This window comes from Solanum dulcamara, chromosome 6 (genome assembly GCF_947179165.1).
Source record: "Solanum dulcamara chromosome 6, daSolDulc1.2, whole genome shotgun sequence".
Classification (NCBI taxonomy): Eukaryota; Viridiplantae; Streptophyta; class Magnoliopsida; order Solanales; family Solanaceae; genus Solanum; species Solanum dulcamara.
Genome location: NC_077242.1, coordinates 73,192,228 through 73,263,961, shown reverse-complemented (window position 1 = coordinate 73,263,961; position 71,734 = coordinate 73,192,228). Strand labels below are relative to the sequence as shown.

The 71,734-nt window shown below is 35.3% G+C and overlaps 6 protein-coding genes and 1 pseudogene across 12 annotated transcripts in view; 3 read left to right on the top strand and 4 right to left on the bottom strand.

Moving 5' to 3' along the window:
* The window catches only part of LOC129891453 (uncharacterized), an 8,093-nt gene extending 3,693 nt beyond the window's left edge, over positions 1 to 4,400 (top strand). Inside the window, exons 7-12 of one of the 2 annotated variants that reach the window (XR_008767197.1) lie at positions 231 to 412; positions 503 to 580; positions 843 to 945; positions 1,926 to 2,019; positions 3,866 to 4,312; positions 4,348 to 4,400. Coding sequence is in view for 1 of the 2 variants with exons in the window: in XM_055966827.1 (XP_055822802.1) it covers positions 231 to 412; positions 503 to 580; positions 843 to 945; positions 1,926 to 2,019; positions 3,866 to 4,260 (852 nt within the window). In the remaining variant the exon portion in view is untranslated. Of the gene's footprint in view, positions 1 to 230; positions 413 to 502; positions 581 to 842; positions 946 to 1,925; positions 2,020 to 3,865 lie in introns of both variants that reach the window. The other variant, XM_055966827.1, reaches the window with a different exon arrangement.
* Positions 4,401 to 5,299: 899 nt separating this feature from the next.
* Positions 5,300 to 13,693, bottom strand: LOC129891452 (protein OS-9 homolog). Its single transcript, XM_055966826.1, has 8 exons — positions 13,490 to 13,693; positions 12,325 to 12,401; positions 9,583 to 9,783; positions 9,315 to 9,386; positions 7,362 to 7,477; positions 6,842 to 6,908; positions 6,656 to 6,762; positions 5,300 to 5,682 (listed from the first exon to the last, which is right to left on the bottom strand). The coding sequence occupies exons 1-8, from the start codon at positions 13,581 to 13,583 to the stop codon at positions 5,526 to 5,528; spliced, it is 891 nt and encodes a 296-aa protein (XP_055822801.1). The 5' UTR covers positions 13,584 to 13,693; the 3' UTR covers positions 5,300 to 5,525.
* On the bottom strand, positions 11,230 to 11,353 carry LOC129893631 (U5 spliceosomal RNA; annotated as a pseudogene).
* A 3,409-nt stretch (positions 13,694 to 17,102) lies between the features above and the next one.
* On the top strand, positions 17,103 to 19,813 carry LOC129891450 (cell division cycle protein 48 homolog). The gene has a single exon (XM_055966824.1). The coding sequence runs from the start codon at positions 17,185 to 17,187 to the stop codon at positions 19,606 to 19,608; it is 2,424 nt and encodes an 807-aa protein (XP_055822799.1). The 5' UTR covers positions 17,103 to 17,184; the 3' UTR covers positions 19,609 to 19,813.
* Positions 19,814 to 23,358: 3,545 nt separating this feature from the next.
* On the top strand, positions 23,359 to 28,132 carry LOC129891451 (protein PHOX1-like). The gene is made up of 3 exons (XM_055966825.1): positions 23,359 to 26,244; positions 26,336 to 26,571; positions 27,666 to 28,132. Exons 1-2 carry the CDS (start codon positions 24,045 to 24,047, stop codon positions 26,482 to 26,484), a joined length of 2,349 nt encoding a protein of 782 aa, XP_055822800.1. The 5' UTR covers positions 23,359 to 24,044; the 3' UTR covers positions 26,485 to 26,571; positions 27,666 to 28,132.
* An 891-nt stretch (positions 28,133 to 29,023) lies between these two features.
* On the bottom strand, positions 29,024 to 41,632 carry LOC129891449 (probable inactive leucine-rich repeat receptor kinase XIAO). 6 transcript variants are annotated; one of them, XM_055966820.1, is made up of 16 exons: positions 41,483 to 41,632; positions 39,449 to 39,774; positions 39,230 to 39,358; positions 38,928 to 39,135; positions 38,025 to 38,171; positions 36,747 to 36,821; positions 36,570 to 36,641; positions 35,977 to 36,048; positions 35,740 to 35,811; positions 35,582 to 35,653; positions 34,443 to 34,514; positions 34,023 to 34,094; positions 32,004 to 32,147; positions 30,858 to 30,929; positions 30,220 to 30,366; positions 29,024 to 29,411 (listed from the first exon to the last, which is right to left on the bottom strand). In XM_055966820.1, exons 2-16 carry the CDS (start codon positions 39,680 to 39,682, stop codon positions 29,224 to 29,226), a joined length of 1,776 nt encoding a protein of 591 aa, XP_055822795.1. In that variant the 5' UTR covers positions 39,683 to 39,774; positions 41,483 to 41,632; the 3' UTR covers positions 29,024 to 29,223. The 6 variants fall into 6 exon arrangements, with proteins under 6 accessions (XP_055822795.1, XP_055822796.1, XP_055822798.1 ...); XM_055966821.1 differs by lacking the exon at positions 41,483 to 41,632 and adding an exon at positions 40,959 to 41,039; XM_055966823.1 differs by lacking the exon at positions 41,483 to 41,632 and adding an exon at positions 40,652 to 40,667.
* Positions 41,633 to 46,119: 4,487 nt separating this feature from the next.
* On the bottom strand, positions 46,120 to 56,063 carry LOC129891448 (protein S-acyltransferase 24). Its single transcript, XM_055966816.1, has 13 exons — positions 55,592 to 56,063; positions 54,138 to 54,278; positions 50,282 to 50,394; positions 49,402 to 49,481; positions 49,157 to 49,320; positions 48,841 to 48,979; positions 48,646 to 48,745; positions 48,377 to 48,434; positions 48,063 to 48,140; positions 47,880 to 47,978; positions 47,503 to 47,581; positions 47,250 to 47,398; positions 46,120 to 46,659 (listed from the first exon to the last, which is right to left on the bottom strand). Exons 1-13 carry the CDS (start codon positions 55,856 to 55,858, stop codon positions 46,237 to 46,239), a joined length of 1,890 nt encoding a protein of 629 aa, XP_055822791.1. The 5' UTR covers positions 55,859 to 56,063; the 3' UTR covers positions 46,120 to 46,236.
* Positions 56,064 to 71,734: the final 15,671 nt, after the last annotated feature.

Sequence of the window (71,734 nt, the reverse complement as noted above, 5' to 3'; positions counted from 1 at the left end):
AGATAGTATATTCACCTCCAGTGTCTACTTTTGCTTCACTTTCTATCTGGTTGTTCATGTGCTGTGGTGTAATTTGGTTAGCGCTGCTTGTGATGCCGACTTATTAGTCTATAGAGTTCACATACACATCTATTGCTTCTCTTCTTTGGGATATCAGCTGTTGTTCCTTCTCTCTTGGTTAATACTTCAAAAACAGTTAAACCATTTTTTTGTCTTTCTTAAAAAAACAGCTTCAAATTCCAGATGAAGCTTTGTCCTTACTTTTGGGTATGGGCTACAAAGAACAGGATGCCAAGAGAGCGCTGCGCATGAACAACCAAGTAATAGAAAGTTCTGTTGATTTTCTTGTTGAAGAGAAAGAAAAGAAAGCAAGGAAAAGGGAGGATGACCTCAAGCGGCAGAAGGAGATCATGTGAATTTATCTTTGCTTAAATTATAAGTCCTTTCTGTATTTCACTAAGATTAGATACATTACTAAGCTTGTTTACCATATTAACTGTAGGGAGCAAAAGCGTTATGGAATGACTCCCCTTGGAAAAGCTGTTGATATCGAGAGGCTGAATGAATTGGTGTCAATTGGGTAAGTAAGACTTGTATCACAGGATCTTTCGAGTGAAGAAGTTCCATATGTCCCTTGCATAGGACAATTTGACTGAAACTACTTTTTATGGTCATAACTAACACTGGATCAGAAAATCTGAAGGAGAGCTTTTCGGCTATCAAACAGTGCATTTGGTTCATAAACCAGAATGACTGAGCTTCTTTTATCCTAAGTCATGCTTACGTTAAGTCTTGACTGGCCTGGTATTTCTATAATACTCATTCATATTCCTGAATGCCAGGTTTGAGAAAGAGCTTGCTGCAGAAGCACTTCGACGAAATGAAAATGACACACAAAAGGCTTTGGATGACTTGACAAATCCAGAAGCTAATTCTTCGATACAGGTAAATTTCCTGGCATGAATAAATGTCCATATGAAGCTATTAGTCGAGTACTTACCCAGGTATTAGTTATTGGTCGAATTTGATTACAAATTTATAATTTGGGGATTGGTTGGTCTGTGTTCCTTTTAGTTAATTCGATCTAGGTTTTCATGATGAGCTGCAGCAAATGCTTGTCAAAAGTGTTTGAATGCCCTAGGAACTTCTTTAGGAAAAGGAATATGCAAAATAGTTATCAATCAAATATTACGAAGTGCTGATGATTATTACCGTCAGAGGTAGACCAAGAGAAATCTCTAGTGGTTCTACTTCCTAACTTTTATGTAGAGAATTTATATTCTTGTAGAAGTATCAGAAAAGATGGGTCGGAGTCTCTTGCTCTTATGATTTAGACAAGCTCAAAATAGACAACTGGCAAATTTGATGAATGGTGGTGGTCAACTCATAAATACTTCTTTTTTTTTTATGACAAGGGAAACCCGCAACCGCTACCCTTTGGATGCGCACAGGGTAAAACCCCCGCTTCTATGCAATAACTCGCAAACCACACAAGAGAGGTAATCCGCACTAGGCAAGCCCGGTGTGACGAGCTCGACCCAGAAGGCAAACCCCTTCCTTTCCCTGGCAAGGGGTTTCAAACTTGAGACCTCCAACATGGAAGTTCCAAGCCCAAACCACTGGGCCATCCCGAAGGGTTCAACTTTCTGTTTACTAGTCATATGGACACCTTTGTAAATACTTTTGACACCAACTTGATGTTTACTAATGAAGATTTGACTTACTGAAAAAAATATCGGCTAGCTGGTCAATTCGTTAATTAAATAAAATGGGAATAAGCACCTAATTTTGCTGGCAACGTGCTTTGATATAGTTGAAAAATGATACCCTGTAAATAGGATTTATCAATTTCTGGTGTTCTGACTCGTAGAGCTCATTTATCGAAGAATATCTCTGGTTATATACTTTCTCTTTTCGTAATGCAGATACATATTGAGTCGAGGAAGAAGAAAAGATTGCGTCAAGCAGCTAATGCTTCAATTGAAGAACTTGTATCGATGGGTTTCCCCAGAGAAGCAGGTATCTAGCATTTGTTAAATTCATCTATCCTGATTTAAGTTTTGGTCCATGGCCATTAATTTTTAGTAGCTGCCTGGTTTACTTAATTTTGAGGTGAGCATTTTGTTGTGAGGCATTGCAGTATTAGCTCTTAGGGTCTGGTAAAGCAAGTTTACTGAGATCCTTTTGCTTTAGCTCTAAATAGTTGATACACTACCTTTTTTAGGGACTCAAATCCAACAACATACCTAGTGTAATCAACTCCCTGATACTTCTTCGACCTACCTCTACCTCTCCTCATACCCACTATAGCCAACCTCTCATGTCACCTCACTAGGGCCACAGAGGCCACTGCCACCTTGTTGACAAATAGTTAGAAAGATCTTAGAATGACAAAAGTGGCTAAGGCAGAATTATTCGCTAAACTGATCTCGTTAATTCTATTAGCATTTGCTTATTATTTCTGCAAATCAATTTTTGACATATCATTCTTCCATAAAAAGTGATTATTTGAAGTGTTGATTTTGTAACATAATGGGTCGAATAGGTTCCAAGAAATGTGTATTGAGTGAGCAGAAGAATCATTAATGATTGTAGGCAAGGTCTCTACTGGTCCTCAGCCACCAAATAAAAAGGAAAAGGACAAAAATATGTAGGTGTTGGGGAATTGAAGAAAGAAAGAGCACTGTATAAGAAGAAGAAGACAATTGCAGAGAACTTCACACGTTTTTCATTCATGCTACTAAACCAAGTTACGTAGGACTCTTCAAATAGGAATTAAAAACTCAACTAACTAGAGAAACTTACTGAAAGTATGACTCTCTAACTTGACCACTAATTATCCACTAAGCTAAATATTAGCAACTAATAAAGAAATGCTTTGACTCAACTAGGATTCCTAACAAACATGTTAGTCTGCCAACTAGATAGGAATCACTAATTACATTTGAATAATTCAACAGTAACTAATATCCCCTGATATTGGTGGAATTTCATGAATTATGCTTTCACCTGTTGGTTAGGTAGTTTTTGAGGTTAATGCAGTAGTTAGCAGACCTTTTGGAGTTGCGTTATGGTTTGTGGGTATGTGGAGTGGGTGTTTAGTTGTCCACAATAGTTGTGGGATGTGGGATTAGTCTCCTTGCATGGTTTTGGACAATTCTCACCTCATGAGATACCTTTTGGCGTTGAGTCAAGGCCCAATGTCCATTTCTTCACAAAAGGGAACACCAATCTCATGCCAGCATCAAGGAATAATTCAAGTAGACTACCTTTTGAATTAACACTTGCAGAAACTACATATACGAGGATCGCCATTGCCTCAAATTAGAATATCATGTAAGAATTTATCTGATTGGGCTGTTCATAATGGTTTGGTAGCCAAGAAATTCTTTCAGTTTTTGGAGTCTCCTTACTTGGTGACTGTTTTTCTATTACTCACCCTATCTTCCTCGCAGTACAAAGATGAAGAGTTTCCTATGCTTTTTTTTTCTTGATCAAAAAGCATAGGGAACTCTTCATCTCTGTATTGCTCAGTAATTTGTTCCCATCTGTCCTAGCCTTGGTGGACAGAGTTACCTATCTGTTGGTGGTGGGAGGTGACCGGTATCTTGTGAAATTAGTCGAGATGCGCACAAGCTAGGCCGGAGACCACGGTTATAAAAAAAATGATTGGTTTTTGCCTTGCTCAACGATCGTGCTAAGCTGCTGCCTGCTGGCAACTCACTACTAGTTAATTAGAATGTAATAGCTGGGGATTTATAGTCATGAACTCTCATTTGCTTTCATTTCTTGAGTAGTATAGTCTAATTTAATAGGGTCGTCATTTGAGCTGGCATAACAATATAAAATGGTTTTGTTTTGGCAGCGGCTGCAGCTATTCGCAGTCTTGGCACGAGTCAAGCAGCGCTAGATCATCTACTTGGAGGAACAAGTAATACTGCTGCAGCAGGAGATCACAATGTAAACAATGCTCCACACAATGATCACGAGGGAGATGGAATTGCAAATGATCCTCTAACTAATGTCCAAAGTGAAGATGGATCTGGTACTAACACAGGCTCAGGTAGTGATGGAGGTACAAGTCATAACAAAGTTGAGATGCGTGATGTAGAAATGGAAGATGAGATTACTGGTGAATTACTAAAAGGAGATGCTTACTCTGACTACGACATTGAGGTTACGGAAGAAGGTGAAGCTATAAACGAGTACTTAGCTTTATTAACTGTAGGAGATAATATAGAGATTGGTTCATCATCGTAGTTAAAAGTACAGTACATGTTGAGAATTATTCGTAGTTAAAAGTACAGTACATGTTAGGAATTATTCGTAGTTAAAAGTACAGTACAGTTTGACAAACTTGAATAGTTTGCTGTCTATAGAATATCTAATCTTATAGCCTAGTCCTTGAATGAAATGGGTTTTGAATAGTTCCCTTTCAAAGGAAAATTTGATGCCTTGCTTTACTTTTTGTTAAATTATTTTTGCATTTATGGTATAGAGTTTTATCACTCAACCTACTCTATCAACTTCCTCTTGGTCCTGATTCAGAGACGGATTCAGGATCCAAGCTCTATGAGTAAAATCTTTAAGGTTCTTAGGCCTTAGCATGAAACCCATTATATTTTAAAAATTATGGATTGAAATTACTATTTGTTGTAATTTTAGTGAATTTTCATACAAATTTATGGGTCATGTTCTATTGATGCTCAATAATTGGTTTGTTAAAGACAGTACAAGAGTCAGAAAAATAGCTTGATGTCAGGATGATGAAAAGTTTGATACCTCTTATTCATCTCCCGGAAATTGAAACATGAATTGTGACCTCCAGTTTAGAAAACATTTTAAGTTTCTTAAAAATAAGAAAAATGACTTTCTTAATGAAGATAGAGAAAACAAGTTTCACAAGTGACATTTTACATTGATTGTGTTTTCTCCACCCTCCTATACACCTCATCTTCATTCCACTCCATAGCTCCCACTCACTACCCCATCACACAGTATTTTTTATCTAAATTATATATAAATATTTTTAGGATAATATTTTTCTCTTACGTACCAAACACATAAGAAACCCACTTATTTTCCGAGAAGTATTTTTGTGTCTTGCTTTCCCTTTTTCTTTTGAATTTAAGTCTCCTCTTCTCTTTAGAGAGGTGAGGTCAATGGTCTTAAAAACAAACCAGGAAAAACTCATCAATTGCGTTCACCGTACAATAAATTAAGACAAAGAACATGTGAATAAACTCACCAACAATTAAGCATTAGAATCTTGAAAGTAGTGCACAATCTTTGAGAATGCTTGAGCTAAAATGCCATCTTATATTATAACATTAGGGGGTCATGTTTCCTGAACAAATGTGACTTCTATCCCTGTACCTTGAGAAAAATGTGTTTTACCTTAGCTTCTTGATAAGTCGATAAATGTAACATTTCTGCAGTAAATAGAAAAAATTCCTTTCATAGGTCATGTATGTATTATGTTGCTACAGTGATATTTTCATCTTCTAAATTGTCTTCCTCCACTTTCACGTGCTCGTCTGAATCAAAGGCTGATACTCTGAGTCTGTCACCATGGCGATCTTTTCATTTTCAAAGTTTTCTTCAACGTTCATTTCTCTGTAATCTTTCGGAAGTTTATTACAGTTAATGGTATGCCACACTGGCCTTTCTTCCTGAAAGAGCCTGCATAGAACAATTAACAATCAGAGCAAATGCTGACGACAACAACAACAACATACCTAGTGTAATCCCACAAGTGAGGTTTGGGGAGGGAAGTGTGTACGCAGCCCTTACCCCTACCTTAGGAGGTAGAGAGACTGTTTCTGAAATCAGAGCAAATGTTGACGACCAGAGAAATGAGTTGAGAACAAGCTATAAATGTCAAGATAACCAAACCTAAATGATTGCGTAGCAAAAATGCTAACATTCAGAAACATATAAGAGTAAATGAAGTGTTCAATGAAGTGACCCGTTGAACTCTTCCTATTGAAAATTGATCTATCAAAGACATACTTTTGAAGTCGAGCATAATGTGCATCAAACTGAGGGAGGAACTTTGTTCATTATCCAATATATACAAATCTTGTGTATGAAAATATCAACTGCACAACCAAGCATCAAATTCCACAAGTGTAGACTCTCACAAAAAGGTGGCCAGAAGGTTGGGGTAAGGGTAAGGTCTACGTACACACCACCCTCTCCAGACCCCACTTGTAGGATTACGTTGGGTTTGTTGTTGTTGTTAAGACTATCAGAAATTGCCAAGACAACTAAGATTGGAGTAAAGAATGAAAAAACTATCTGATTCCTACACCGTCACGACATGTTTAATGTGGTGGTCTGCTCATTTTTGATCAAGACCTATAGTAAGCATGTCTTTTCAGGTGATGGTACTTCTTGATAAATGCTTTTGACCAGTAATTCACACCAACACGAAAAACAACTGGATTTCCAATTCCTATCTACAAAAGTCTCAGATTCTCAATATCTAGCAGCAGTGCCAGTCAGTAACTAATGAAAGCAAGTAACGACCAGAAATAGCAGACAGCCCAGAGAGAAAGGATGACTTACCGCCTCGTCAGCAGCCATAAGAGAGAAGAATTAAACAAAAAATCAGGAGTAACTTAGAGAAAAAAAAACAAGCAGAATAACTTACGGGTGTTTGCAGAGGGTTGGACAGTGTATGGTGAGAGCGTACTTGCAGGTGGATAATTCAGTTATAGAGCTTATCATAGCTCTAGGTTCTGAGCAAACAAACCTCACCTAGAATTGAGTCCATGAGAAATACATAATTTTATAATAAAAAAGACAAATAGTAAAAAGCAAAAGAACAGCTTCATACCTCTGTCTGTCGTGGCTCATTTGTTAAGTCACATGTAGTTCCGTTAGTATAGATATGAGCATGATATCTACAGAAGTCAAAAGAGTTGGAGAAATTAATTATAATGAAGAAGAAGAACAACAACTACATACCCAGTGAAATCCCACTAAGTGGGGTCTGGGAAGTAGAGTGAACGCAGACCTTGGCACTACCTCGAGGAGGTAGAGAGGCTGTTTCCGAAAGACCCTCGGCTTAAGTGCCTCAAACCCAAGTAAAAAGAATAAGAAAAAATGAAGAAGAAATTTTAATCCATCCACACATCAGGCATTGTGCTTCAAGTTTGAGAAAGACTTTCCAAAAATTTCATAAAATTGAATAAATGTACGATAATAGTTGTTTTCTGTAGTCAAGTACTTATGTGAAACTTGAAACTGAAGAGCTTTTGCTTTTTAATGGTGGTTAGCAGACTCACTATGTACCCAAGGTATATAATAGAAGCTCTTTCCAAGCCAGTTAGTAACTCACAGTTTGATATCCATACCTTTGTGATGCATCTTTCGAACGGGGATCCTTAAGTACTGAATTATCTGAGTGCTTCTGCTGATAAGCTTCGGTAGCCTCAGCATCATAATAGCCCAAGATAAATTCTTGAACCAACTGAAAACACATAACAAATATTTTCTTTGATCAGAGAATACACTTTTTAACAAGGCAAATAATTGATCAACAATGCATATACTCCCGTTTCATTTTATTTGTCCTAGTTTGATCAGACACGAAGTTTAAGAATATAAAGAAGACTTTTTAATGTTGTAATCTTAAAGTAAAGGTGTATATAGCATGACAACAATATCCTTTGAATGTTGTGGTCTTAACCATGCCAGGTCATTTTTATAAGGAATTATCATTAAGGATAAAGTAAGAATGTTGGAATTAAAAAAAATACTAAATATAGAACGAGACACTTGTTTTAAAACAAACTAAAAAGGAAAGTAAAACAAATATATTAATACGGAGAGAGTAAAAGATATTACTCCTATGTACATAATAACAATATGCAGGCTATGATGAACTAAGAAATGCATTTGCACAATGATACATCCTCCATCCATATGTTTGACCTACTTTTTTTTCAATAAATATGTTTGTGCAATCTTCTACCCAATAATTTGAAATCTATACTTGAATAAGAAATCCAACAAGTTCAAATGTCAAATCAATATTTACTACTACATCATAATATTTTGATTTTGATATGACATTTCTAACTCTTCACATCTTTTAACTGTTATCTTTTCAATTACTGAGAAGCAAAATGCAAAATTACGATATTACCTGCATCCAGAGGATGCATAAAATATGTAACAGAACAAACAGTTTAGTTCCGTTTGCAGACTTTCAGGCAATCCTCTTTGAATTGGAGTTAATAGGCAATCCTTAAAGTCTAGTAAATCATCTGTCTTCTATAGAAGTAAAAATTACCAAAAAGCAGCAAGAACAAGAACTTTTCGGAACATGTAAGAAATAGGCTATTAGTTCTTTTTTCCTTCTCAAATTTCCAGTTCAGAAAATGTTGCCTCAAAGATTTTGGCATCACCCACTGGACCTGGATATTGTCAGAAATCTATACTAGATCTTGGCTATTTCAAAGTCGAATATAACAGCTCATTCAACTTCAACACCGTGAAAGTCAACATGAGTCATACAAAATGGGAGGGGAGGATGGGATAGCCTAGTGGTCGAGAGACGGGAGTAACTACCTAGAGATCCTAGGTTCAAATCCCAGCCATAGCACTTAGTGGGACCTCATTTGCTATGGTCTTGCCGTCTTGGTGGGTAGGATTACCTCTGGCAAGCAATGCAACAAAATCTCAGCCTATTAAATATTTAAAATATTGGGGAGAGGTGATTAGACAGGACATGGCGCAGTTACAGCTTACGGAGGACATGACCTTAGATAGGAGGGTGTGGAGGACCCAAATTAGGGTAGAAGGCTAGTTCATAGTCTCGTTATTCTTCTCTATTCATAGGTGTAGTAGTGCATTACGATCTCTTGCGCTTTGACTTCTGATTTCTGTTATTTCTGTTATTATTTATTACTTTCTATGCTTTGATTACTCAACTTTACCTGTGACGCTTTCATTATTTATTAATTATTTATTTAATCGTTATTTGTTATTAGTCTTTATTTATTTGTTATCTATTCGTTATTTGTTTGTTGTTTTTCTCATAAAGCTTTTAATTTTCTATTCTTATCTAACATTTTTTATGCATTTATGCTTTTACTGAGCCGAGGGTCTCCAGGAAACAGCCGTCCTACCTTGGTAGGAGTAAGGTCTGCGTACATTCTACCCTCCCCAGACCCCATGGTGTGGGATTTCACTGGGTTGTTGTTGTTGTTGTTGTTGTTGTTGTATTCTTGGTGCAAAAACAAAAGGTTGCTCAGAGAAATCATGCCTGAAGAACACATACTTAAAAGTGAAGTAAAACATACCTTTTCGTCCTCCAAATGAACTTGCCTCAACTTGTTCTCATAACAGAATTCATATGACCACCACCCTTCTTGCTGTAGAAAAGTTTGATAGTGCAAGATAACATACAGACAAAATTAGACTAATTCTTCCCAACACATCAGCTAGAGCGGACCGTAAAAACTTATAGTTGAATATTTTTCATGAGTTATGCACTTACAACTTATAAGGTCTGTAGATATTTAACTTATCTAAATCATGTGGTAAGGGAAGAGCTAGATGGATTCTCACCCTGATAAGGCATCGATCCTTCAGTACTTCAAGTAGTTCATCTGGCGTCTTCAACTTGATGCGTTTCTCAGTGTCCACGACCAAACTGCTTATATTGGTTGTCACTGGTTTACCAAACTTCGGTTTATTGACTTTAGGCAAATAACAGAGGAACTTCTCCCCGTTTTTGTTGGGCATAAGAATAGTTTCCTGGTCATCATCCTGCAAAACAGAGTGCACCAGTACACAAGATTTGTCGAATAATAATACATGTAAATTCACCCTCCATCTCAACATTGTTCGCTCAGAATATCAGGTCAAATTTCTGTTTGCATTTCTCTTCAACCGATAGGTTGCATACAAAATTAATGAAAATATTAGCTGCACTTTTCCCTCAGGCACCAAATTTGCATACTCAAATTTATCCCCAGTTCATAACCCTCAAGTTACCAGGGTCACCATTAAAGGATCCTAAAGGTGATGCTACACTTCAAATACGTTGCTCAAAAGAGGCTGTTCAGCATGCTTTCCAGTTCCCATTGTAACCTTATATGCATGACTAACATTGATTTAAATTCTTAATTGTAGTTTCAAGAACAATAGACTCTAAAATAATTCATGTGTTTTACCGCATAGTGTACTGAGTTTCAGATGACAGGTATGGGTATTCTGTATACATAATGTAGAGATTTAAAAAAAGTTCTTTTTTGTGCTTCAGAGGTAGAAGCACCAGCCAAGCTTGCAACAAAATATTATCCTAAATGAAAATGTGAATGATAATGCAATCTACGTTTATGTCCTCAACACCTCTTACAATCTCAACTTATAGAAATCAAGTTTTAAGAAACAAGAGTAAAGTGAAGCAACAACAACAGCTATGCCTAGAACCCAAAAAAGTATGGCGATATGAACCCTTACCATGTTTCTCCATTTAAGCTCAACTCATATCATTATTATACTAAATAAAAATAAAGGTGAAAACTAAGTTAAATATATATAAATAATAGTAATAATAATAATAAATGTTGTTATTATTATGACTATTAAAAGTTATCTTTACTAGCATATAACTCTACCTCTGAGGTAGAGGTAAGGTCTATGTACACTATCTTCCTCATAACCCACTTTGTGGGACTGTATTGCGATAAGGTCAATAATACTTACTTTGCCGATCAAAAAAAAGAGAGTAAAACCAATTCCCTACTAGTAGATATTACCTATATTGGTCTTTTTCTTCCATTATCCTTATTTTTAGCCAAGTCTGCATTGATTCCAAGAAATTGTAGATCTTTCGAGCCAACTTCTTTCCATATGATTTTAGGTTACCTCTGCCTTTTTAAATCCCTCAGTAAACATAGTTTCACACCTACATAACGGTGATACAGGACATGACCAAACCATCTTAAGCAACTTTATCTCATTTTATCCTCAATGAGTGTTACTAACACCTTCTAGCAAATGTGGTCATTTTTTTTATCTCATCCAGACCATACATCCATCTTAGCATATACATCTCTGCAACACTCATCTTGTGGATATATTGAACTTTAGCGGCTCAATATTCACTACCATATGATATTACCGATTTTATAATTATTTTGTAGAACTTACCTTCACTTCGGTAGGCAGATTTCTATCACTTTTTTTTAATCAGGATTTTTTTGTGGGATCCTCAATTAAGAAAAGTCCTTCCAAAAATAAATGTATGCCATTGATTGTGGCGCAGTGCGCACAAACAGTATTCTTTAGTAATAGGCGAAAGAATAGTTCGCTTAGTACTCACCACGTGGCTGCGTGATTTTCATTACATAACACCCCGGTAGCACTTCTCGCTTTCAACAATCCGATTTTAATTCTATGCGTAACATCTTTCATCTATCATTCCATTCTATTGAAAGTTGAAATGAGCCTAGATATTTAAATTGTTTGTGTTGGCACCGTAATCCCATCTAGTCTAACGTAATTTCGCTCTTCTCATGCTGATCATTTAACTTGCAGAACATGTAGTCAGTCTTACATCTGTTGATCCTAAAACCCGTACTCTCAAAAGAGCTTCTCCATGCATCCAAGAATGTAGCCTAGTGGTCAATGAAGTGAATTGCGAACCATGACGTCTAAGGTTCAAATCCCAGAGACAAAAATACTAGGTGGTTTAGCCTTGGTGGACAAAATTACATGGTATCTATTGTTGATGGGAGGTGAAAGATATCCTGTGGAATTAGTTGAGCTGCGCTTAAGCTGATCCGGATCCCACAATTCTTTAAAAAAAAAGAGCTTCTCCATAGTTCAAGCTTTTGGCTAACACCCTCTCAAGTTTTCTCAATTAATACAATATCATCAACAAACAGCATACATTATTTGACCTCATCTTGTGTTATGTTGGTTAACTCATCCATAACTAAAGTAAACAACTAAGGGCTCAATGCCAATCCCTAGTGTAGACCCATTGTTATGGGAGTAAGAATAAGCAGAAAAGATTCAAAAGAAAAATTATAAACTTGAAATAAGTTGTCATAATCCTCTGACTTGCAAAATATATATCCAGGAAAACACAAGGAAACCATAGATGTTCTTGGACAGACATGTGGATGCACTTTAAGTAGTACTTGTTTGTCTCAGTAGAGGTGTACTTTCCAGTTTACATCCACTTCTTAGAATCTTATTTATAATTAAATCATTTTTATTGCAAACATATAACATTTTTGAAGTGCATAGTGGGCCTATGAATATGTAAAAAGGTGAGAGATATGACAAATAACTTACCGGTTGGAAAGGTGAGTCTTCTGAATGAAACTCAACCTTATATTTTGGTTCTTTAGAACTTTGACTGAATGATGCGCCTGATACAAACAGGAATGAACCACAAGAATTACAACCTAATAGTAGAAAATAATAATACTAATTCTCGAAAGTATTCTATTTTGAGCAAGATGTAAACTTTGTCAGCACTAGTGCAGTCAAGTGAACAGAAAGGCTGTGGGTTTTGCTTTTTCATTCAAGAACAATAATTTAAGGGCGTGAACAATAGAGTTTCTCTTTTCGTGACTAGAATGTAGGTCAGACTTCAACGCATGGAAACAACCTCTTTTGGAAATGCAAGCGGAAGACTGTGAACAGTATACACCTACTCTTCCCCTACCCCAACACTAGATGGGGAGTACTTGGTGCACAGCTCAAGCTAACATTCCCAACTATTAGTTAAAGTTTCTAGTACTAAAAATTTAGAGCACCAACCAGTTAAAGCTTTTTCCTTTTTTCGTGTAATTCTATTAACCATTTTCAGTTAATAATCATTCTAAAACACAAAAAAGGAAGAAGAAATAAGCCTAGAAAAAATCAAAGCTAAGCAAACATTAAACAGTATTATTAACCTAGTAGTGTAGGCTCATTATTTCTCTTCCCAATCATGCTCCATTAACAACACATTTAAAATTCTTAGCGCCTGTTTGACCATTGATTTTGAAGTCGAACCTTGAAATTTGAAAATTTGAGCTGTTGTGATCTTTGAAATTTGAATTTGTGTTTGGACATGCATTTTAGTTGGAAAAAAGTTAGGAGTTTTGGAAGTGTAAGTCCTAAAACCCCCAAAATTAAGCATAACGTACCAATTAACTCTATCCACCTAGGCTAGGACAAATGGGAACCGATCACTAGGCCACTCCCTTGGGTAAGGAACTTGAAAATAGTTGAAGATAATTTTTAAAATCTAGGATCAAACGCTAGCTAATTATCAAATGATCTCTCTAAATTAAGTAAATAATAAGCTACATAATCCAACAAGAACAAAAATGATTACAAACCAAACTTAAAAAATTCCATTTTTATTACAAATAACACATCAATAATTGATTTTAAACTGAAATTAAATTATTTTTTCCCCTATTTAGTATTGAAATAACAAAGATGGTGGTTGAGATTTTTGGGATACCTGCGTGAACAGATAATATCTGAGAGGAAGTGACGACGTCGTACAAGAGATTAATGGAGAAAATTAGAACAACCAAACACCATACCGATCTCATCTTCTTCCTTTTCTCTACTTTTTTTCTTTCTTTTGCCCCAAATTGAAACCCTAATTATGGTGTAGAATATGATACAGTGGTCTGTGATACAGAGAATTTCTTGCTTATGGACTATACTGTTTGTCTTTTAGTCAAATCAAACTCATGAATCAAATTAAATTGATAAAAGAAAATTATTTGTGGTTTGATTTAGTTAATTTAGCATTGAAAAAAGTAAACGGATCATTATTAATTTGATTTGGTATTAATAAAAAAAAGGTCAAATCGAATCAAAATCAAATCGACATAATACAAGTATATAATTTTACTTTTTATACAAAAAAAAATATTAATTATAATATGCTTTGTAAGTATTTTTTAAATGACATGTGTTGTGTCTTTTCATGAGTTTCTGATATATTTTCCTAAGACAATGTCTTTAAGATGACATTGTACATCTTATTTTTTTGATTTTATTTATTCAAGTGTTTTTGAGATGTCATTAAGCAATATAATCACACATCAAGGGAACAACTTTCAATTGAGAACTTCAAGTGCGACATTAAATCACGCGATCAAGGAAACAACCTCTTCAATTTGATATATTTTTTAATCACAGTGTAATTTTTTAAAGAAGAAAAAATACTGAAAAATCAAGAAAATTGAAAGAACCGACTAAAAGCAAAATCGAAAAAACCGGCATTAGACTGATTTGATTTGGTTTATAACTTTAATAAACCAACATAATTGGTTTGGTTATCTTTAATGAAAAACCAAACCAAACCGACTTATGTACACCCTACTCACTCATTTATTTATCTAGTTTTAACTTGACATAATTTAAAAAGATAAAAAAATAATCTTCTGATCATAATGAAAGATACTCAAAATATATTTAATTTTATCATATGTCAATTTCATGTGAAAAATTAGAAATAAAATTATCTAAAATAATTATTATTTTAAAAATAAACTAAAAAAATAATACAAATAAATTAAAGTAAGGATTAAGGGGTCGTTTGGTTACTGGATAAGGATTGAGTTATTCATGTATAAAATATTGCATAAGTTTTACTATGTTTGGCTAGAAAATTAGAAAATCACATAACTAATACATGTATAAGTTATGAGTCAATATATGTATTATTTTATACGGGATAGAAGATGAATAAGTTATACCCGAATAACTAATACCTGAATAAAAATACAAATTGACTGCTTTACCCTCACGCTCAATCAAATATAGTCTACATCTTTTTAGAAATCCTCCCTACACATTTCTTGGAATTTTCTGTAATTTGAATTTTATTGACTTAAATTCTAAATTAGAAAAATTGAATTTTTTGTTTTGAGTACACCCACATTTCTTAGAATTTATAAGAATATTCTGCTGGCAACTTTGGTCAACTCCGGCGCCTACTATAATTTCGGAGAAACCAAAATATGTTGTCCCACCAACTCGAGTCACTGAAAATTGCTATCCACCGATGCATTGGCGAAGCCACAAACCTTCCAGGACTCCTCCAGCAACGACGCCGACGCCACAAGAGCTGCCAACGCCTCACTAAACTCGAACCTGCAGGCATTATGATTTCCCTTTAATTAAGTAAAAAAATATTCAATTTTCATTAAAGCTTTTTTTTCTTCAAATTGTAGGCATAAGTTGAACTTTGAGTACACCCAAATTTGATGTGGGTTTTGTTTGATTTGGAGATTAATCTTGAAAAGAATTTCAGATGGGGTTGACTAATTTGTGATAAAGATTGAATTTTGTTATTATTTTTAATTGGAAGAAATGTTATTGTGTTCTTGACCTATCTGAAATTATTAAACCCCGCATAACGTAATCATATATTATTAAACCTTGCATAAATAAATTTTGTATTACTAATACATGCATAACTGAATCTTGCATAACTAATACATGTATTACTAATACCTGCATAACTTTAACCGATAACCAAACAACCCCAAAGCGAATAACACAAACAAATCATGTCATTTATTAGATGACATGTTTTAGCCAATCAAGTTGAAGTTTAGTCAATAAACTTGAATTGACCAATTAAATCACATAGTCATAACTTGTACCAATGCTTATCACTATAAATTAATATGGATCTTCATAATTCATAAAAGGGTCAAAATTGAAAAATAAAAAGTAAGAAGATAACTCGTAAATCAAAAGCTATAATTTTTTTTATAAGCTACAAGTTTAAGTTTAAGTTTAAGTTTAAGTTCACGTTCAAGATTAATAATGTAGGAAAATCATTTAAGACGTTTAAAGTAAATTATTTATCCTTGAAACTTATATTTACTATTCATGACAAGTTTGACAATCATTCGATATTATTTTATTTATAAAATTCAACGGACAAAACGGATGATGAGAAAATTTAATGAATCATAAAACGTTATTGTTATTAATATTTTATAAGTGAATCGTTACCATGAATAACGTTTTATACGATATTGATGAACTCTACCAGCTTGGAATATCTAACATTTAAAGTCGTTACTCGGAGTCACGTTTTAAGATTAATAGGTTACTCACAGTAACAATTCTCTAGAATCGAATCACGAAAAATCGCATCCTACAAATTTGAAATTAAATCTAGTAAATTTGAAATAATTTTTATATAGTTGGAACCTATATAAAAGAATACTATAAGTTACAATATTTAATAATTCAAATATGTAAAAGACATGAAAAATTATGATCAACGAATAATTGTTTTGACTCTCGAAATTCAAACAATATCACATACATTGAGATGAAGAGAGCATATTCTTTATAATTTTATTGTTAATCTTATATTTTTTTAATCATTTTTTTACACTTAATAGATCCTCAAATAACACAGAAACTCTTTTTTTTATGGAATATTCTTCTTCTATAGCCATACATTTTCTCTTATTTGAAGAATCACATACTCGTCTTAGGAAGAAATGACTTTATAATTCATTATATATATGTTATATTAGTTATATGATTTTTTTCACAAGATATTAATAAATTGTAATAGAAGAAATTTCTTTTAGATAGTTTTGCTCTATTTAAATTGTAAGTTTTCTCGTATGCGATCGTACGTGATTGGATTTTAAAAAGTCGTTACTGTGAGTAACATATTAACCTTAAAATGTGATTTCGTGTAATGGCTTTAAATATCACAATGCCAGATATTTCAAGCTGACAGAGTTCATCAATGTTGTATAAAATATTATTTATGGTAACGAATTGCTAATAAAATATACTCAAACTGAATTATAAAAATCGTACATGTTAATATTGGGAATCTCACTAAAAATTCTGAATATATAATAAATATATCGTAAATAAATAAAAGTGGACGGAAAAAGTATTAACCTATATTCAAATTAGAAATCCAATACTAAAAAGGAAAATCAATAACAAGAATTTTTCAACTCATTCCCTATAGAAAACGGACTAATATAGTAATTGAAAATTTTAATTCTCCATATTACATTAGGACAAAGAAATACAAAACTATAAATAACCCTTAAACCTCCCATGTCCCAAGTCCCAAGTCCCAAGCAATTCTACACATCCTTAAACCCTTCTTAAACCCCAATTCTTGATTTCTCTTCCAAAAAAATTACCATGAAAACCAAAGAAAAATCTTGTGAAGAACCCAAAAAAGACCACAACACATCAATTCTTGTTAGAAAAAAAGCACCCAATCGTCTCATTGTCGATGAATCAATCAAAGATGAAAACTCCAACATTTTTCTCAATCAAGAAACCATAGAAAAGCTTCAGCTTTTCCGTGGTGATGCTGTTTTAATCAAAGGTAAAAGAAAAAGAGAAACAATATGTATAGCAGAGATTGATGAAAATTGTGAAGAAATCAAGATTCGTATGAATAAGGTTGCTCGTAACAATTTAAGAATAAAATTAGGTGACATTGCTTCTATACATCTTTGTAACAACATTCAGTTTGGGAAACGAATATATCTACTCCCTGTTGATGATACTGTTGAAGGTTTAACAGGGGATTTATTTGAAGTTTACTTAAAGCCTTATTTTCTTGATACTTATCGTCCATTAAGAAAAGGTGATATTTTTAATGTTAGAGGTGGGATGAGGAGTGTGGAGTTTAAGGTTATGGAAACTGATCCTTCTGAGTATTGTATTGTTGCTCCTGAAACTGAGATTTTCGTCGGTGAGGGAGTGGTTAGGAGGGAAGATGAAGATCAATTGAATGATATTGGGTATGATGATATTGGTGGATTTAGGAAACAGATGGCTCAGATTAGGGAGTTGGTTGAGTTGCCATTGAGGCATCCATTGCTTTTTAAGTCTATTGGTGTGAAACCACCTAAAGGGATTTTGTTACATGGACCTCCTGGTTCGGGGAAAACAACGATAGCTCGAGCTGTTGCTAATGAGACTGGTGCATTTTTTTTGGTTATTAACGGACCTGAGATTATGTCTAAGATGTCTGGTGAGAGTGAGAGTAATTTGAGGAAGGTGTTTGATGAAGCTGAGAAGAATGCACCTTCGATTATTTTTATTGATGAGATTGATTCCATCGCGCCTAATAGAGAAAAGACTCAAGGGGAGGTTGAAAGGAGGGTTGTTTCTCAGCTTTTAACGTTGATAGATGGACTTAAGTCGCGTGCACATGTGATTGTTATGGCTGCTACGAATAGGCCTAATAATATTGATCCTGCATTGAGGAGGTTTGGGAGATTCGATAGGGAGATTGATATTGGTGTGCCTGATGAGGTTGGGCGTCTTGAGATTCTTCGTATACACACAAAGAACATGAAGCTTGGAGAGGATGTTGAATTGGAATACATTGCAAGGGATACGCACGGGCATATTGGGGCTGATTTAGCAGCATTGACTACTGAGGCAGCCCTTCAATGCATTAGGGAGAAGATGAGTGTGATTGATTTGGAAGATGAAAGTATTGATGTTGAGATACTCAATTCCATGGCAGTAAGTAATGAACACTTCAAGGCTGCTCTAAACGATAGCAACCCTTGTGCTCTTCGCGAGACAGTCATTGAAGTTCCAAACGTTTCGTGGGATGATATTGGAGGGCTCGAGACTGTTAAACGCGAGCTTCAAGAGACAGTGCAGTATCCAGTGGAACATCCTGAATTGTTTGAGAAATTTGGCATGTCTCCTTCAAAGGGTGTCCTGTTTCATGGTCCCCCTGGATGTGGGAAAACTCTTCTGGCTAAGGCTATCGCCAACGAATGCCAAGCTAACTTCATCAGTATCAAAGGTCCTGAATTGCTCACAATGTATTTTGGAGAAAGTGAAGCCAATGTCAGAGAGCTTTTCGACAAGGCACGCCAATCAGCACCTTGCATTCTGTTCTTCGACGAGTTGGACTCAATTGCTACTAAAAGAGGGAATTCAGTAGGTGAAGCTGGTGGTGCTGGTGATAGAGTCTTGAATCAGCTCCTAACTGAAATGGATGGAATGACAGCCAAAAAAACCATTTTCGTTATAGGTGCAACCAACAGGCCAGACATAATTGATCCTGCACTATTAAGGCCTGGACGTCTTGACCAATTGATATACATTCCCCTCCCTGATGAAGAATCAAGATACCAAATTTTCCGCGCATCCTTAAGAAAATCACCTGTTTCCAGCAAAGTAGACTTTAAACTCCTTGCCAAGATGACAGAAGGGTACAGTGGTGCAGACATCACTGCTATATGTCAACGCGCTTGCAAAAACGCCATCAGTGAAGATATTGCAAAGGACATTGAGAGGGAGAAGAGGCGAACGGAGAATCCTGACATGATGGAAGAAGATACTGATCAAGAAGAGGTTGCTGAAATTAAAGTTTCACATATTGAGGAATCCATGAAGTTATCTAGGAGAAGTGTTGGTGATATAGACCTTTTGAAGTATGATAATTTTGCTAAGTCTTTGCAACAGTCAAGAGGATTTGGTAATGATTTTAAGTTCTCAAATAACAACAACACCACTACTGTTGCTAAGGAAAATCCTTTTGAGAATTGTGTTGGAGTTGAAGATTGTGATGTTGAGTTATATGATTAGGATCTTATACTAGTTGTTTTTGTTATTTTTTTATGTTCAAGATTCTTTTTTTTGTTGCTTTTTTTTTTCTTGTATTTAGTTTTGTTTAAGTTCAATGAGTAAATAGTTTAATTTATTTCAGCCTTTTGTGTTTTGGAGATTACAAATTTTTGGCAATCAGTAGTATATAACATTAATAATTCAGAAAAAACTTTGTGAGAATGAATTTGAAAACTTGTAATATTAAACCTTAAAAAACAAATTGATGTTTCCATTAACTTAATTTTTTTTGTTATACCATAAAGTAGAGATAACTTTAAAAGAAGCTAGTGATTTTGTTTATCTAGCATGTCTTAATAATATATTAAAGAAAGGGCATTGTGTTAAAATGGAGAAAACAATGGGAAATTGGTTTTGTTGGATTTCTGAAATATAATAAAGTTTTAGGTGAAGCAAAATACAATATACTATTAACAAACTACCCCCCCTAGCTAGATCAATTACCTTATACTCTGTCTATCTCAATTTATGTGGTACAGTTCGAATTTTGAAAGTCAATCATATTTAGTTACCAAGTACTTTTTTTTTTAAAAAATACTTATGAAAAAAATAAATTTAAAAACACTTTTAAAAAGTTTAACCAAATATGAATTGTTGCTCAAAAATCCTTTTTAAATTTATTTGTCAAACACAAATTATTTCTCACTTCATAATAAGTTTAATTTTGAAAACTTGATCAAATAGACTATTAATCTTCGTGTTCATGTAATCAAACATTGCAACATAAATTAAGCTAGCGTTTGACCCCAAATTCACAAATATTCTTGGCAAGACGTTTTGGTGAAATTTCACCATGCGTTTGGCCACAAATTTTTTCAATAATATTTGACTATTTCAAGAAAATATAATTTATACCCGTAAGTTCTAAAAATTATTTAAAATATCCATAAATTTGTATTATCATTATTTTCCATTAAAAATAATTTTATAACATAATTGATAATAATCAACAACAATAATAAAATAACAATATAAGTAAGAGCAATACATTAAAAATAAATTTGTCACTGATTCAGTTGGAATTATAATCCATTAAAAATAAATTATTCTTTTTCTCAATCTTGTCACTCAAATTATAACTCAATTTTTTTCGAAGGAAATAGATAAATATTAATTGGAATAATAAATAATAGATTATTTTTTTATAAAATATAAAAGTTTGAATAATTATTAAATATTTAAAACTTTCCAAATACTAGAACTTGACCCAAATATTAATTTTTTCAAATATTTGAGGACTTAAAATGTTGCCAAATATATTTACCAAATGATACAACCAAACACCACTTCTCAATTTTTTCTTAATTGTTTTCTAAAATATTTATAACCAAATAGGGCTAAGATGAAGTGAATATATAAACAAGGAAACTAACATAATAAAAGAAGAAAAATAACAACTACAAAGAACTTAAAAAACTTACATTTGGAGGGTGGAAGTCAAGTTTGACAACTTAACCAAAGCATACATTAAAGACAACTTTTGCCTTCATTTTTTATTTTTTTTTGAAAGGAGTATTAAACGGTTGGTAGGTATTTTATGGAAAATCCTAACAAATTTGGAGTTTTTTTTTTTGTCCAATCACATGATGATGTCTTTCACTTTGTCAGTTTCTTTTGACACTTTTGAGGTGAGTTGGAGAGATAGCATGTACTTCCTTTTTAGAGGTCCAAACATATTTCATAACCCTCACAATACATCTCTTTCTCTCCCTCACCACATATATTTTTTCGATCGTGCGTCCTACGTGACGTCCTACGTAATTATTTATATTCTATATAATATTTTATGTGTAATATATCATATAGAACCGATTAATAATTGAATTGAAAAAAATATAATTGAGTTATTGTTATTGGGTTAGTGAGTTAGTGAGTTTTTAGTGGTTTTAGAAAAAAAATTATCGGATTATTGATTTGATATTGATTTTAAATATTGGATTATTGGGTAAACCGATAACTTATTAAATCAATAGTAATTTACTATCTTATCCCTAAATAAATATTAATTATTAACATCAATAACTTATTGGTTACTACCATTGCCCTTTAGCCTTTAATTTACATTATTGTCCTAGTTTTTTTATTTGTGTTGCATTTGTAGAGTTTTTTTTTCATGATAGTCACTATTATTTATATTTTATGAGCATTTCGTAAAGTTATATTATTGTCTTGTTGAGCCAAAATTGTTGGAGAAGTCATATAATTATTTTATGAGTATTTTTTTATTGATTAAATTAAAAACCAAACCGTTAAGGACCGAAACCGATAACAGATAAAAAACATCTTATTGATTTGTTATTAGTTTAGCATATTTCAAAATTGAAGATCGATAAATCGAACCGATAATACATAAAATCGATCCGAATCGACCGATGTACATAGAAAATATGTGTTTATTTATTTAATTTTATATAAGTTTAAGTATCTATTTTATACACACCTAAAATTGAAAGATATAGACGACAGTGAAAGCCAAATTAAAAAGCATATTCATGTATCATGTAGATTAAAAATCATTACATAGCTTGGTTTGTAGGAAATATATTCCATTTGCAATTACTCTTTTTTTGTTGTTGTTGAATATAAGTTGGTGGATTAAATACAATATCAAGTTATTATAAAATAATCAGATTGCAATAGTCATGTTAGTCGAGTCATTAATAATCTTATTTTCTTTATTCAATATTTAATTTTTATATTACCAGCTTTAAGCAACATTAACTTGCAATATAAGAACTTTATATTTTGGTCTTTTAGAAGGTACAATATAAAAATTGTACACTTAAAATAAGAAAAAGCCTATTAGGGGTACTTGCATCAATGTTATCCAAGAGATTTATACAATGTAGCAATGTCTAGAGTATTATTATTCCGAAATTATAATTTTTGAATTAATTTATCCCACCTCTTAGGTGAGATAAAATAATATTAAATTAAATGCAACAGAGTGAAACATTTAAAATTATATTTGAGATTAAAATATAAAATATAAATTTATCGTGGACAAGTAAACGAGAACCGAGAAAATACATCTTTATCTTTTGAACAGAAAAAAAGAAAAAAAGAATTATAGTTGCCTTCATTTGTACTATCCCCAAACGTTCCCCACAATCTAGGATAACACGGTTAGTGGGTCCCACATTTAGTTGTTAGAATATGGAATAATAGTATAATTATAAATCCTTATTTACATAAAAAGAAATTATAAAGGTAAAAAAAAAGAAGCAAATCAACCCAATCTAAAAAATAAAATATTTAATTTTTTACGGCTCAATTAATTGACTATCTGAATTTTCAGTCGATTGATGAGAGTTCCATTCTCTTTATAGTAATATCTTTTTCTCCGATTAAGTGGAGGAATCAAAATTTTATTTCACAATATGAAAAAGAAAAAACACGAAGAAACTAAAAGAAATTTAACATCTATTGACTAATATACATATATAATTTTTTAACTATATATAAATAGCGTAATTTTTCATTCAAAGAAATTTTGATCCCTCGATCCTATTGCCATGCTCCGACCCCCAATTTTTTTAATTTTTTATAAAAAAAATTCAACTGTTATCTTTGACGCTGTTTTTGTGGCGTTTACGTAAAGTTACAAGACATTCATTTTTTTACTTTTCATTTTTAAAAAATTTAAATTGTGTTTTTTTAAAAAATTATTATTATTATTTCAGCGTAAATAGCAAGTGGAGGCATTTGTGCAGTTTTTTCCTTTCCATTTCTGCATAAACATATATTCCCTGTGGAAAAAACCCAAAGAAAATAAGTCTCACGCATTCTTCTCTTGAAAATCCCAGAAAATCTGCAAAAAAAGAAAAAAAATTTGAAGGTGCTCAAAAGCAAGCTGAGTATTTACAGATAAGTTATATTTAATTATCTCCTCAATTTAAAATTCGAAAAAAAAAAAGAAGAAAAGAAAAAGAGAAAAAGCAAGAATCTTTTTTGGTTAGAAGAATTGTTTTCAGCTGAATAAAGGCGTATTTTTATCTTCAGAGTTCTTTTCTTTCAATTGGGGTTTGTTTGGTGAATATATACTGTTTTGTTTGTGTTTTATTAATTCTGAAGAATACCCTTTTGGATTTAGGGTGCTAAATCTCAGTTCTTTAAGTTATTTCTTGGTAGTTTGTAAAAAAGATTGGATTTTTTTTGGTTTCTTGGCTTCTGGGTTGTGCTGGATTTGTTCTGATTGTAAGTTTCTGTTTGGTTGGTGAAATTTCCTTATCTGGGCTGTGGTGGGGGGTTTGGTTCTTGATTTCTAATCTGGTGCAAAAGATTCAATTTTTGTACTAGTTAGGTCCTGTTACTTTCATCTGTTTAGTGATTTGGATTAGGAAATTAGTTTAAGTTGTTCTTTTTAAGTTGGGAAAGTTGGATTTGTTGAGCTCAGAATGGGGAAGGAAAGTTGGAAAAAGTCGAAAAAGATAGGAGGTATATCTGGTGAAAGTAGTAGTCCTAGAGCATTTGATAAGGACACAGCAGTTTTCATTGCTATGTCGAAGGAACTTAAGGATGAGGGGAATAAGCTATTTCAGAAAAGGGACTATGAAGAGGCAATGTTGAAGTATGACAAAGCTATAAAGTTGCTTCCGCGGAGTCACATAGATGTATCTTACCTCCGTAGTAATATAGCAGCTTGTTATATGCAGATGGGACTAAGTGAATACCCTAGGGCGATCCACGAGTGCAATTTGGCTCTTGAAGTCACACCGAAATATAGTAAGGCGCTTTTGAAGAGAGCTAGGTGTTATGAGGCGCTGAATAGGCTTGATTTGGCGCAGAGAGATGTTAATAGGGTGCTGGAGATGGAGCCGAATAATCTCATGGCTATTGAGATTGCAGAGAGGGTGAAAACAACCATCGACCAAAAAGGTATTGGGGTGAATGACATTCCGGTAGATTTGATTCTGGTACCTGAATATGTTGAACCACCTTTTGCTTCAAGTCGCTCCAAATCATCAAAGGAGAAGGCTCCAAAGAAGAAAACCAAGAAAGTAGAGGAGAAGATGGTTAATGGGAAGGAGGAAGAGAAGGAATTCGACAATGGAATTGATTTAACGCAAGCCGATAACAGGAATGAGGAAAAGAATGCTGAGGACCGGAAAGCTGCGGAGAAGAAACTTGAGAATATGATTGATGAAAATAAGGATAAAGACCAGACTCAGGAAGAAAAGGTTGACGACAAGATGGAGGGAAAGAAAGCTGAGAACAAGACCAACAGAAAGAAAGCTAAGGATAAGAAGAGTAAGGGCAAGATCGAGGTAAATAAGGCGGAGAACATAGATGAGGACAATGAGGAGAGGAAAACTGAAGATAAATTGGTAGTGGAGGAAATTATCAGTCATACAACAGAAGAGGAGCCAAAAAGAACAGTGAAATTAGTATTTGGGGAAGACATAAGATGGGCCCAAGTTCCTCCGAACTGCAGCATCTTGACACTGAGGGAGATCATAGGCGATCGTTTCCCAAGCTTGAAAGCAGTCCTAATCAAGTATAGGGACCAAGAAGGCGACCTGGTTACAGTGACAACAAACGAGGAATTAAGGTGGGCTGAAGCTTCTGTAGGACATGGTTCTATAAGATTCTATATCGTGGAAGTTAGTCCGGAGCAGGATCCTTTCTATGAGAAGATCAAAGGGGTGGAAGACGATCATAAATACAGTGCACAACATGATAAGATTGTTGAAAATGGAAATGTTGAAAGAAGCAAGCAATTGCATAATGGTCCAGTTTGCATTAATGATTGGATCTTCCAATTTTCTAATTTGTTCAAACACTATGTTGGATTTGAGTCCGATGCTTATCTGGATCTCCATGAAGTCGGAATGAAGCTATACTCTGAGGCTCTGGAAGAGGCAATCACAAGTGAAGAAGCTCAATGCCTTTTCAGCACAGCTGGAGAAACATTTCAGGAGATGGCTGCTTTGGCATTGTTCAACTGGGGAAATGTTCATATGTCCAGAGCACGGAAAAGGGTCTACCTGAAAGAAGATAGTTCTGGAGAATCTTTGCTTGCGCAGATAAAAATTGCTTATGATTGGGCTCTAAAAGAATATTCAAAAGCAGGAGAGAGATATGAAGAGGCATTAAATATCAAACCAAACTTTTATGAAGGTATCCTCGCTCTGGGGCAGCAAGAGTTTGAGCAGGCAAAACTTTCTTGGTATTATGCGATTAGCACTGGTGTCAATTTGGATTCTTGGCCTTCTACTGAAGTTCTGCAGCTTTACAACAGTGCTGAGGAAAATATGGAAAGAGGTATGCAGATATGGGAGGAGGCAGAGGAGCAACGTCTGAATGAACTATCAAGTCCCAACAAAACGCATCTGCAGAAGATGAAGTCGGAGAATTTGTTCAAAGGAATATCTGCAGATGAAGCTACTGAGCAAGCTGCAAACATGAGGTCTCAGATAAATTTACTATGGGGTACGATGCTATATGAACGATCACTTATGGAGTTCAAACTTAGGCTTCCACTCTGGCAAGAATCTTTGGAGGTTTCTGTTGAAAAATTTGAATTGGCCGGAGCTTCTCCAACAGATATTGCTGTTATGATAAAGAATCATTGTTCCAACAGTACTGCAACAGAAGGTGATTTGGAAAATATTGCCTTAGACTTGTTTACTATTTGGTGTCTTTTTAAGATTATTTGAAATGTTTCTGACATCTGTCATGTTTGTAGGGCTGGGATTCAATATTGACGAGATAGTACAGGCATGGAATGAGATGTATGAAGCAAAACGGTGGGAAAGAGGCGTCCCTTCTTTCAGGTTGGAACCATTGCTTAGGCGACGAGTTTCCAAGCTGTATCATGCCCTTGAATTAGCATGAGTTCTTGCTATGGTGTCAGAGGAATCAAGAAAGAAACTCGCTATTACCGCTGTTGTTGCACCCAGTCTACGCTATCTCACTGGGAAGGTAAATATCCTTTCTTTAACATACTCATTCATTTAAATTTCCTGTCGGAAGAAAGATATAGGCAGGTGGGGTGAAGGGAAGAGAATAAGCTTTCCCCAAGTGGGTGTGGCAACTTATGTTTGATCTCAACATCTCTAAGTTTAGCTCGTTTAGTGCTTTGGGTTGTATTTTAAAGTTTTGCCGAGAGTCTATCTAAAACAGCCTCTCTATCGTCAAGGTAGAGATAAGGGCTACGTACATCGTACCCTCCCAGACCCCACTTGTGGGATTATACTGGGTATGTTGTTGTTGTTGTTGGTTGTATTTTAAAGTTTATCACTCTATTCTTTGGTGTCTTCATGTTGTAGAGATTGAATAATGATTTGTGATCAGGCTGCAATAATACTTAATTCTATGAATTGGCACTTAACACATATGTGCAAGAAGTATTGTTGATACCTGAAAAAGTTTTTTCATTCCTGTAGGCAGAAAGACATAAATTTTGTTACTTTTATATTTTTCCTTTTCGTCGAGTTCACATATTGCTGCCAGTAGCCTGGTGTTTAAAGGCTTAGATCTTTGTGAATTCTGTGACTTGTTAAGCAATTCCATATAGGGCTAAAATCCTTACTCAGGAATTAAATACTCATCTTTGTAGATCTTAAGGAAAATTGGCCGGTGTACCTGAATGATTAGATGATAATCTATTCCAAAATGGACAAGAAAGATCAATAATCAACGATTAACTGTTGCTTATAAATGATTTTCGGATGTGCAACTGTACTGTACAGAAATGCATCCATCATTTGTCATGCATTCACCAAAATATATTCAGCTCATTGTACTGAAAACTTTGCCGAGTCTTGACAGCAATTTCTACATCTTGTTCCTTTATTCTCGCTTATCTTATTATCTTCTTGTTGTTTCTACTGCCTCTTTTTTATCATTCTTTGAGCCGCGGGTCTATCAGAAACCACCTCTCTACCTTCTTAAGGTAGGGGTAAGGTCTGCATACACTCTACCCTCCCAAAACCCCATTTTGAGATTACACTGCATTTGTTGTTTTTGTTGTTCCCTGCTTTATCTGAGAGATGTTGCATGTATTTGTTCTGCAGGGACTGTATGTGCATCAGCTGTTAATATAGGTTTTGGAATTTGGACCTTGTGACACTATCACGCTAAGGATTGTGCATTACATGTTTTCGTTCCATCGGTTTTTACAGTAGCTCCTATGGAGATGAAGAGGCAGAAACATGTTTTTCTTTATTTTTGCCTCGTCGTTGTCTTGCCAGTGCTGCAGGTTCCTCGAAGCAGTAGCGAATCCTTTTGTAGTTTTCAGTTATTCTCCTTTTGGCTCATGGAAGGGTCCTAAAGGCATTCTTTTCTTATAGGAATTTCTTTGTTAGGAGAACTTTTTGTGGTCACCAAGATTTTTTTTCATGGCTTGTATACTATTTTGTGTCAGTTTAGCCTTGCTGTATGTTTTTTTGGAGATTTCACAATTAGGGTCTTAGATAGAGTTCTTGCATTGTATTGATGTTACATTATGTGAGTTAATTATGTACTGTACTAGTTTGTATGATATTCTATATTGTTGGTTAGGTTGTATTTAACTGCAGTGCTAGTTGCCAATCAAGAAGAATGTTGAATGTATTAGCATTACTACTGTTTTGATGTGCTTTTTTCTCTTAGAACACCTACAAATCACATGTTCGAGCGTAGAAGTAACCACTAATACTTTCATTAGGATAAACTGTCCACATTGCACTAATACTTTCATTAGGATAAACTGTCCACATTGCACTTGGGGATGGAGTGAATGTGGAATAAAAGGCTTTATGCACTGAACTCCCCTGGTGTGTTTGATTTCACAAATTTACATCCATCCAAAAGAAATCCCTACGTATGTGCTTTTGTTTCTTGTATTTTGATCCGTCAATGAGAAATCCCTGAACGTTCAATAGGTGCAATTTTATTCTCGATCTGAGAAATCTTCAAAAGTATATGAAAATGGTGAAGTTGCTTCAAACTGCAGAACTACAAAATCATGCCAACCTCGAAAGGGGGTCCTGAAGATTGGTTTAGATAGGCGTGCGCAAGTTCAGATAATTACTTTTATGGGCATAATACACACACAAAACTTGGGACAAGTACGCATTCCAACTTTGACGATGCACATCTAGATACCTTTACTCATCTCCACTATGTCAATTGAATACTTCAACTTACAAAATGATCATCTAAACACCTTCAAAATTTATGTATCACGCCAATATCGAATGTCCACAGAACAGTGGAAATGATCTGAAGTATTAGTTGTCATTTGAGACCAGGTTAAGGTGTCTAGACACTCTCAAAGTTGAAGTGTTTAATTACCTGCTGAAGTCAAGTTTGAGTGTTTGCTTATATATCATCCGTACTTTATATGGATATAAAAGTGTTGAATCAACTGCAAACAGAGTAAACTACATCAAGACATCGAGTGCCTGATTTAACAGAGGTAATCAAACACCAGAAAACACATGCAACCAGAATAGGAAGCTATTGGCAAAACAGAAAAGGAAAGAGTATATTTATTCTATCGGTATAAGCAGATAATAGCCAGTTGGTGTTATTCTATCTACACACCAAAATAGCTGTCCATCTGTAGTCTTGTACCCAGGATAAACTATATCATTGATAAGGGCGGTATCGCACAAGATTTGGAAGGGTTGTAGCTTGAAGTTTCTTGATTTCACATGCTGTCACCCCACAATATTCCAGGTATAGCAAGCGTAAATTCTTGAGAAACTTCAGGTGCTGCAAGCCATCATTGGTGATACTAGAGTTCGAGACATTCAAAGAAACCAATGATGTCAATCCTGCATTTTTGAAATGAGATGTTTGTCAATTAAGTAAGGAAAATTATGAAAAACTAGGATTCAAAATCGAGAGAAGAGAAAAAGAAAGAAAACACTGATGCAATTCCAATCGGTCTTGAGTGTCGGTTTACAGAGCTACCCAATAACTCCACCTATATCGGTGAGAATAAATATCTACCAAGTGAAATAATCGAGAAGTAAGTAAACTGGTCCAAACAACTAAATGAAAGAACAACCTGGTGCACGAAGCATCCTGTGTTCACACAGAGCCTGGAAAACGACCATACCCACAAGGGAACGTACTGTAGGCACCCTACCTTGATCCAAGCATCAATGGCTAATTTCATGGCTTCAATCCGTGACCTATTAGCTCACACAGAGATAACTATACCATTGCTCCAAGGTTCCCCTTATCCTAACACCTCAATGATAGAAAGAGACGAAGTCAACGCGCAATATCGTGTCTCTATTCTAGTGTATGTATTCCTGCAGTTGGCTAGGCTACTACATCCCTTTCTTAAGCCCTCCAAAAGAGAGCGTGTGTGGGGAAGCACACACCAGCACTAAATTCACCGTCGCTGTTTCAGAAAGCATTCACCATTGTGGTATTTCGTTTAAGCTGATTGAAAAAGGGTGCATCAGTAAGTTGAGAGAAACTTAACATATTAATAGTTCTATCGTCTTTATTAACTATGCTTGAAATCTTCAATTCCCAATGTAGTTCCTTATTAATCATCCATAGCAGCAGTTTTGACGAGCATTTGAACTGCTGTAGGTGTTTCATGTACCGAATGAAATCAAAACGTACCTGATAGGAACTCTAAGGCTGTATTTGATAGCTTCAAGTTTTGTGACAGGTTTAGCAACATCAGAGAAGTAAGATCCTTCATGTTCTTGATGCCAGCATCCGTCAAACGACCACCACAGAGGTCAAGAGATTGGAGGTTTTTGAAATCTGACGAGACATGCACATACTTGAGAATTTGGAAATGAGCGAGAAATTGAAAACATCAATGTGTCCGAATACAAATGTAGTGGAGCTACTAGATTATCTTGCCAAAATTAATATCTGATTTATTAGATAGTGATCACAAAGATCAGATACTCCAAGAGAGGACAACCACCAAGAAATTGTTTAATGCTTCCTCTCATTAAATGAGTCGTTTCATATGCCAGTATCGGTATTGTAAGTTATAAATAGTAAGATCAAGAAGCAATTAACAGCTGAATCACTTAGCATCGGATCAACTAAAGAAGTTTCTACGATGAAATACATCTTGTCCATTCAATTCTATTACCATGTATCGCCAAGAGAATTCGTTCATACTACCATCTGTAAAGAAATGATGAGAACATTCCTGCTCTGTATTCAAAACTTTAACATACTTGGAAAGGAGAGGAAAAATTAACAGTTCTTAGAAAAAACAAATGGCTGCTTTAACTTACATGACAGATACTTTGTCCCGGAATCCGTGATCTGAGCACCAAAAAGATCCAGATGAGTCAATCCAGTTAAACCTGCTTCCATGTGGCAGAAAAAGCTACATGTTGATGTTTCTTGTATAAACCAGAAAATAATGACGTAAATGGCTCCTACATATTACTGAGCAATCAACAATTCGATAGGGTAAAGAAATCTCAAAAGCAAACTATTAGATTCACTAGACAATATTGTAGAGATTAGAGAACGAAGATGAAATTCAAAAGTTCTAGCTTCAACTACAATGAGAGTTGTCCCAAAAAAAAAAAAAGAGAGATGAATTAACAAACAAAAACATAACAAAACCCAAAATGAACAGTAATCCTGAGGCTTTAAATTCTGGTTAGTAGTATGAAGCGTCACTATAATTTTAAAAAATAGTCCATCATGATAATTTGGACGGTGCCTACTTGCCGGTACAACTTCACAAGACATACAATTACAGACTTCTGTACAAAAAGTAGAACAAATAAAAACAGTTCCTAATGTCAAAGAAGTCACTACCAGAAACACATTCTGGTGTTTCAAGGTTTTCCACTGATCCATACCCGCACACCAATCATTATTCTCCTTAGCATGATCAGAATATCCGTAACCAGAGTTTGTTGACCTTCTATACTAGCAATATATCAATCAAGTCCATGCATACAAAGAACAACAACATATTAGTGTAATCCCACAAGGGGAGTCTGGAGAGGATAGTGTGTACGCAGACCTTACCCCTACCTTGGAAGGTAGAGAGGTTGTTTTCGATAGACCCTCCACTCACGAAAAAGCATTTCGAAAAAGAAAACATAGGAGAGAAGAAGTCATGTCAAATACTAAAGAAAGCATGACAAAGTATTCTTACAAGGAAGAGTAACTACAACAAAATAGGACAATAATCAGGTACAAGAAACTACAAGAGTAATACTACAACAACTAGTATGAAAGGATAAGCGACACAATACTCAAGTACCCCCTAACATCTACCTTAATTCGTGTCCTTTATAACCTCCTATCTAAAGGCCATGTGTGAAGTGTGTGTAATGAAAATGGACACGAGATTCGGGATGAGAAGATTTCCAAAATCTGCACCCCATAATAAAGAAGAAAGAGATCTTAGGGCTTACCGGTGAGAACTGCAAGTCCCGAGTCTGTAATATGACGGGCATCAAGGTTAAGTGACCTCAGAGAAGTCAATCCTGATAACTTTTTCAAACCTCTGTCAGTTACTGAGGTGAACGAGAGATTGAGATCCTCCAATTTCGTCAGCCCTAAAACATATCAATTATTAAAATCAGCACATCATCATATGTACGAGATAACAATTCAGAAGCATCAAGCAGTTAGCTGCAATGCTTTTACAAGTCAAAAATGTGACAGAAGTTATACACATTGCTCAACGGAATGAAGATAATAACACCAATTCCTTTCCCCTACATCCTCCCACCCCTAGATGGGAGAGGAGGTGTAGCAAATACTACACCCCCGATTTACTGCCATAAGAGCTTATAACTTTCAACTACAATTGAAGTCTTTGAATTGTGAAAATACACAGATCTCGATGTACAGAAAATCCCTTGTAACAAATTCTATGTCATGAAGATAGATCCATTTTCTAGCCAGAAAAATAACAAGAACATAAGAACTCTATTATACAGGGAAAAGAAAGGGAAAAAACAAACAAACATAGAACACATATGGAGAAGTTGGATAATAACTACTCCCTCTATCCCAATTTATGTAGCACACATTATGTTTTAGTTTGTCCCAAAAAGAATTGACATCTATCTATATTTAGGAACAATCTAACTTTAAAATTCTCATTTTACCCTTCATGAGATGATTTACCACCACACAAATGTATATGGCTTATTTTAGACCACAAGTTTCAGAAGTCTTTCTTCCTATTGCACCGTACCAAGTCAAACAATGCCACATAATTGAGATGGAAGAAATACTAAATTCAAATCAGCGGAGGACACTTTTAAGTGCAATAGAGAACCAGAACTACGAGACACTTCTCTTTTTAATGAAAAAGGAAGCAGAACTTGGAGTCTGATTTACAATAGGCTCTTCAATTGACATCCACAAGTTGAACAGATGCTTTTGGCAGGTGGGTATTTGCATAGCTAACCTGGATAACTAATTAACCTTGACCCACAAGGAATATGTTGTTTTGACCATACAAAATGAATTGGGAACTTGATTAAAATCTAATAACTTCAAGAAGTCTAAATGCAAAAAATGAAACGATGACAAGTCAATCCTAGATGTGAAAGGAACAAATGATCAGACCCCTGAATTTGGACGGATGAAAATGAATTGACCAACCTAGAGTTTGCTCAGAAAGAACTAAAAGATAATAATGTAAACAGGATGTGCATATTCTTGTAGATATCAACTCATAGTATGAAGAGAAATAAAAGTTGTATTGCATTTTGAAGATTGATAATAAGATCAGTTGCAAACTCAAGTGAAATTCTCGAAGTTTGGCAAGTGTTGGCCTACTAAACGATAACTTCAAGCCAAAACCTTAGGGGTCGTTTGGTATGATGGACAAGCATAGATAGTCCTCGGATAAAAATAGCCCTTGTTTGGTTACGAATCCTAGGATACGTTATACCAGGATTAGTAATTAAAACTGGGGTGAGTTATCCCTGCAGGAGGATGGAAAAATAGCACTGGGATTGGTTATCACGAGATAAAACATGATACCGGGATACTTAATAAGGTGGAGGGCATTTTTGTGAACAAACAACTTCTTCTTAGAATTATGCAATACATGTTATTTTTAATATATCAAACTAAACAGTCAATAAAACATAATACCGGAATAACTAATCCCAGCAAAACTTGTCTTCAAACCCAACGACCCCTTAGTATTTTTTGTAATCTGACCAACTTAAGTCCTCACCCCGATTTTCTCATAGCTACTCATAAATTCGGGGCAAGCGTGTCAACTTGTGCAGATACATTGGTTGGTGAGATATGATCTATAAGCTAATTAGGATTAAGTTGAACTTTACTGCTATTGTGAGAGCTGGCATGAAAGAAAAAACAATATATCAAAGTCATTAGCTAGTGTGATGCCAAAAATCCCATAACATAATGGAAAAGTAGTTGCCAAGTAGGGTAAACAGTCCAACCAGAGAGTTGAAGTATTCCATCGCTTCCAACTTCAGTATCAGACAGCTCCAAAGCTTTCAAGTTTGAAAGGCCTGAAAAAGACGACAACATAAATCTATAAGAAGAAAAGAGCTCTCTTTCTGGTGGATGGATTTTAACCAAATTATATGGCGTTAATTCAGAGCTTCAAAAGTGCTCATGAACAATCTCCAAGCGAGTCTAACAAGTTCAAATCTGCATGAACTTCACATAACATGCCTGTATATGACCATCTCAGTTAGAGTGGAATTATTGCACCAAAACACCAAAGATTGCATAAACTACATGATGAGGGATTCAAGACTACAACATAATACAGAAAAAGGAAATGTGTGACACTGCACCATAATGCTGATCAAAGAAAAGAGGGGAGGGGAAATAAACTATGTTTACGTATATACCAGCTAAATGAGGAAGACCATCATTGCTAATCCTACAAGAATCCAAGTAGAGGCCTTCCAATTTTGTCAGCCCTGCAATATAGGTAAAACTAAAGGAAATAAATAGCCAATACTTATGGGAGAAGGATGAAATGTATAGAAGTAACCACCTCAACTAAGAACTGAAAATATTCACACCGAGGGAACAGGTAAAGGAACATCAATTCTACCTATCCTGAAAGCATCTCAGAACTCCAAAATAAAGTAGCAGCCCGTGAGACAAATATCAACTCTACATATACCAGCAGTTCGTTTAAGATGAAAACAAAAAAGTTTCAGCATGTGAACATTCCGTAAAGAGGAAGGTCATATGGTTGCTAACTTTTCAAGTTTCGATCCCATATTGGAAGTCTCTTGACTCAACATGAACAATTGGATGACAACAAAACTCTCCACGAGATGAATATCAACTAAATAGTAGGTGTGACATCAGGATTACAACTGTTTGGGCTGTTGATTGCAAGCATAGAACTCTTACATGACAACATCTAACTGAAACATGAAGACATACCTAGTGTAATCCCACAAGTGGGGTCTAAGGAGGAGGATATGATGTATGCATACCTTACCCCTCCTTTGCAGGATAGAGGGGTTGTTCCCGGTAAACCCTTGGCTCGAAAGAAGTGTAGACAAAACAGGATAGAGAGGAAAATAACGACAACAAAATAGCAAGATAAACAGAGAAAATGAAGCAACAAGTTGCTTTATTTTTATAAAGCTATATGTGCGCTTAATACAAGAAGTCAGCTACAGCCTGCCGTTGTCATCTAACTGAAACAGATTAGCAATTATGTTTTCCATTTCTCTGACCATGAAGAAATTTCCACATTCATTTTGAGAGATGTTTGGATAAGAAACACTAGGATTTGACAATTAACCAACAAAGAGTGGAAATAAATTACATATTACATGAAAATAAAGACAGGTCATGCTTCATATTTGAAAGGAAAACAGACACTTTTGGTGAAATAAGTTGATTTGTTAAATTGAAAGCTTTCGGACCTTTAGCATGCTATAGCATGATTGCATAGAGGGGATGAATTTGAATTTTTAAGAAACTAAAGCTGAAATGTCATGTAACCTCAAAAGAAATTACAGACCTTTTAGCTGTCTCAAACATGTATCCGTGATATTGTTAAATCCCAGATTCAACTCTTTCAAACTGCTGAGTGCTGCAGATGGAAAACAGTTGGTTAAAGACATGGGATGATTTTGCTTTAGTCAACTTTATGGCAGATACCAAAAGTCTTCCACTTACCCGAAAACTTCTCGCATCCATCATCTAATAGGTGACATCTATTGACATTTAGCGACTTCAGCGAAGTGAGAGCTGCAGTACGATAAAAGGAACCATCAGAAACTTCAATCGATGGAAAAATTTCCCAGAATAGAAAAGTAATTCCATGAAAATTTCTCTCTATTACTTCATAAAATTTGTCCACCAAACTAGGCCTAATAAGCTAACATGGAAATAAGCACAGTAATGGCAGCAGACCTGTGAGGTAATCCAAACATGAAGCAGTAACATCAGACCCTTCCAAGTTTAGCACAACGAGCTTGTGCAAATCTGTAAAAGAACGTAATATTATCAAAGCCAAATCACATCTTAACCACAGACCAAAAACAAATAGAAATGTTAACTTCACAAAAAACAGCCAAAGGGACTATTAATTGAGCTTTTTACATACTTGAAATTTTGCAATTTATCAGACTCAAACGGCTAAAACCGGTAACATGAACAAAATAACAAATTGATAAATAAAGATATCATCCCACAAATGAAAGCACATATTGAAATGTTTTAATACAAATATCCACAATAGTAAAACCAGCGAAACTAGAAAAAGTGCAATGAGCTTCAGGCTGTGTTTTTTCATGGAAAACACAAGAAAGCATAAAGTTCCATCTTTTGGATTCTCTTGTAAAGAAAATACGAGGTCTGTCTGCATGCTAGGCTTAGGTTTAAAGAAAACACATTATGCTGGGCAAGATCACCTAAGTCTAGCATGCAGACAACCCTCGTATGACCAATTAGTACAATCATAGGACATCACAAAAGTTTATAACACCAAAAAATGCAAGTGATACCTCTCAAATAAGACACTCCAACATTTGTTATGTCGTTGCATGAAATCTGAAGTTCCTTCAAATTCACAAGCCCTGAAATACATCGTGTGAAAATAGGCAAACGTTTAAGTAGCAACTCTATGAAACAAGCTCAAACACAAATATGAAGATTCTAAAGCATATTCATCGAGAATGTACCTGCAAGAGGCTTCAAGTCTGAATCCATAATACACTTGCAGCATCTTATAGTGAGAGATTCAAGATTCGTCAAACCTGAAAGTTAAAAGATACAAAATAGCATGACGTGCTGAAAACCAATTAAAAACATAATAAGTTGATGAAAACAAGGATAAACTTAAACCATAAAAGTTAAAACTATCTTGACATAGTGAAGACCAATTAAAAGCATAATTAGTCAAAGATAAAAAGTACAAACTTAGTTCACTGATAATAAATCCTTTTTAATAGGTTCACTAGCCTTCTTACAAGACCAGTGACGGATTCTTCAGATTCTCTCTTCCACTAACTCCTACTCTTTAACAAGAAAAATCTACTACCTCGAGTTTTAACCAATTTACTCCAACACATTATGCTGGCTATATCAATTTAAGTTAATTGTTACCTCTCAGCTTGTTTGGGTACATTTTAAGGAAAAGCAAATTTTGTGATATACAACAAGGGGCAAGTGTTTTAGTATGGTAAACTGAATGATAACTGCATCAAAACTTCCATTGCCATATCTTCAAAGTGTGCAATTTAAGGTTGATTCTACAAGAGAAGAGGACCATGAGACAGCGTGATGCAACAAACATTGAACTACTCAACTAGAGAATTCAACAAATGTGTTACAAAGCTTGATAAAGAAAAAGTTAACTTTCACTTGCATTCTTGCTCAACTTGTAATTCCAATAAGCAGAAGAATGCACTGTTCTCTAATGCAATTATTTCACTGTCACACACCCAGAGGCAGATGCAGATGCAGCCTTAGAGCGCCGGGTTCATCTGAACCCGGTACTTCCAACACACAGTATAACTTGTAAAAATTCACTAACAATAAGTAGGTCTGAACCCATAATTTTAAAAATATAATAGGCTTAGTGGTACGAACCTTAAAAGGTTGAACCCATAAATTTTAAATCTTGGATCCGCCTTTGACCCCTCCCCTCTTTTTGTTTATTCTTTTATATTGCTATTTATAGTTCTTTAGAAGACCACGGAATATTTGGTATTCTCCTGATAAATCGCTCTCATTCCACTCAAGAATTTCTGTGTTGTAGATTAGGACCTTCGCATCACAAGTACAATTAAATAAGTGCATTAACAAGTCGGAGCTACATGCATAAAGGGCAGAACACAACCAAGGAAAGAGGGGCATATGCTGTGCATTCTTATATGATCGGAAACGATAAAAATAGCCAAACATTAAAGACGACAGAATGTTGTCTCTCTACAAGAAAATAAGGGAAAGCAACAAACCTTCAAGATGAATAAAACCTCCATGAATTAGAGGACATCGCTCAAAATCCAACTTGACTAGTTTCTCTAAGCCGGATAAACTTTTCATTGATTCAGCACTGAGCCCATAGCATTTTCTAAAACTCAAGTATGTCAAATTTGTAAAACCTGAGGCACAAATATAATGGATCGTCATCACCAGAAATTATAGCACATAGAGTTTGCAGGGTGGGGGTGGGGTGGGGGTGGGGGGAGATAGAGTGATATATCCACTTTGGCAAACAAGACAAAATCATTCATCAAACCAAAGTGTCAACTTACATTATCCATAGAAAACGTGGAAATGGCTATTCAACCCCCGAATGAGATAGAAGTAAATTCACTAATGATCTTGGAAGCTCAAATAATGTGTCTGAATCTGATCAATTTTATCATGCATGTAACGCATTCCATTATAAACTACTTCCCAAAATTCAGTTTCTTAAGCTACATTAAGAAGCAGATTACCGTAGTGTTGACTGATGAGGCATCAATGGAAGTTCCCATTGGATGGATTTTTAAGGTTTCCTTTGGTTTCCTTTTTCTATATCTGAATTAATAGAGAAGTCCGTAGAGGTTGGTATCCCAAAAATGTAAATGAAAAAAAGGTCCCTGGTAATTAGACTAATTATAATCTGATTAATAGAAGCAGAATTTAATAAGTAATGATCCAATGTCAAAGATAAATAGCACTTGAAAGCAAATAGTGAATTCAATTACAAATCTTTCTACATTCATGCTGATTATGACAAGCTATAATGGACACGGTAAACAAAAGTATTTATATTAGCTTCATAATAGGCAATCCTTCTATGTCAAATTAGTTGCAAAAGAGCAGTATAGATTAACAAGAGATATATCAGCAGAGGGAGTAGCAATAAGTACCACCTATGTTCTCTATGCCACGGGCAGAAATTTTGTCACAGCAATCCAAACCTAAGGCTTGGAGGTTTGAGCAATTCCTAAGGAGGCTTAAACCAAAATCCGTAACCTCAGTGCTAGAGATATATGCAGACAGTAATGATGATCCTTGTGAAGATATGACATCCATCCATTTATCGTTTACTCTCTTATGTTCTCCCATGCACATATCCTATCAACAAAAAGCAAATAATCAAATGAAATAACCAGATCCTGTACTGAAACAACAATTAGTTTCAAGCTTCCAATACAAGCGAGGACTTTACATGCAGGGCGCAATCTCTAAAAGCCTCAATACAGTTATCAGAAAGGCTGCATGAATCCACCAGATGGTTGAATATCAACTGGCTTATGTCCCTTGGGAGCATTGAAAATGAACGATATTTGTCAATGTCCTGTTAATACAGAGAGCATAAGACTTCCTGAACAAACACAAAGTACTCAACCCTGAACCTCAAAGGGATGTAGCAGAGATATTTAGTCACCTCGCATATTTTACAAACGCATAATTCCATAAGGGACGGACAACTGCTTTGTTGAAATTGACAACACGCGTCCGGCAGAAAAAGGGAGGACTCTAGCCATTTTGAGCTCCCAAATTTGAAGTATCTACCAGAGAAGCCTCTTCTAATTATGTTTTCATCAGCATAGTGATCTCTTTTACATGAACAAACACTCCCCATCAAGGATTTCCCTTGAGAAGACTCACTCACTATCATTAAATGCTCCAAAAAGATGGTTCTGTGGCTCAATAATGAATAGACTAATAATATATCTGGTAGCAATTTTGCATAAGCATTCAAAAGAAGTCCTGCAACAGAGAGACATATTTTACACATCAAAATTCTTGCGGAGCCAGGATTTTCACTCGGAGGAGTCGAAATATAAAAAAATTGCACACACCAAGAAAACAAGGGTATATACATTTAAAAAATTATGTATCTACACATTGTAATTTTCTAGGACCTTGACAAGGGTAGCTGTGCCACTGATTGGTACTTTATTGAAGGAATGAAATTAACGTTACACGGAACTGCTCGTCAGAAAACAAAACTCTCAACATAAATTTACATGCCAATAGGGCAGAAAAGGTTCTATTATCTCAAGACAATCCAAATGTAAATAGTTTTGCAAAAGTACATCAACTTAATGAAAATTTCAACAACACAACCAAACTCAATGAATTTAACCACATAGAGAATGAAGAAGTATAAAACAACCGCTCTCCATCAATTAACCATGTACAATAACAAAAAGGCCACACGAAGTATCAGGGTCCGGAGGGGGGTTGAGTTAGGGAACCTACTCGTCACCTAAGAGAAATTTCTCAGAGACATTTCTCCTAACAATAAAATACACTATGCATATACTAAACCCCATTTCATTCTACCAAACAAGAAAATAACCTTAAACTCCACTTCCTCAAACATTCTCATAGAAGCATACTCATATACTAATAGTTTGTATGCAAGGAGAGGGCTCAGAGTTTCTTTTTTTCTACTCCTAAAGTAAAACAAAATACATGTAAAGTTTGAAACTTAAAAGCATAATAAACAAAGGGTATGAAAAAAGAAGCATACTATTGCCAATAAAAAATGAACCCTGCATGCAAAAGAGAAAGAAAGACTCACTCAGACAGTTACATTAGCAAACTTTCATTGTGTATTTGTTGCACTAAAATTTCATACCTTAAATACTCAGACCCTTTATCTACTTCCAGAGGATAAATACAAAAGATTTGATTTTTATTGTCAGTTTGATAGTAACAAAATTAAAGAAAAAGAGGCAAGAAGGAGTCAAGGTGGTGGCAAGAACAGGGGAACCATTTGGGTATGTGCCACTTGTCCAAAAATACACATGTAAAGTTTAAAACTTTAAAGCATAATAAAATAAAGAACATCATATTACCAATAAATGCATGCAAAGAGAAAGAAAGACACTTAAAAAATTACATTAGCAAACTTTCAATGTGTATTTTCCAGTAAATTTTCATACCTCAAAGTAAGGAGAGGGCTAAAAGTTTCTTTCTTTCTACTACTCAAGTACACAAAATACATGTAAAGTTTGAAACTTTAAAGCATAATAAATAAAGCGTAGAAAAAAAAACTTCAAAAAAAAAAACATCATATTGTCAATAAAAAATGAACCCTAAATAAAACATAAAGTTTAAAACTTTAAAGCATAATAAATAAAGGGTAGAAAAAAAATTCAAAAAAAAAACATTATATTGTCAATAAAAAATGAACCCTAAATAAAACATAAAGTTTGAAACTTTAAAGAATAATAAATAAAGGGTAGGAAAAAAAAACTCGAAAAAGCATCATATTGTCAATAAAAAATGAAACCTAAAAAAATAAAGTTTGAAACTTGAAAGGGTAGGGAAAAAAACCTTCAAAAAAACATCATATTGTCAATAAAAAATGAACCCTGAAACAAATAAATGCATGCTCAAAGAAACAAAGACTCACTCAAAATAAATACATGAGCAAACTTAATTTTTTTGCACTAAAACTTCATACCTTTTAAAGCCCCAAAATACTCTTAATAAAAAGACCCTTTATATACTTTCAGATGATAAATACAAAAGATTTGATTTTTAATGTCAGTTATGATAGGAACAAAATTACAGAAAGGAAGAGGCAATAGGGAACTATTTTGGTATGTGTGCCACTTATCCATCAATTTTTGTTGAGTCATTTGATTATATAGTAGCAAGAAGATAAGAGAAGCTTTTTTATTTTATTTTTGTGTGATCAAAAAAGTGATGTAATGTTTTTATTCCTAGTACTGTATTGTTTTTTTTTTCTGTCATCGTGTATTCTTATGATTTGTTAACCTATCATCATTATTAAATTATAGGTTTTTAGCTTTACATGTCGATATACGTAAATGTTTGGGAAAATTACATGGATAACCAAGAGATATATTAGTTAATTATCTAATATAATTATAATTTAAATTAATTATGGCTCGCAATAAATATCTAGCTATAATTACAGTTTGAATTTTGTATAATTCGTGCGATTATACAAATATTGATTGTGATTATACAAATGTTGTGCACAAATACAATTTTAATTTTGTATAATTCACGCGATTTATACAAATGTTATGCGTTATTATACAAATATTGTGCGCGAATCGCATTGTATACCGAAATATACAAACACTACAAATTATATAGTGAATTATACAAACGTTGTGCATAAATTGTATAGTGAAATATACAAACGTTATACAAAAATTGGGAATTGTATAGCGAATTATACAAACGTATACAATTGTTGCGCGAATTATACAAACGTTGGTATAACTATAGCTACGAATTATAATTAGCAAACTATAATTGTGAAGCATAATTAAGACATTTTTGAGTGGCTATATGCGAAAATTCCTCATGTTTCTTTTAACTAGTCATGAACTAGTATCTATGTTGTCTGATATTAAATTTATATAAAATTAAATAAGTGATTACACACATAGTACGTGATAATTTATGTAGAAAACATTTAAACTGATTAGTAGTACGTTAGTAGGACGCATGTGTTTACTTGTTCAACTTTATACAGGTTTATCGTACTTAATTATGTATACCCAAAATAGGAAGACATAAAAGTTAAGAGGCGCAATTATATATTATGTCTTTTATATATGTGCGTGTGAGAATTTCTTATAGGAGTGTCAATGGGACGGTTCGGTCGGTTATTTTAAAAAAAATTATACCATCCCAATTTTTTGAGTATTTTATAATGTATGACCAAAATTAAATTTTTTAAAACCATTCCAATCATATCGATACGGTGTGGTTAATTTTTGTTTTTGTTTTTACTTTTAAAGTATCACCTCAAAATATATTATTATTAAAATATTTTTTCGCAAGTATGTTCGAAACACTTCAATTCTTCACCAAGAAGTCAAGAATGTAAAACCTTTTTGTCGTATTGTTTGATCTTAAAGATTTAATAGGAGTGCTTGCATAGATTTTGTCGTATTGTTTGATGGAGTATCTATTATAGTATCTTTTAATTTAAAATCTAATAAAATTAAAGGACAATTAAAGAGTAAAGACCAAAAGTCGTCTAGTCACCAGAGACATAGGACATAGGTTATATTTATATTTGAAAAATATTGCAAAATATATTTATATATTAAATTCAACATATTGTTAATACATAAATATATTTACACACATGTAAGGTTATTCGATTTTGTTCGGAAATTTTTTGATTTTTTTTATAAATTAAAAAGATCATCTCAATTGTTTGGGACAATTATACACTTAAATAAAAATCTATAATTTTATTTTTAAAATGATATAAATTAATTCGATACGGTTAAATTCGATCGATTTTTCATATTTTTTTGACGTCCCTAATTTCTTATATAGCTAGAAGGATCCTTCTATAATCTGAATACTTATTTATTAAAAATTAATTGAATTGAGAATATAACGTCATTATCTTTGAAATATATGTGAGAGTGGGGTCATAACTAATGTCGACTAAACAAATTATTGGAATTCCTAGTTCCATTAAAAAAAAATAAGAAATATTATAATTCATAAAGTAAAGTAGAACTCTATAATTTAATTATGAAACTTATAAAGTAAATGGTGTTTGAGTGTCTTTTTTATGTATTTACCCTTATATTTAGGTTTACTTTGATATATAGCTACTGAAAAATATTTTAGATAATTAGTATATTTTAAAATATTGCAATTTGCTAAATTAACTTTTTCAGTCACTAACTTCATAGTTTATTTACCAATTTTATTTTTATAGATGATTAATTATGTCATATTTTTTAAATAGAAATGTTTCAAAATGAGAACTCTATTTTGACATCATGCTGTATTTGTAGAAGTATATCTTTTTTTCTTTTTTTGCTTATTATAAATTTAGGGACCCACCTTATCTCAAAGAATTAAAAAGATAATTGAAACCATTGAATTATTTTAATGAGAAAAAAGAAGGCGCCATAGGTTTTGTAACAAGGGTAAATTAACAGAATAAAGATGATTATCAGTAATCACTTATATATCATAGATTTGGATTGGACTTTATCATCTCTTTTGGATAAGTTTTTTTTTTTCTTCCATCTTTATGTTTATAGATAAAAAACAAGAATTGTGCAATTACAACTTCATCATTAAGTCATCTCAAGAGATTTTTTTGTTTATTTCAAAATATATATTTTTTTAAAATCATATTATAATTTTTAGTAATTATCTTTGTGTGCATAATATTGATTTAAGATAAAGTTAAACAGAGTAACATAATTAGTGAAGATACACATATTTGATCACCAACAAGATTTATGATGAAGTGATTAATATCCATTTATCCTTAATCACAGATCTAAATTCAATACATGCACCAAATTAACAGATAGTACTTGATATATATAATAAGTCTTTTGCTATAAATGATGCTTATAAAAAGTCAATAATTGACATTAGTTAAGATTAAGTTCACACTCAGATACGATTCTTTGGGTGATATTAAGTGGAATTACCCCTAACAAAAGTTTTATTCTTCATTTTTATAAATTTTTTTCAATTTGGTATTACTTGTTTGTACAAAAAATTGTGATTAAGAACACATTAATCTCATTTTAGCATCTTTTTATCGCTTTAAAATTTTTTTATTAGAAAACTTGTGTGCTTCTTCATTTTGAGTTGAGTGATTTAATTGATACAAAATAAAGTTTAATGACTTTAATAGATAAATTTTTAAAGTTGAGTGACTTTTCGAGATATTAACTCGTAATATTATATGACCAGTAAAGATGGCGAGTTGATTTAGCAGGTGATCTTCTAGATGAAGATCTTAAATTCAAAATTTCATATATGCTTTCTAGGTTGAACTTGTCTATGGGGACTTGCCCAATACGATTTGACTCTTATGTATGATTTGAAGGGTATTAACGAAATTCAAAGAATAGAGGTTGTGGTTCTCTTATTAAAAAAAATAGTAACTCTATATGTTGTAGCAAAGCTGTGGGCAAACTTCTCCTTTTCGATTATTAGGGAACAAATTATTTTGGAATATTAATTTTATTTATGTGAACAAATATCACGTGTCATTAGGATCTAAAGCTTGCTTTCTTATATACTCAATATCTCACTTGCATTTGTCAATACTAAAGTTGGCTAGAGTGTTACACCCTAAGAGTAAACAGAACTCATGTTAGGGTATCCTTCCCCTTTCATAATTCCTAGGGCTGTTCAAAACTGAATCGAAATCGATAAATCGAATCAAAAAAAGTTATTAATTTATCGATAATGGGTTATTGATTTAGTAGTTTCAATAATAGTTTTAATTTTTTTCATTATTGGGTTATTGGTTCTTAGTGGTTTAAAGTTTTTTCTTTAACGGGTTAACAATAACCTGATAGTAACTTAATAATTTATATTTATTACCATTTGGTATATAAAGTCCTTTACTTAGAATTTAGTTTTCATACTTCTATTTCTTGCTGTCTCAAACTCATGGTTATTATACAATGTTTTGCATTTGCGTTTGAGCAAGACGCAATTTATATTTATTACCATTTGGTAATAAAGTCCTTTACTTACAATTTAGTTTTCATACTTTTATTTCTTCCTGTCTCAAACTCTTGGTTATTATACAATGTTTTACATTTGTGTTTGAGCAAGACGCAATTTATCAACTCATGTGCATGGTTCATTTGATTTGTCACCTTGTTTCTAAGTGATTTTCAATGAATTTTTTTTGTATTAAATCTTAACGGTTAAATCAATAACCGAACCGATAATGATCGATAACCGATAAGTCAATATCTTAATGGTTCTATAACGATTTGACATGTCTATAAATAGATAGCCGATAAGTCAAACCGATAAACTTCAAAATCGAACCGAATCAATCGATACGCAGCCTTATTAGGTCCTACGCATAAAGAATCTAAATTAGTCAGACTAATGAGTTTCGAATACTGGTCAGACACTGCACCTTTATATGAAAAAGAAACAAGAAGTAGCTTCATATATAAGGCAAGGAATTCCTTATGCAAACCAATTTCTCAAAATCTACTAACAGCTGAAAATTCAGTACCATCTTTGCTTCGGCAAAAGAATCACAACTTTGTACAAAGTAACTATGAACTGTAGAAGTTGCTTGGCATAAAGTAGAACTTTGGGGAGGAAACAAAAGGTAAACCAATTGAATAACTTCAGCTCTAAAATCAGTGTGTGATTCATATATAAACAATAAAAAGGTCAAAAAGAAGAAAAAGCCAATGGCAACACTAGTTATGAAGGTAGCGCGGTACGCGCAGCATTTCGTCCTAAGCCAACACCCAAACCCACAGGTACAGAATCAGTTTTGCTCTTCACATTATGACTACGATGGGCAGAATGAACATGACCCTGGTGTGAGTTCTGGTTATTGTTGCTTATATTGATAGCATGATGGCCATTTCCATTTATCTGATGAGAATGGCCGGTGCCATTTTGCATACTTGAGCTGTGAGGAATCTGCATCATTCCAATCCCTTCGGACTGAACCGATTCTTCAACACACTCGATGTCTTCGTTGTAACCGTTTATCAAGAAATCTGAACAGTTCTTCTTACACCCATGATCATATGGATTCCGGAATCGACCACCTGGTCCTCTAAGGTAACTGTAACGCATCATATTGGCCATTTCGTTTGTTGTAATGTTGTGTGAAATCTGTTGCAAAAAGGAAAAATAGAAAGGTCAAGATATATTCATGTGTTTTTACTGTTCCCAGGAAATTGTGAAATAATTGTCATTGAACACCAATGATCCATTTAACATCTCATGCTTTGACATGTAAATGTCATGAAGACACCATTGACAGTGAGAATTTGAGGGAATAGTATCAGAAAGGTTGAAGAGAAAGCAGCTTGCACAGGTAAAGAAAATAAGAAGCCAATGAGCATCTCAGGGCAAACTATAAGCATGTTCATGTCGTCTGTAGAAAGATATTTAAACACACTTTCCAATCAGCAATGATCATCATTTATACGCAAGAATTCTGTCTATTCCAGAAAACATATAGGGAAGAAAACAAATTAAAGATCACTGGGATGTGTGCTAGTGGACCTATTATCCAGAACAGGTGATACATAGAATGTCAAGCTGTAAGGGAACCAGGAAAATGAATACTGGATACAAGTGTTCCTTGTTGTATGCTTCATTAATAATGTTTATACGTCTACAGGCATTAAATAGCATATTGTTTCACGGTGTAGGCTAAAGAGCTCATCAAAAGTAAACAGGAAAACAAAGAAACATACCTGAGAAGCCTGTACCCCAGTTAAGACTGCCACTCCAATGAAGAGGAAGAAGTCAGCAAATAAAAATGCTAAAGCACCAATATGGTGAGTACCAGCATGACTCAGCCAAGCCCCAAACGATGATGGAGCTGCAGGGTCAGTCAAGACTCCTGCGATCACGAAAAAAGACGTTTTATTTAGCAGACTACCAACTTATGGAAGAAAAATTCTGATGAACAAATATTTTATGTGGGTTACAGGAAGGAGTATTTACTTGTAAGAGTAACTGCACCAGTTAAGACCATTGCCAGTACTTCAAGAACAAGAAAGATGAAAAAGTCCCACTTGTTTTTCTGAACAAAAATGTGGGAAGTAACTGTTCAGAGGATGAAACTAAGAACTAGTAGGCAAATATAAAAATCAAGGACATACTGAATTATCAGAGAACCATAATTCAGTCTTATATTATTTTATTATAACCATCACCCAATGAGCTAACAGCTATATCACACATACCCTTTTTTTATCACAAAAAAATGCATATATATACACTAGCCTCACAATTCACTCCTGATATATCTCAAATGCACTAGTTGACCAGTAGGAAAAAAAAGGAGACAAAAAAGATCACAGGAATCCAGAATCGATTACCTTGCCGATGCAATTAGACACCCAGGGACAATGATGATCAAATTGTTCCACACAGCGATCACAGGTTGAACAATGCTTTGCACGAAGAGGACGAACAATCTGGTAAAAGGAAAACGATAATGTGCATAACCCCCTAAGAGATAAGTCTCTATCAATAAAAATATGAACAAACAGATGTAGTACCCTGCACGTGGAGCAAAGCTGAGACCAATTCCCAGCAAGCAAAGCAGGATGATTCATTTCCATTTTCAGCAAAGGTTCCTGAAAAAATGACAAGGAAATTACACATTTCTTGTGAATTATACAGGCTGAAAAAAGAGAGGCAAATCTCAATAGACAGAAGTATATAAAGGTCTTGGCTCAAGATTATGCACACCTCCTAATAAGAAACAATTAGTATTATTTTGAAGAGCCTCTTTTCACTATTAATTCTGGTTTTCTTCGTTCTTTTGTTTTCAAACTTTTTTTTTTGGTTTGGACTGCAAGGTTGAACTTACATCATCTTTGATATTTTGTGAATCATGTTGACTCCTCCGGATGTAACCTGGATCTTTTCTGTGACAGAAAAATGAAGACAGATTCAAATTTGACAAGTACAAACAAGTTTAGCACATAAGAATTTCTGACATTGCCAATGATAGAAAGGTATAAGGAGTAAGTAATTTTAAGAAATCCAACTAAGGAAGGCAAAACGAAAAATAGAAATTTTATAAAAACCATACGAACATTCTTACATTCCTATAGATCAAAAGAGCATGAAGAATACCTGCTGCACCGGTAAAACGTAACTAGTCCAGCTGTAGCAAGGAGAACTCCCGACCATGCAAATAGTGCGCCAGCAGCAGTTAATTTTGGCAAAGTTGAAGCTGAATCACACAGAAACTTTACAGGACAATTCCACACTGACCATAGTAAAATTAATGAGACAGTTGATTGCAAACAAAAGGATTAGGAGAAGTACCCATGATTACAGCATGAATGTAAGTGGTAAGTAGAAGAAATATTGTACAACAAAGAACAGGAGCAAGTCCAAGCTTTGAAAGTTTGCCAAGCCGGGTACTTCCATCACAGCGGTTGTCATACAACCGCCTAGCGTTTCCCTGAAGAACCATTTAACATTCTATAACAATCGAATAATGCACAAAATGCTGCATTCCGGCGAAGAGACATGCACACTTTAATGTAACAAACGCTGATTCTCATGGACTTTAAAATCGATACCAACTCAAAAACAACCTAATCTCAAGTTAGGAACACCAAGATCAAGAAACACCTACGAGGAAAAAAGCAACTTGTCTGTGATTCTTGTAAGAAGCAAGCTGAGCAGGTGTAAGGCCAGTGTTATCTGTCAAGATAAGGTCTTCCTTCTTCCCTGCCTGCACCAACACCGTACATGCTTCTAGGTGACCCCTATTAGCAGCCCAATGAAGAGGAGTACAACCTAAAGTAGAATGAAATGTAAAATAACATTAGATTTCAAGCAATGCATCACAAAAAGTTGGGAGGAAGATAATTGGTTTACCCTCTTTATCCTGACGTCCACGATATGCATCAAGAAAGAGTAAAAGCCGTATACAGTCAGCAAAACCCTTGTATGCAGCCCTAAATTTTCCGGGAAATAAATTCAGAAGTAAATAAATATTTACCAAATACAGCTAAAATAAAAGAGTGCAAAGATAACCCCTCTACTCGGTTCATGAATAAAGTAACAGAAAAGATGACTGTCTAGCAACAAAGGAGAATATTCATGCGTGGGAGGGGGGAGGAACAGGAAGCCCGTGGGAAAGAGGAATCAACAGCAGGTGTGCCAATGAATAAACCCAAACAATCTTTTCCTATCTAAAGAGTAATGCATATATCATTGCTATATGGCAAAAAATGGACAACAAAAGCAAACTTCTAATTGAGTGTACACCATCAAAAACATGTGGGCTGGAGATTGTTAAAGAAAGCAATTAAGAGAAATTCTCTGTCCGTATTCAATTGTTGACTATTCATGCTTGTAGCTGTAGCTACTCTCTTTTCCATATTCAGCTTCTAATAAAAACAGTAATTATAAAATCCATTATGAAGATTCCTTGGATATTCTAATGCCAGATCAAGGGTTGGATTTGTTACTTATCTACACCGTCAGTTTCTCCTGGTTCCTTGAATAAGAATCACATTGTTGGATTTTAGAGGAATTTCTCCTGAAATCTGGCTTTAAAACAAAATGGCATCAAGAACCCAACAAATTCCACTTCACAAGGTTTCACATAGTGTCAACCAACCATGTATTAGACAGATAAAGAAGCTCCAAAAGTATAGGCAGCAATTGTTGCAACAAAGAAAGACTATTGCATGCTTCTAACACCTCAAGCTTGCTATTCAGAAAAAGGGTATACAATAGTTCTCAGAACTACCAGTGTATAGGGCTTCTCCCGTCACTGTCAGGTACATCAGGATCAGCATTCCACTTTGTAACAACGTAATAAAGGAAAGCTGTCTGACCATACTGTGCGGCAACATGTGTTGGCTGCAGTAAAATTTCATAGTATGAATAATAGGCAAGTTTTCACAGATTTCTATACTAAGATCTTAATCACTTGTAGTTATTACAAAAGTAACAACAGCAGTGTGAGGAAAGAAGAGGAAGTAAAGGGCAGCCCGGTGCATAAGGCATCCCACATTCATACAGACAGTGGACAAAGAATATCAAGAAAAACATGATGCACCTTCAAATACTTGGACAGTAAGATCATCTATTGCTGACGTGCTTATCAAAAGAAAAAAAAGATCATCTATTGCTGAGGTAAAATGGTTAACAATATTGAAACTGATATAACTTGTAAGATGTTCATCTCTGAACCTTTTATCCACGTAACAAGAGACAAAGTGATTAATGAGATTACAAAAAGGTCATTAACATTCCTCATCTTTCACAACTTTGACCTACTTTCTTCTTTTTCAAACTTTGACCTACTTTCTTCTCTTTTCAAACAAGGAACTTTGTCCTTATTGAAAAGCGCGTATGTTGACGTTGATGACTAGAATAATTATTAGTTATTGTTTAGTTGTCGGACTAGTCTACTACTTTGTTTAAATTTAAATTTCTGTGAGATATTTTAGGTTTTTTTTGAATATTCGTTTTGCAGAAGTTTTGTTTCAAGTGCCTATTTAAAGGCAAGGCTTGTGGTTAATAAAATTGAAGAGACCATTTCCATTCATATCATCAACATTCTTGCTGCTGCATCTTTTTAAAAAAAACAAAAACTCAACAATGGTATTAGAGCCTCAACTGGTCTTTCAGGATCTCAGTTCAATAAAAAAATAATTAAAACCTTATTTTTCAAACATGACAAGCAACCGTCCATCTTTGAATGTCCCACAAACCTTATCGGTGAAGACTATCAAATTTGATTAGTGAAAATGAAGTCTTATCTTGAAACCTATGATCTTAGGGAAGTCGTAATGGAAGAAACACCCTTACAACCAATCCTCGCAAATCCTACCCTTACTCAAATCAAAGCTCATTCAAAATATCACAAGATAAAGTTGTTAATGAGCTTTGAAAGGTGTTAATTATGCACAATAAAATAAAAAAAGATCATGTTGTAAAAGTGTGCCAGTTCAAAGACACTCAAAATAATTTACAAGCATAAATTGTTGAGGAGCAACTTTTTTAGATGGCAGCAACTGAAGCTGAATATTGCATCTATTCCCACTGATTTGCTAGAATAATTAGTTGTTTAGTTGTAAGGGGTGTCTATTACTTTGGTTTAAATATAAATTTCTTGTTTATATATTTTAGGTTGTTGAGATATTTATTTTGCAAATTTTTCTGTTTTCAAATGGCTATTTAAAACCCTATCTAAGACAATTTTCAATCATATTCTCAACCTTCTTGCTGTTGCATTAGTCTTACTTTCTTTTTGAGATGTTCCTGATTGTTGTTCACCCTCCTTAGATGGAAAGCTGAAACACATTTGCAGCACATGATGTGTGAGTTAGACGTATGTCACGGGTTTGAATCCTATATTCCTGAAAGTTCCAAACCCGTGTGGCGTTTCAAGTCGAGCCAATAGCTCAAAGTGAATTTCTTCGGGAGAAGTACCACAAAAACTCTTCAAGGCCGCACTTTTGTTCATCTCCGCTCAACTTTTTCATCTATTTTGCTCTTAGACAACTCCATATATGTCCCAGTATGTTCCACAACACTATTAAACTATTCATAATTCTAACTCCTCGGAATGATCGTATCAAATCAAAGAGGATGAGCAGTTAAAGGAGATATAATACAAAAATAAGGTTCACATGAATTTCCCCTTACATAGACAACTCGTAGGCTTCACAAAGTACAGTCACTTCTATTAGTAAAGGGATGATGCAGCCTTAAGGTAAAAGATCCCACTTGAAGTTAAGAGAGCTCAAGTTTTTAGCGCGGCATAACTTTGGTCTCAGAGCATCAAACAATGTGGAACAGCCTCTTGACAGTTTGATGACCATAGTCCAGTTTTATGGAAAACTTTGGCATTGTTCAAAAAGTTGAATCCGAAAGCACTCGTCCTAGTTTCTATGAATTGCCTATCGATTTAGTACCTTTTAATAAGGTTCAAATCTTCAAAATCTACATACTATGTGGTACAAGGGATTCCCAGCATCTCGTATAAAAAGAGTATGTAATGTAGAATTTGAAGAAGAGTATGACAGATTGTATAAAATGTTAGTGTGTAAATGCAGTGATGGACGAGTATCTATTTTTTGTAAGGATGGGCGAGTATTTATGAGCACTCGATATTTAGGTCTAGATTTTAATGCCATCTGAAGAATGATTAGTGCTTCCAAACCACAGAAGGCATAGCAATCCTGGGAAACTAATATGTTTACTGGAGATTTTAAACATGGTTTACGTACTTTGGATGAAAACAGCAACAGAATAACTAGCCAACAAAATAAGGAAAAGAAAAATAAATCCAAGAAATCATTCTAATACGCCACTAGATTGGAACCCGAACAAATAGGAAGAACTGAGAGTACTGTAACCTCTTGGAGCAGAACTGTTCCTGACTTGATGTGATTCAGGACTTTGTTTCTGCTATACAATAGCCTTTATGTTTAATCAAGTGGTTTGATTGGCTCTCATCTGATATTTCCCACTATGAGACTTACAATATTTCTTTGATGAACAGAACTTCCCGGTATTCGTGCACAGCTTGCAGAAAAATGTGACTTGATTTTCTCTTCGGACGAATAAATGCAATTTCTGATGTTTATCATGCACATCTCTTCAAGCTTGCATAATCCCTATATATTATATACTGTTTACTTTGGAGATTCCAGGATACCCAGTCTTTACTCTGGCTGTTTTCTTCCAACTCCCTTGCCAGCTTCCTAAACTTTTTTCCCTTGTTACATTTGTATGTCCTCAACCTTTGATTTGCACTTTGATTTGACACATGAATTGTATATATGTTTAAGTTTTGGTAACTTATATGGTTAACCTATTTATCTCAAACATCAATTTCATAAGAACTCGTAAAAGTCCTTTTTCAAAGAAGATGCAAGAGAAATGGGGCGCATAGTCCATCCTACTTCGAGAGAGACGCCATCATTGAACCAAAACCACTGCCGGGAAAGCCGTATTACATATCATGGTGCTCTACTGCAATGCTAGTGGTATGCCCACAGTTTAATCCAATGCTATAATATCCGGCATACAGGTCTAACCAGCTAGCAACAACAATCTAAAGTCCAAGGAGAATATAATAATTGACCCAAAATTCACACACTGCCCTCTTTTTTCATAAGAGATGAAACTCTTCCTTCCTCACCAATGTGGCAAAAACAAGGTGTCCATATATCCTGCCTTCCAGCAGATACATTTAGATCAACCAGAAAGAGGTATACCACTGGTCCTCGCAATTTCACTCAAAGTGGGATCTACTTTGGAGTTTAGCCTGTTTAGGTACAATTTCCCTATGTTTTCTTTGTGATCCATATATCATGGGTCCAACTAGTTATATTTTTACTCAGGCAAGATTACACTTTCCTTGCACCCTCATCACCAGGTCTAACTCCTAAACCTATGCTGTCCAGCAAAACCCAAATCACATATGCACCAAAATGATGATGAGCTCAGTTCATGAGGCCCTAGATGGAGTATCTAGAATTCCATGGAGACTGGCCGGATTCAGCTTCAGAAATTCAAGCAGCAAAAGAAACATAAAAGTGTTTCAACTAATGCAATTGAGTACTAAGAACATACAAGCAAAAACATACCAGATAGCCATACATATCAGCTGTATTTAAACGACCACCCTCTTGTAGTAAGAGCTCAGCAACCTGCACTGCACCTCGGACGGCACTCCAGTGTAATGCTGTTTGCCCCGTATGATCTGCAGCATTTACATTTCCCCCATGCTGCCAATGCATCACCACCACTAGCCATCAGTTCCCAACCAACCAAAAAAATAAGGAATAATACACACACAAAAAAAAGGGAATAGCAATCAACATAAAGTCGATAGTTCTGTCTTATTAATATTACCTAATTCCTGTATGAGAATTATATAGACCTAGGTCTCTCTACCCTGCAAAGGTAGAGGTAAGGTTTATGTATATCCTACCCTCTCCAAACCCCACTTGTGGGATTACACAGGGTATGTTGTTGTTGTTTTAGACAGAGCGAAGTGAATTCATACCACTGATCCAACTACTGGGATTGAGGGTGTGTTGAATGATTGATTGTTACTTGATCAAAACAATGTGTTTATAATGTAATAGAGTAGTTAGTTATCGGTGCTAAATTTCTTTTTCTTTTTCTTAATTACAATTCAACTCCCTGATTACCCACAATACAGTCACTGCAATGCGCTTTCATAAACTAAAAACAAATTTATTTTCTTAAAATGTGATGTTTGTGCAAGCTTGGACCCACCTAACTAAGCTATTGGGGTACCTGCTAGCACAACTATCAGGTAACGCCAACTCTGTCTACCAGGACTTAGAGAAATGAAAATAATTCACCTAATATCGCCTCTACTGGGATGCTATCCTTGGTTTCAACGGTTGTCACTCTATCTATTTGACCACTACGACACCACTCGGTGGCAACTAAAGACAACATTTTTATGGCTCAATTTCAACACAGCTCAAATCTAAGAATCAAAAAAATAAGTCCTATATTGGGGTACCTGCTAGCATAATTATTACCTCACTCTGTCTACCAAGACTTAGACAAATGGAAATAATTCACCTACTATCGCCTCTACTGGGATGCTATCCTTGGTTCCAATGGTTGTCACTCCATGCATTTGACCAATAAGATATCCCTCAGTGGCAACTAAAGACAACATTTAACTAAAGACGATATTTTTATGCTTCAATTTTAACACAGCTCAAATCTAAGCATCAAAATAATACGTAATATATTGGGGTAACTGCTAGCACAACTATTAGGTATCTATCTACCAAGACTTGCACAAATGGAAATGATTCACCTAATATCGCCTACTAGGATGCTATCCTTGGTTCCAACGGTTGTCACTCCATCCATTTGACCACTTCGATATCACTCACTGGCAAGTAAAGACAATATTTAACTAACGAAAATATTTTTATGGCTCAATTTTAACACCACTCAAAATGTGAGTCATATATTGTAATAGAGCAGTGACACATCTCTTTTCTTTTTTTTCCCTTCCATTAATGAATCTAAACATGTGAATTCAAACCTCAATAATATATTGTGCAGCTGCCGTGCGATTGTTAAGAGCCGCCCACTGAAGCGCATAGTAACCAAGACCATCAGGCTCAGATACAGAACAACCCTCGCTTTCCACCAATCTCTGAAGCTTCCCCATATCCCCATACGCGGCTGCTGTATACACATCGTTCCTCAAACTCTCCTCCTCAACGACACCGTTAACAACCTCTTTAGAAGACCATTCATCATCATTTCTTGATTCAACCTCCTCCACTATCTCGATCTCCGAGGCCATTTTCTTTTTCTTTTAAAAAAAATGAAATTTTGGAGAAAGATTCAAGAGGGGTTGAATCAATGTGTGATTTGACTACCAAATTCAACTATATAATATAAATTCAAACGTGAGAATGAATGGAGATTCTAGGGTTTTTCTGGGAAGGAGGAGAGGGTTGACTTGGTATTGAGGAAACAACAAATCACCCGAAGCCAAAAGACAAAAAACTCATAGTGGCTATGGAAATCTAAGATCCTTTTTTTAAAATATTATTTTTTTACCAAAATGAACCTAAAATGAATTTGAACTATTGAAAATGGTATAAAAATACTTATTATTTATTTATTTGAGCTTAAAATACTCTTGACATCCATCTTTAGATCCAAAAATGACTTTTTTTAAATGCAAAAGGGCATTTTAAAAAAAATTATTCAAATTATTTAATTAAAATTATGTTAAATAAATTTTGATTTATAATTAAATTGTAACTAATAGATGGCCACCAGGTATTTAAAAGAATTATTTGATTAAAATTATGTTAAATAAATTTTGATTTATAATTAATTTTAAATTATTAAATTATAACCAATAGATGGCCCACTACGTATTTAAAAAAATTATTCAAATTATTTAATCAAAATTCTGTTAAAAGAGTAAATCAAAATTTATTTAACAGAATTTTAATTAAATAATTCTTTTAAATACCTGGTGGCCATCTATTGGTTACAATTTAATTATTCAAATTATTTAATCAAAATTCTGTTAAAAGAGCCTAAAATTCCCTCGAACTATTGAAAATGGTACAAAAATGTCCCTCATCCATCTATTGGGCCTAAAATACCCTTTTCCGTTAAAGAAAAGATCATTTTTTGACTTAAAGATGGATGTCAAGGGTATTTTAGGCTCAATAGATGAATGAGGATATTTTTATACCATTTTCAATAGTTCAATGACATTTTAGGTCCGTTTCCATTTTTTAAATTTTTTGGGGATAACTTTATTATCTTTTATTTGTAAGGTATTTATATCTCTTTGACTTTTTCTTCCAAAATTTTATTTTTTGACTAATATTTTTTACATTGACATATCAGGCCCTTATTTGTTTGCACCTAATAAAAATTTCAAGAAATTTCACAAATAGCTACTGTGAGTATCTTAGGTATGTTCTTTAGTTACAGTTTATCTGATTATGCTCTATAGCTATTGTTTCGTTTGATATGGCATTTCTATTTGTATAATTCATTAACTATACAAACAAGGTAAGTATATATAAATTCTATATTTATACATTTAAGAAAATTTCAGAACTTATACAAATCAAATATATCAATATGATACATTATATTTCAAGTTAGGATAAGAAATACAAATTCTTAATTTATACAATTAGAAAAATTCTGGATTTGTACAATTAAGAACCAAATTATACAAATTCCTGATTTATATAATTGAGAGTCGAATTATACTAATTCTAGATATGGATCACGTAATTATGATTGTAAGTTAGTGGTGAATAGTAATTTCATTAAATTGTAGTTATATTAACTAATTAACTAGTATATATTTGTTTATCCGCGTATTTCCTAAAGAGTTTAATCCATTTCACCACCATTGAGGTGAATTTTTAAAAAGAATTTTAATCATTCAGATTTTAGTCATTAAGGTTTCATTTATTTGCACTTACTTAACGAAGATCTCAATCTTAATCATTCAAATCTGAGTCATTAAGTCTGTTTGTTTTCAACTCTGAATCATAATAATTTAGATCTTAATCATACGTTTGTATTTGTTTTTCTTATTTTACAACTAATTAATGAGTTTGAATAAGAACTATCACGAATTCTAATATCATTAAAATATTTCTTTAAGAATTCCTATAAAGATGACAGTTTACCCTTACTCCATCTACTTTCAACCACCACCAACGACCATCATTTCACCCATAACTACCATCACCATCAATCACCACACCTACCATCCACAACCACCATCCCAACCCCAACCCCAACCACCACTATCACCATTCACCAAAATCAGTAGCCATCAGCATTAGCCATCATTTGCAATCCTCCTTCATTACATCCACTGATCATTATTGATAATTATCATCATTAGTTAACATTATATATCACTAGCCACCATCATCATTCACCATCGCTAGTCCGCCATTAGTTATCAGTATCATTCCTCTACTAATTATTAGTCGCACCACCAACAATCATGGTTAATCACTATTGACAACCACTATAACATAATATATTATACACAACCACCATCATCAGTCAACACTATCTCAAGTCGACACTAACAATCACCATTATTAGTCATTACCACCACCATTTGTCGTAGAAAAATTTTAAAATATTTTATTGATATCATATTAGATTAATTTAGTAGTTCATTTGGATATTATAATTATTATTTTAAAATATTTTTGACCTTTTTCCTCAAAATTAATAATTTTGAACAATTTATTTTCGTTTTTTCTGCCTTTCTAACTAAGAATTGTTTTTATTTATGTCTACCACTAATAATTTACCCATTTAGAACCTATAAGGCTAAAACAAAAACTTCCTTTGATGTATATTATAAACACCTCTAATAATTCTCAATCAAAGAAAATATCTAAGGTTTAATTAAAAAGTTTTTTCCAATTGTTTGAGTGAAAATGAAGTAATAATCATTTTGCAAAATAAAAAAATTATTGTAAAATAATAAAAAGTATGGATGTCCCTTCATCCCTTTTCCTCGGCCCCCTCTTTTCTCCTAATCCTTTTTTGTTAAGTCAAATTTGGTGTGCTGTGCACTCCTAATTCTTTTTTGTTAGGTTAAATTTGGTGTGCTGTGCAATGGCTATAAATAGCCAATGTTCGATGCAAACAAAGATATATGGACAGATAAAAATAATTTTCTCTTCTCTTTCTATCTTCTTTTCTTGTCTTTTGCTTATTATTCTTATCATTTAATTACTTTTATAACGCGTTATCAGCATGAATCTCTAATTTTCTTCAGACAAATTAACTTCTATATCAGGTATATCTACTGAAGAAATTTAGTTTTAATTATCTTTTTTATTTCTAAATTAATTTTTATTTCAGTTTTTATCATGTCAAATTTATCAAAATTTGAGTTTGTGGCACTTGACATTATCAGAAAAAATTATTTGTCATGGATCATTGATGCTGAAATTTATTTTGATGCTAAAAGTCTTGGTAATATTATTAAAGAAGAAAATAAAGCATCAACCCAAGATAAAGCAAAGGCCATGAATTTTCTCCGTCATCATATTCATGAAGGATTAAAAATTGAATATTTAACTATGAAAGTCCCTCTTGAATTATGGACTAATTTAAAAGATCGATATCATCACCTAAAACTTACGGTGTTATCAAAAGCTCGATATGACTGATACACCTTTGATTTAAAGATTTTAAAACTGTAACAGAGTATAATTCTGCTATTACAAGGTAAATATCACACCCCGAGAGGATACCCTAGGCGTGGCCGGCACTCGAAGATCATTTCTGACCTCCGAGCGAACCATCTGGTCCAGTCACACATTCATTCAATCACATTCTCTTAGCGGAAAACTCAATTAATGATATATTGCTCATAAATTAGGGCCAAAGGCCAAACAATCATCAACTCGACAAGAAATTTTAAAGGCGGCTACTCAAAAGAACAATTCAATATTTCTACACTCCAGTTTATGAAGCCTCTATCTACAACTTAGAAGGTGCCCATGACAAACCCATGGCCACCAACAATCAAGCCAAAGTAAATGACATCAAAACTATACAAAAAGGGCTTAATATCCTCCGGAACTAGGAGGACTCACCGCTAGTTGAGAGTGGGTGTGGATCTTCAACGGAGCGCCGGTTGATGATCTCTAGTACCTGTCTCTGCATCATGAAACGATGCAGGCCAAATGGCGTCAGTACGTGGAATGACTGGTATGCAAAATGGTCGAATGAAACGATATAAAGAAAACATCAAACCTACTCGGAACTCAACTCAAGAGAAATAACAACTCAATCAAGTATCCTAGGTCTAAACGAGAATACGGTTTAGACGGGATCAATCACATACCATTCAATCAATCCGACTCAGAGTACTATCAAGACTTATGTGGGAGTTTCTCTTATCCGACAACCATCACTTATGAGCCAGTGACAGTACAACAAGCCGACGTTGTTACCGCGTCCGTTCATGCTTTGTCAGGGCATAAACGAGTCAACCAATTATGAATCCAATCCAACCAAGTTCTATAATATCAGGACAAATATTTTGGGGAAACATCCGACTTTAACGGTTCAATCCCCTCCTACGTTTGGCGACGTAGTTATTGGGTTCGAGTATGGACTTTACTCTTACCCAATTCGGTGCTCGATACTCCTCCCAAGACTCAATGCTCATAAAACTTCATCCAATCGACTCAATCAAATCCTATCGATAAGTCTCATTTAAACCTTGCCAACTCATCCACTCTAGCACAATCAATCATCTCTAAATCATATATTTCTAGAGAAATTTAAAGGCACATTTATAGCAACATGTAAACATAACCAATCATTTCCTCTATCCATTTAATCAATCTTTGAAACTCATCACAACTCCAAGGCTTTAAATCAATAATTCAAGATAAACATCATTTTTAAGAAAACAGCATCCTTTATCATAATCCACATAGCTAAGAAAATCAATAAAACATATTTAACAACTCATCTTCATCAACTCATACTCACATAAAGACTCTTTTTGAACGTTTTTGACTAAACCTCATCAACATAGCAAGAATCACTCTAATAGACAACAAAACTCATTTGAACACAACCCTAGCAAGAAATTCCATTTCTATGGGCATTTATCCTCAAAGAAGGTATAGGGCACATGGGTGGACTCAATCCATGTTTTATATAGCCTTACAAACCTTAGTGAAGACTTTGAAGAAAACCTTGTGGTTGGGTCTTCAATGGAGAACTCGAATCTTGAAGCTCTTGGAACAATTCTTTGTTAAAGAAGGACTTGGAGGAGAAGAAGAGGAAGAGAGAGGATCTTTCTAGGGCTTTTTTAGAGAGAGAGGGGCTGAAAATTATGCTCCCAAATGCTCAAAGATGATACATATATAATTTGGGATAATTCCCAAATTGCCCTTTCTCAAAAGTTCTGAAAAATAGGCAAAAATGCTCCTGGCGTGATAGTGGCGTGTCGCGCCATTGCAGAGCCAGGCCGATTACGCCTAAAACCGCGCCCAATGGAGAACTCGAATCTTGAAGCTCTTGGAACAATTCTTTGTTAAAGAAGGACTTGGAGGAGAAGAAGAGGAAGAGAGAGGATCTTTCTAGGGCTTTTTTAGAGAGAGAGAGGGGCTGAAAATTATGCTCCCAAATGCTCAAAGATGATACATATATAATTTGGGATAATTCCCAAATTGCCCTTTCTCAAAAGTTCTGAAAAATAGGCAAAAATGCTCCTGGCGCGATAGTGGCGTGTCGCGCCATTGCAGAGCCAGGCCGATTACTCCTAAAAACTAGCGCGATAGTGGCGCATCGCGCCCTTACAGCGCCAAGGCCATTGTTCCTGGGTTCTGGAATTTAGGCTTGAAAAACCCTGCACAACTTTTAGTGGCGCGTCGCGCCAAGGACCAAACTACTGAGGCATGTTTCTGGCGCGATAGTGGCGCATCGCGCCCTTATAGCGCCAAGGCTATTTCTCCAGCAGTTGCAACCCAGGCCCAAAAATGAAATTTCTGCCGTGCTAGTTCGTCTTAGGATCGTCATATCTTTTGACTCTGAACTTCAAAATTTACATTCTTGGTGGCATTGGAAAGAAGACTCGACAACCTTTAATTTGATAGGTCATGGGCCACCCAGACTGTCGTCTTTCAAAAGATAGGGTCGTTAGAAGTCGACCCCTTATACAATCTTATCCTAAGACTTAGCCACGACGAATCTCTTGGATTTAATTTGGTCCTAGAGGCCCCTTGTGACCCCACATCACCTCCAACATCCTTAAATTTCTTGGGGACTCATCCTAGCTCATGCATATGCTCTTCAATACTCGGGTTCGACCCTACCCGTATACAAGAAGGGTCCGAATCTTAGGGAAATTTTTGAGGGGTGTTACATTATCTCCCCCTTGGGATCATTCGTCCTCGAATGACGAGTAACCAGGAATGGACTCAAGGTACAAAGCACACTTAAAATTTTCAGTCATTCAACCACTCAAATTCTCAAATAATTTCCAATCAAAATTAAAATGCACAATTGAATTTAAGCCAAAGAAATAGATATTACCTTCAACATTCTCATCGGTAGGCACGAATAGATGTGGATATTTAGATTTCATGGCTTTCTCAGCTTCCCATGTGGCTTCCTCAACAAATTGGTTCCTCCATAGGAATTTGACTAAGGCGACCTCTTTGTTCCTCAATTTGCGAATTTGGCGATCAAGAATTTGGATCGGAACCTCTTTATAAGACAAGCTATCCTTAATTCCAACGCTATCAATGGGGACTACCAACGAGGGATCACCCAAGCACTTTTTCAACATCAAAATGTGGAACACCGGATGAATAGAGGCTAGCTCTGAAGGTAACTCCAACTCATAGGCAACACTCCTAATCCGCCTCGAAATCTGGTAAGGGCCAATATATCGAGGACTAAGTTTCCCCCTCCTTCCAAACCTCATGATGCCCTTCATGGGCGACACCTTTAGGTATACCCAATCACCCACCTCAAACTCTAAGTCTCTCCTTCTCACGTCGGTGTAAGATTTTTGGCGGCTTTGGGCTGTCTTTAGCCTCTCTTAAATAACTCGCACCTTCTACATGTCTTGATGAACAAAATTGGGCCCAATCAACTCGGCTTTACCAACTTCAAACCACCCAATGGGCGATCTACACCTCCTCCCATACAAGGCTTCATAAGGAGCCATTTGAATGCTTGCATAATAACTATTATTATATGCAAACTCTATGAGAGGTAAGTGATCATCCCAATTTCCCTTGAAGTCAAGCACACATTCCCTCAACATATCTTCCAATGTCTGGATGGTGCACTCTGCCTGGCCATCTGTCTTGGGGTGGAAAGCTGTACTCAAGTTCACCTTCGAACCCAGTCCCTTCTGAAAGTATTTCCAAAATTGGAAAGTGAATTGAGCTTTTCTGTTTGAGATGATAGACAAGGGAACCCCATGCAGTCTGACAATCTCTTGAATGTACAACTTTGCATAATCTTCTGCGGTATCAGTAGTCTTAACCACCAAAAAGTGAGTTGATTTCGTCATCCTATTCACAATTACCTAAATCGAATCGTGTTGCTTTTGGGATTTTGGCAAACCAGTGATAAAGTCCATCTTGATCATCTCTCACTTCCATTCCAGAATTTTTTTGTTTTGGGCTAAACCACATGGCCTTTGATGCTCAACCTTCACCTATTGGCAATTCGGGCACTTGGAAATATATTTCGCAATATCCCTCTTTATCCCACTCCACCAATAGATTTCCCTTAAGTCATGATACATTTTTGTGAAGCCTGGATAAATAGAGTATCTGGAACTATGCACTTCGGCCATAATCCCCTCTCGAACATCATCGACATCAGGTACACACAATCTATTTTGGTACCTCAACACACCATCTCCCCCTTTGGTGAAAACCATCACCCCTTGTTTGTGAACAACTTCCTTCAATCGGAGGAGGACGGGATCCTGATCTTGTTTCTCCTTTACCTATGCTACAAGTGAGGACGTAGCCCCATATCGAATGTTTACTCCACCTTCATGGTTCTCTTCGAGTCGAACTCCCAATCGAGCTAATCTATATACCTCCTTCGCCAATTCCTTCCTTCTCTCCTCCACATGGGCAGTGCTACCTATGGATAACCTGCTAAGAGCATCAGCAACAACATTAGCTTTATCTGGATGGTAGCGGATGCTCATGTCGTAGTCCTTGAGTAGCTCGAGTCATCTCCTTTGCCTCAGGTTGAGTTCCTTCTGGCTGAAGACATATTGTAAGCTCTTGTAATCGGTGAATACGTCAACATGCACTTCATACAAGTAGTGGTGCCAGATTTTAAACGCGAATACCACAACTGCCAGCTCAAGGTCATGAGTTGGGTAATTCCTCTCATAAACTTTAAGTTGTCTCAAAGCATAGGCTATCACCTTCCCCCTTTGCATCAACACACAACCCAAACCAATTCTGGATGCATCACAGTAGACCACAAAGCCCTCTATTCCATCGGGCAAGGTCAGGACAGGAGTAGTGGTTAGCTTGTTCTTCAGTTTCTGGAAACTCTCCTCACAAGCATTGGACCATTGGAACTTAGCCTTCTTTTGAGTCAGCTTAGTCAATGGTGATGATATGGATGAGAATCCCTCTACAAACCTTCGATAATAGCCGGCCAAACCCAAGAAGCTTCTTATCTCTGTCGGGGATGTGGGTCTGGGCCAATTCTTCACAACTTCAATCTTCTGGGCGTCAACCTAAATACCATCTCCAAATACAATATGGCCTAAGAAGGCCACTGATGCAAGCCAAAATTCACATTTAGAGAACTTTGTATACAATATCTGGTCTCTCAAGGTTTGTAAAATGACTCTAAGATGATAGGCGTGCTCCTCTTCATTCTTGGAGTAGACTAGAATATCATCTATGAATACAATCATAAACATATTAAGATATGGTTTAAACACCCGGTTCATGAGATCCATGAAAGCTGCGGGGCATTCGTCAACCCAAAGGACATGACCAAAAATTCAAAATGGCCATAATGAGTCCGAAAAGCGGTCTTCGGAATATCACATTCCCTCACCTTCAACTGATGGTAGCCGGATCTCAAGTCTATCTTTGAGAAACACGTGGCACCCTGAAGTTGGTCAAATAAATCATCTATTCTGGGAAGAGGGTATTTTTTCTTTACGGTGACCTTATTCAACTGCCTATAGTCAACACACATCCTAAGGGACCCATCCTTCTTTCACACAAATAGGATGGGAGCACCCCATGGTGAGACGCTCGGCCTAATGAATCCCTAATCTAGCAAGTCCTTCAACTGCTCTTTCAACTCTTTTAACTCGGCTAGAGCCATTCTATATGGAGGGATTGAGATAGGCTGGGTATCAGGAAGAACATCAACCCCGAATTCGATCTCCCTATCAGGAGGGACTCCAGGCAGATCTTCGGTAAAGACATTGGAAAACTCATTGACAATCGGGACTGACTCGAGAGATGGAGACTCAACATTGTCATCTTTCACTCGGACAATATGATAGATACACCCTTTTGAGATTAGATTCCTGGCCCTAACGTAAGAAATAAACTTACCCTTAGGCATAACAGGACTACTCCTCCACTCTATGACAGCTTCATTCGGGAATTTGAATTTGACAACCTGAGTTTTATAATCAATAGAGGCATAACAGACATAAAGACAGTCCATGCCAAGGATCACATCAAAATCAACCATGTCCAACTCAACTAGGTCGGCCAAGGTATCCCTGTGATGAATTGATACAGTGCAATCTCTATAGACTCTCTCAGCTAAGACAGAATCACCGACCGGAGTAGCTATACTGTAAGGCTCAAGAAGGCATTTAAGAATTTTATTGAATTTACTAGCTACGTAAGGAGTCATAAAAGATAGGGTGACACCCGGATCCATCAATACATAACAATCAAGAGAAGAGACTCGAATCATACCCATCACAATGTTTGGAGAGTTTTCTTAATCTTGGCGACTACCCATAGCATATAAATGGTTTGTACCTCCCCTCGTGCCTAAAGTAGTGCCCTTCTGATCACCCCTAGCCAGTGGTGCGGTAGTAGAGAACTGGGCCATATCTCCCTATGCTGGACACTTTCTCTGAAAATGGTTCATTTAGCCGCATTTATAACAACCGACCCTCTCCGCTCTGCACTCTCCCAAGTGGAGCTTACCACACTTGACACATGGTGGCTTCCCTTGTGAAACTTGACCCACGCTAGCTTGGGATTGAGAACTCTGGGGTCTGAAATTCTGGTGACTCTATCCTTGTCGGTCATACCTGTTCTGCGGCATAGGTGTACTTGCGGTAAATGAGGCATAATTGGGAGGCCTCTTCTGGAAGAAGGACCTGTTGCCCTTGTTTTGCCTCTGCTCATTCTCATGCCCAGCTGATCTTGCCTTCTTGCTCAGATGCTCCTCTCTGTCTTTTCTCTTCTCATCCTCCACCTGTTGAGCATACACCACTAGTCTCGAAATATCCATGTCCGAGATCAACAATGCTGCTTTGCACTCCTTCTTTATATGCCTCCCTAATCCGGAGACGAACTTTCTCATTTTTGACCTCATATCTGGTATCATTTCTGGAGCATACCTAGACAACTGGATGAACTTCAGGCCATACTCCTTAACCGGCATACCTTCTTGTCTCAAGTTCACAAATTCCTCCACTTTCGCTTCCCTCAATTCTCGGGGAAAGAAGTGGTCAAGAAAGGCTCTCTCAAATTCATCCCACCTAGCAAGTTCAGCATCCTCACCCCTACCTTGTTCCCATTGGTTATACCAGATATTTGCCACATTCTTGAGTTGATAAGACACCAACTCAACCCCCTCAATTTCTGTAGCATGCATAACTTTCAGAATTTTCCACATCTCATCAATAAAATTTTGGGGGTCTTCATCAACCTTCGAACTCGTGAATGCCGGCGGATTCATTCTCAGAAAGTCTCGAATTCTGGCGGTAGCAGACGGATCTTGGGGACTAGAGCTAAGAGTAGGCGAACTCTGGTTACCATTTTGGGCAGCCACTAACTGAGTGAGCATTGCAATCGCCCCTCTAAATTTTGCCTTTGACGTGGGTGCAGGCGGGGTAGCAGGCACTTGAGGCTCCTCCGCATACCTCGCAGGTCAACCTCTAGCCCTTGCCGGGCGTACCTCAGACTGGGCATCTCTGCATTTTTGATATTTCTCTAGCTGGTAATATGTTTTGGAGGCATTATCTGTAACGTATAAGCGCACGAATTAGAAGGGAAGTTTCATAGAGTTTAACTCCATCGCACGAATTCAGAGTATGAAAGAGGGGAAACAATTCCTAATGTCCTATAGCCTCCTGCTTATAAGTGTGGTGCATAAAACCCATAAGCAAGACTCTACTAGACACAACTTCATAGACTCCCTAGGACTCTTGAACTCTAGGCTCTGATACCATGTTTGTCACGCCCCAGGAGGGTACCCTAGGCGTGGCGGGCACACGAAGGCCATTTCTGACCTCCGAGCGAACCACCTGGTCCAGTCACACATTCATTCAATCACATTCTCTTAACGGAAAACTCAATTAATGATATACTGCTCATAAATTAGGGCCAAAGGACAAATAATCATCAACTCGACAAGAAATTTTAAAGGTGGCTACTCAAAAGAACAATTCAACATTTCTACACTCCGGTCTATGAAGTCTCTATCTACAACCTAGAAGGTGCCCATGACAAACCCATGGCTACCAACAATCAAGCCAAAGTAAATGGCATCAAAACTATACAAAAATGGCTTAATATCCTCCGGAACTAGGAGGACTCACCGCTGGCTAGGAGTGGGTGTGGATCTTCAATGGAGCGCCGGTTGATGATCTCTAGTACCTGTCTCTGCATTATGAAACGATGCAGGCCAAATGGCGTCAGTACGTGGAATGACTGGTATGCAAAATGGTCGAATGAAACGATATAAAGAAAACATCAAACCCACTCGGAACTCAACTCAAAAGAAATAACAACTCAATCAAATGTCCTAGGTCTAAACAAGAATACGGTTTAGATGGGACCAATCACATACCATTCAACTCAATCCGACTCAAAGTACTATCAAGACTTATGTGGGAGTTTCTCTTATCAGACAACTATCACTTATGAGCCAGTAACAGTACAACAAGCCGACGTTGTTGCCGCGTTCGTTCATGCTTTGCCAGGGCATAAACGAGTCAACCAATCATGGATCCAATCCAACCAAGTTCTATAATGTCAGGACAAATATTTTGGGGAAACATCCGACTTTAACGGTTCAATCCCCTCCTACGTTTGGCGACATAGTTATTGGGTTCGAGTATGGACTTTACTCTTACCCAATTCGGTGCTCGATACTCCTCCCAAGACTCAATGCTCATAAAACTTCATCCAATCGACTCAATCAAATCCTATCGATAAGTCTCATTTAAACCTTGTCAACTCATCCACTCTAGCACAATTAATCATCTCTAAATCATATATTTCTAGAGAAATTTAAAGGCACATTTATAGCAACATATAAACATAACCAATCATTTCCTCTATCCATTTAATCAATCTTTGAAACTCATCACAACTCCAAGGCTTTAAATCAATAATTCAAGATAAACATCATTTTTAAGAAAACAGCATCCTTTATCATAATCCACATAGCTAAGAAAATCAATAAAACATATTTAACAACTCATCTTCATCAACTCATACTCACATAAAGACTCTTTTTGGAAGTTCTTGACTAAACCTCATCAACATAGCAAGAATCACTCTAATAGACAACAAAACTCATTTGAACACAATCCTAGCAAGAAATTCCATTTCTATGGGCATTTATCCTCAAAGAAGGTATAGGGCACATGGGTGGACTCAATCCATGTTTTATATAGCCTTACATACCTTAGTGAAGACTTTGAAGAAAACCTTGTGGTTGGGTCTTCAATGGAGAACTCGAATCTTGAAGCTCTTGGAACAATTCTCTGTTAAAGAGGGACTTGGAGGAGAAGAAGAGGAAGAGAGAGGATCTTTCTAGGGCTTTTCTAGAGAGAGAGAAAGGTTGAAAATTATACTCTCAAATGCTCAAGGATGATACATATATAATTTGAGATAATTCCCAAATTGCCCTTTCTCAAAAATTCTAAAAAATAGGCAAAAATGCTCCTGACGCGATAGTGGCGTATCGCGCCATTGCTGTGCCAGGACAATTACGCCTAAAACCTGCACATCTTGTAGTGGCGTGTCGTGCCAGAGTACAAACTATTGAGGCATGTTTCTGGCGCAATAGTGGCGCATCGCGCCCTTACAGCGCCAAGGCCATTGTTCTTGGGTTCTGGAATTTAGGCTTGATAATCCCTGCACAACTTTTAGTGGCGCATCGCGCCAAGGACTAAACTACTGAGGTATGTTTCTGGCGCGATAGTGGCACGTCGCGCCCTTACAGCGCCAAGGCTATTGCCCCAACAGTTGCAACCCAGGCCCAAAAATGAAATTCCTGCCGTACTAGTTCGTCTTAGGATCGTCATATCTTTCGACTTTGAAATTCAAAATTTACATTCTTGGTGGCATTGGAAAGAAGAATCCACGACCTTTAATTTGATAGGTCATGGGCCACCCAGACTATCGTCTTTCCAAAGATAGGGTTGTTAGAAGTTGACCCCTTATACAAACTCATCTTAAGACTTATCCACGACGAATCTCTTGGATTTAATTTGGTCCTAGGGGCCCCTTGTGACCCCACATCACCTCCAACATCCTTAAATTTCTCGGGGACTCATCCTAGCTCATGCATATGCTCTTCAATACTCGAGTTCGACCCTATCCGTATATAAGAAGGGTCCGAATCTTAGGAAAAATTTTTGAGGGGTGTTACAGTAAATTTTATGTTAAAATTATGTGGAGATATTATCTCTGATGGTGATTTACTTGAGAAAATTCTTTCCACTTTTCACACTTCAAATGTGTTGCTGCAACAATAATATCGTAAACAAAAATTTAAAAAATATTCTGAATTAATTACATGCCTACTCCTGGCTGAACAGAATAATACATTACTGATGAAAAATCATGAAGCCCGTCTCACTGAGTCTGCTTCATTTGCTAAAGCGAATGTGTAATGACCTTGAAGGTTATTTTTTAAATTTTTGTAAAATAACCATTTTGCCCTTCCTTTTAGTTGCCCCGAGTCATTTTGATTGGTACTGAGTGTTGACTTTTAGAAAATCCTATGAAAAGTTAGGTATTTGAAAATTTTGCATTTTTATAATCTTTAAGTGTTCAAAAATAGTATTTGGGCTAACCGAAGCTACGAGTCTTAGAATGGAAATTCGTTTATTCCAGCAGCTATGGAATGTCAAAATTGGCCTAGATGAGTTTACGAAATCAGTTTTGGAGTTGTAATCAAAATTTGAGGTCTTGAGTTAAGAATTTGAGGAATTTTAGGACAAGATTTGACTTTGGTCAACTTTTGGAGTTCCAATACTTGGAATGAAATTCCGATGACTCTATTGGATTCGGAGGATGGTTTTTGGTATAGAAGAAGTGTTGGCTGAATTTTTAGAGGTCTCGAGCCCATTTTGATATTTTGAAGGCCTAAGTTGGTTTAGTTGTGACTTTTTGAGTTTCGAGTTAAGGAAACCTCGAATTCGAATTTTGATAGTTCCATCAGCTCCAGAATGGCCAAATTAGGCTAGTAGCATTGTTAGGCATAACTATCGAGTCAATCGATACAAGTTTGGGGTCATTCAACGCTTTTTGACTTTGAAAGTTAGCCTATGATTGACTTTGGTCAATATTCTTGAAAAATGCACTCGGATGAAAATTCTAACAGCGTGGTTAGTTCCAAAATGTCGATTTTGGTCTACAACGACCCTTCATTTGCTTTTCGAGGCTTTTGATCTAATCTCGAGACCCGTTGTGGAATGTGGCTTAAAATGGTACTTGGGTGTGGGATCCACTTTTTATTAAAATGACCTTATATGATAATTTTGAATGCGCCATTAAGTCCAAAATATCAAATTTAGTGGAGTAGCATATTTAGTTTATTTTTATTGAATTTCGAACGAATCTCGAGCACCCCATCGAAGATTTTGGACTTTTCCAAAATCAAATATTGCAGCAAAAATCTGGTGCAAAGGCAAGCCCATTTTTGGGTTTTTTACCCAACTTTAAAACCCATAACTTGAGTTCTAGAGCTACATTTTGGGTGATTCGAAACCTAGTGTGTTCAAAAAGTTTGTGGCTACGCATTGGAGTGCTTGGGGACTATTGGGTACTCTTCATTTGAGGTAAGATTCGTGTTATAACAATAGCCCTTTCTATTTTCGAAATTAATTTTTAAAGAATTTTAAGAATTTATTTCTTTGTCTATATAAACCCGATTTTGACGATTAAGGGTCTAAGTTCAAGCGAATTTTGTGGAGAATCGGTTGGAGAGCTTGGAATCTCGAGGGGAGTCTTTGTTTGAGGTAAAACTTTGAATTTAACAGCTAGTTGTTACGTTTCCGAAATAGAATTGTGTTGATCTTTGAGGGGCTGGTTCTTGCTCGTTTGACTCTAATTGCAGTGACTCTTTGGGCTAAATTATGGGGTTTTCTGCAAGGATTATCGTGGTGCTATTGATTTGGGTTGGGGGTTCATACTTTATGGTAATTTGCTGCTCCTAAAATGCTGTCTTTTTCCATTGTCTTAGCTAGAACACAGGTTTTGTTGCATGATCGTGTTGGGGCTGTTATTTTGTGTGAATTATGTTCCTGTTTGGAACACAAGCTACGGATAGTAATTAGAACCTATTTTTGGGGTCAATTTTGAAATTTCGATTACGAATCTCACAATTTCCGTTTTAGACCCTGAAATTGGTCCATCTCCAAAAATTATAAAATTGGTGTCTAAACGACCGTATCGACGTTGTGCTTCTATTTTTGACAGCATGACAGCGTTCTGAGACCGCTCGAAAGTAAAAAACTCTGGCACTGTAATTTGAAGTTCACGTGTTCAGCCTACAGGTAGGCTACGACTTTCCTTTCTTTAGATTGAGTTGGAATGTGTAAAAGCATGTTGAAATAGTTGGAATTTGGGTTGAGTAGTTTAATGGTATATCTTAGGTGTTAGAAATCATGTTTTAGACTTGTTATCGGATTTTTAGT

Bases quoted from the DNA above. Each gene is read 5' to 3' on its own strand.
- LOC129891450 (XM_055966824.1), top strand. From the start codon at position 17,185: ATGAAAACCAAAGAAAAATCTTGTGAAGAACCCAAAAAAGACCACAAC.
- LOC129891451 (XM_055966825.1), top strand. From the start codon at position 24,045: ATGGGGAAGGAAAGTTGGAAAAAGTCGAAAAAGATAGGAGGTATATCT. The intron at 26,245-26,335 runs GTGATTTGGAAA...TCATGTTTGTAG, and splicing joins CAACAGTACTGCAACAGAAG to GGCTGGGATTCAATATTGAC.
- LOC129891449 (XM_055966818.1), bottom strand. From the start codon at position 39,889: ATGTATATACCCTTGTTTTCTTGGTGTGTGCAATTTTTTTATATTTCG. The intron at 39,136-39,229 runs GTAAAGTCCTCG...TTTTGTTGATAG, and splicing joins TTAGAGATTGCGCCCTGCAT to GATATGTGCATGGGAGAACA. The intron at 36,049-36,569 runs GTATCACTTGCA...GTTCTTTTACAG, and splicing joins TGGAGTGTCTTATTTGAGAG to ATTTGCACAAGCTCGTTGTG.
- LOC129891448 (XM_055966816.1), bottom strand. From the start codon at position 55,858: ATGGCCTCGGAGATCGAGATAGTGGAGGAGGTTGAATCAAGAAATGAT. The intron at 48,746-48,840 runs GTACTTCTCCTA...TGTGTGATTCAG, and splicing joins CATTCATGCTGTAATCATGG to CTTCAACTTTGCCAAAATTA. The intron at 48,435-48,645 runs GTATTCTTCATG...TTTCTGTCACAG, and splicing joins ACGTTTTACCGGTGCAGCAG to AAAAGATCCAGGTTACATCC.
- LOC129891452 (XM_055966826.1), bottom strand. From the start codon at position 13,583: ATGAGATCGGTATGGTGTTTGGTTGTTCTAATTTTCTCCATTAATCTC. The intron at 7,478-9,314 runs GTATGTTTTACT...ATGTGTTTTCAG, and splicing joins TTCATTTGGAGGACGAAAAG to TTGGTTCAAGAATTTATCTT. The intron at 5,683-6,655 runs GTAAGTTATTCT...TGTTCTATGCAG, and splicing joins CCAACCCTCTGCAAACACCC to GCTCTTTCAGGAAGAAAGGC.